This window comes from Telopea speciosissima, chromosome 9 (genome assembly GCF_018873765.1).
Source record: "Telopea speciosissima isolate NSW1024214 ecotype Mountain lineage chromosome 9, Tspe_v1, whole genome shotgun sequence".
NCBI classification, from domain to species: domain Eukaryota; kingdom Viridiplantae; phylum Streptophyta; class Magnoliopsida; order Proteales; family Proteaceae; genus Telopea; species Telopea speciosissima.
This window is the reverse complement of record NC_057924.1, coordinates 20,175,516-20,247,604: the sequence shown is the minus strand read 5'-3', so window position 1 is coordinate 20,247,604 and position 72,089 is coordinate 20,175,516. Positions and strand designations below refer to the sequence as shown.

The 72,089-nt window shown below is 39.5% G+C and overlaps 3 protein-coding genes, 1 long non-coding RNA gene and 1 other non-coding gene across 5 annotated transcripts; 2 read left to right on the top strand and 3 right to left on the bottom strand.

Moving 5' to 3' along the window:
• Positions 1–15,437: 15,437 nt before the first annotated feature.
• On the bottom strand, positions 15,438–16,540 carry LOC122639335 (peroxisome biogenesis protein 7-like). Its single transcript, XM_043832162.1, has one exon. The coding sequence runs from the start codon at positions 16,416–16,418 to the stop codon at positions 15,456–15,458; it is 963 nt and encodes a 320-aa protein (XP_043688097.1). The 5' UTR covers positions 16,419–16,540; the 3' UTR covers positions 15,438–15,455.
• A 24,917-nt stretch (positions 16,541–41,457) lies between these two features.
• On the top strand, positions 41,458–55,911 carry LOC122639313. Its single transcript, XR_006329498.1, has 3 exons — positions 41,458–41,471; positions 47,952–47,957; positions 55,059–55,911. It is a non-coding gene; the product is annotated as an uncharacterized LOC122639313 (long non-coding RNA).
• On the bottom strand, positions 49,957–50,983 carry LOC122639312 (tRNA-splicing endonuclease subunit Sen2-2-like). The gene has a single exon (XM_043832137.1). It carries the CDS (start codon positions 50,713–50,715, stop codon positions 50,008–50,010), a length of 708 nt encoding a protein of 235 aa, XP_043688072.1. The 5' UTR covers positions 50,716–50,983; the 3' UTR covers positions 49,957–50,007.
• A 129-nt stretch (positions 55,912–56,040) lies between the features above and the next one.
• LOC122638734 (zinc finger BED domain-containing protein RICESLEEPER 2-like) lies at positions 56,041–57,636 on the top strand. The gene is made up of 5 exons (XM_043831585.1): positions 56,041–56,586; positions 56,670–56,991; positions 57,108–57,196; positions 57,366–57,435; positions 57,626–57,636. The coding sequence occupies exons 1-5, from the start codon at positions 56,041–56,043 to the stop codon at positions 57,634–57,636; spliced, it is 1,038 nt and encodes a 345-aa protein (XP_043687520.1).
• Positions 57,637–58,466: 830 nt separating this feature from the next.
• Positions 58,467–58,538, bottom strand: TRNAC-GCA. Its single transcript has one exon. It is a non-coding gene; the product is annotated as a tRNA-Cys (tRNA).
• Between the last annotated feature and the right edge of the window lie 13,551 nt (positions 58,539–72,089).

Sequence of the window (72,089 nt, the reverse complement as noted above, 5' to 3'; positions counted from 1 at the left end):
CCAAGACAATAGAGAGAAGAGCTTGGTCCAATGGAAAGAGAGGGAACTTTCTTGCTACTCTATTTTCCAACTGGCTCAATCTATCTTCCACTACATACCAAGCACGTCACATTGGCCAGTAGATTATACCCCTACTACTAAAATCACTTGAGAAACCGAAGTGACGATCCTCACAGATGTTTGACTCATTTTGCTTGAGAAGTCAAGCATACTTGACTCTTCTCGGAAAAAGGTTCTCGCTCCCATGAATCTTGATCTGCCTTTTTTTATTTAAATAATGAGAGAGAGAAGAAAAGGACTTCTGCAGTATCTCAACCTTAGACTTCAGGACCTTCTGGAATAAGTGGGTTTTTAGCCTTGCAATGTTAAGGGTTTATCAATCCAAAACATGACAGAGAGAGAGAGAGAGAGAGAGAGAGCAATTCCATTTTCTACTCCATAGTTGTTACAGCGTCCAGCTGAACCAAAGCGTCGGAAGGGGATTGGACACACGGCAACACGAACAAGGTGACCAAGGCGACCAAAATGCCCGCCTAGACAACCAAGGCAACACTAGTTGTCAAGGCATCTAGATGCCAGGCCGGTCACCTAAGCGACGCCTTGACAACTATGTGCTCTATAGATTTAAGAACAAACTTGCAGAACGAGATAAGAATTCCTTATTTCAGCTGAAAATTTAATCTTGATATGATTTACCAATTATGAAATATTGTTCAAAACATTATTTTGTGCCTTTCTTCTTTCTAATATATTTTCTCTGTTACTTATTCAAGGAAAAAAAAATCTACTTTCTAAGTAGGTAGATAGAAAAGTCTTAAGCCTTATAACCTGTTTAGTGTTTTTTTTCCTTTCTTGTAAACAGATTTCTAGAAGACACATGAAATTGATAAAATGTCATAATTCCTTGCTAAGCATAACACAGTTGAGAGATATTACATATGAAGATAGTTGTCAAGGCGTCGCTTAGGCATGCAGGCTCTTTCTTGGGTCCAGAGTGATAGCACGCCTTGTTGACACTTCATGAGTTTATGTTGATTTATGTTTATTGTTTTGTTTTTCAATGAATGTGGCTTATATTATATCGTATAGTGTGTTTATTATTATGTTGATCTTCTCATATTAGGTTAATACTAGCATAATTATATCATATTGGACTAATATGGCTTTATGTTGCATATAAGCATAATTATATAAAATTATCATTGATATACTACATATGGTCATCTACTGCATGCCTAGGCAAAGCTACACGAGCACCTAGGTGCCCCTCCAACTCCTTGGGTCACCTAGTCGCCTTGATAACTATGCATATGAAGGCACACAAGCCAGATAAAATTCATCATTTTAGGTGAAGGAGACACACAGAACAATCATTCAACTAAGATGTTTATTCCACCAAACCAACTTTCCACAGCAAAGATACCAGCAAGGAAATGTTAGCATACCTCAGTCCATATGGAAAATTTTCCAAAAGCAACTTCTCAAGTATTACCAAACAAAAAGCTTAGAAGCAGAACAGAATTAAGGCATTAGTTCCATCAGCAGGCATAATCTTGCTGTAAAACTTTCAGCTTGTTGATATTATTAATAACATAGGTGTAATAATTAAATGCAGACCCGAGATAGATTCACAGTAGCAATTTACTTCCCACCCAATTCGTGAACTAAAGTTGTTCACTGTTTGGCAAACATGCCCTGGATATTATCAATACACCAAAGAGTAGTCCCCTCACTAAACTCACAAAACACCTAATATTTTTTGAGACTAAGATGAAAATCAAAAGGTCAAAAATGCTTCCAGGGTTTTGTTATTCACCCTTTTAGTTTGACTACGGACAAACCTCGTCATGCACTTCAATGATGAAGAACATCAAAGTTGGCCTTGAAGGGCCTTAAGGCTCTGTTTTTCAGGTAAAAACCATATAGAAGGAAATTTTCTGGCAAAAATCAGTATAAAAAAATAAAATTTACAAATGCTCCATGTACATTGCTTCTACCTGGAAATAAACTCAGGCAGAGGGATTGATTGAATTTTAAAGCATGCAGGTTAAACCTTATTTTCAAACATTACCTGGGCTTGATTGGATACCCAGAAACCTAGAAAATACTTGATTTTCATCAAACTTTCAAAACAAATTTAATGCAAAAGGGCTCAAAAACTTCCCAGTGGTTACTAATCTACTTGGTTGAATTTTTTAAAACAATAAAACCCAATTTTTCTATTGGATGGCAAAAACATAAATTTTACTTCTAATGGGATTTGACCATTTTCAGTCAAAACAAACCAGGGGATTTCACATTATTTTAGATTTTTTAGAATCTATTTTCCAAAAAACAAATATTTTAGTGGGCCTTGATTATGAGTATGCATGGAAAGAATCCTACGAGGCAAGAGAATAAGTAGGATATTCCCTACCAAAGAGGCCCACTCCTTTGTCATGCAGGGGAGCTTTTAACTTGATCCCGAACAAAGAAGAAACCAAACAGGCGTTAGTTATAAGAAATCTGGGCCTCTTTTAAGTGTCCAGGCCAACATGGGCCTTTAAAGCCCATATTGGGCCTGCTAGGTTGTCCAAGTCGTTAGATAGCTTTTAGTTAGATATTTATTTGCTTTTACTTTTTTTAATTAGATTTCAATCAAAGTTTAAGTAGTAAAAGGACTCCCCCATGATGGAAAGTCCTCTTTGGGTTTTATTTCTTTTCCTATTTGCTGTACAACTGAGTTTACTTTGCTTTTATCTAAAGACTGTAAGAGCCAAGGCTCCCAACAATTTGAAAATTAAAGAATGAAGTTTGGCTTTTCTAATGGCTGAGAGAATCAGTTGGCTGTAAGAAACAGGAGGAGATTGGGAAGGGTTCGATTGGAGGGAATCCATTGGTGGGAAATCATGGTTACTCTCCATTGTTTGTTCTCTGTTTACAAGGTTTTACTTGGGATCTTGTTAAGGGCTGTGTAATCTGAACCTAGGGTTCATCCTACCTATCCCCTTATCACTTTGGCTACAAATTAAGGCTCATAAGCTTCTCTGTTAAATTACAACCCCCCCCCCCCCCCTCCTTGTGCCATACATTGCTGTTGATTCTTTGTCTTTCAGTCTCCATAATTGTGATCATGTTGTGGGATAGGCAGGTTTTCCATTTCAGACCTATAAAATCTTTCATTCCCCAGCACAGTTTAGGTGTCTTAATTGTTCCCAGCTCTCTTTTATGTGTCATATCTTAGCTATAGATCTGGAGATGTATTCACAAATGAACATTCTTTAAGCTTTTCTGCACACCACTCATTCATCAATGATTTACTCTTTAAATTCTAGACATGTTTTCCCCTATCTAGTTATAATCTCCTTCAGAGAATCACTCCCTCTCTTGGAAGCACCTTGCTATTTGATTTTGTTTGTTATGCACATGGAAATCCATCCATGGTGCAACTTAAGGTTCCAAAACCCAGATTTAGGTCGCTATGGGCCCACTATGAATGATAAAAATTCAATTAAGATGAACAGCTACCCTTCATAAATTACAAAACAGTAAGGACCCTTTTGGAAGAGGTAGACAGGAACTGGGACTAAACAGTCATTAAATTATGAAAAGAAGGGCTCATCAGGAATTTAAATTCAGACTAGGGACAATTTAGAAACAAAATTCAGAGAAGAGTATTTTAAGTAAAAAACAGAAAATCAATCCTCAACAGTAATTACAAAAGGTAGGCTTCTTCTACCTTCCGTTAGACACAAAAGCAGCTAGGACCTAAACTAAATGATTGAGCTGGACTTTTCAAAAGTCTAAATAGTGCTGAAACTCTAGGGATGGAATTGCCCTGCCCTGGTAGACGGATCTCAGCCAGAAGATATTAAATTAATATGACTTATGATGCTGAAATGGAATAGTTGCAGAAAACTAGAAAACAGAGCAGGTTATATAACCATATAAACTGATCAAGAAACTCATAAGGACGCTAATTATAATTAATAGAGAAGAAATCAATGAAGCTAACAATTTGGAATTGGTTCAGAAAACATGGGTACCTCCTAGACTAGAAAGAATAAAGAAGGAAATAGAAAAGAGATGAAGGGAAGGTTCACACCTGTGATTTCAAGCATGAAACAAAAATGCAGCGAGGAGGAGATGAGATCACTCAACCGAATCTGTGGTCTCCACCGTCAGGAACCAGCAACCATAAGAAAATTTCTTTCATTCTATTCTACTCAATCACAAAGGGATGCTTACATTTATAACATAAAAAAGAAACTCCTAATTGTATCCTAAAACAGGTATGAAAAGGTTAGGGTTTGGATGAGTTTTGAAATTCTGCAATTCTGGACAGAATTGAGTTGCAGGTTTTGAGCTTTAATGGAGTTAGGGTTTATGGGATTCAAACAAAAAATAAAGGGGCTCGATTGGGGTAAAGGATTAGAGGATTAGAAGAAGAATTTTGGCGTCAAACTTACTGGAGATTCCACTGGCAGCAAGCTTCGACAGTTGTGAAGGATAAAGCCACATTCGAATTTGAAGAAGATCCTCCCAGCCGTCACGGCGTAAGGAGTCAACCGGATTCCACCAATCCCTTTCCACCTTGATAGAACCACAAGGATGCACACTCACAAGGAGCACAGGAGCAGCAACAATGGCAGCCAACAAGCAAAAGCTTTTTTCATTAATCAAATTCGTGTACAATGCTGACCTCCCTTACAAACTTATATAGAAGACTCAAAAATAGATTTAGACACTAAAAAGGAATGGCCTAATCCTATCCCCAACCTATTATGTAATTTAAATTGACTAGGAAACTAAAATACTAAAAGAAATAGACTCAAAACATAGATGGACTTATAGAGTCCTAATCCAGCCCAACTTACATCACATGACCACTTAAGTTGTCACATGACCACTTAACCAAGTCACATGATCACTTAAATTGAACCAGTTGGATGCAACCAATTTGAACCTGTTCAATTAGAAAACATAAAAATAAACTAAATATTGGGTTAATCCCGTATGCAACCTATGTACCCCTAGTTTAGGCTCATTAAAATGGCCTAATACATAGAAAACCCTTGGGAACAAAGGCCCAACATGTATATAACCCAACCCTAGGCCTATTTCTAAAGAAATAAGCCAATACCTATGATGAACCTGCATCAACTCTCCCCAACTTGAAAAAATTCGTCCTCGAATTTTGCAGTGATGAGGGGGCATCAACATGTGATCAGCAGCTTTGACCATCCCCAAACAAAATTCCGATGAGGCAGGAACATTGGGGATAAAGTCTTCAATGCGTGGAGCTTTCTCTTTGAAGAACCATGGTGGCATAACAAACTCTATGTGTTCTGCCTGTGAATCAGCAGCAACTGTCAATGTCTCGTCCATAGAGCCTTCAGTATAGCAACCTTCTCATCTAATGCATGAGACACAAGCTCCACCTCTTCAAGAGCAGCATCTTGAAGGTCATTGTTTTCCTCGGGAATGCTCTCAATCAGCTTTTCATCTTCTACTGGTTCAGCCTTATCTATATTGGTTTCTTCAACATAGATCATTTCAGTAGGATCTTCTGTTGGTGCATTTGCCATTGGTGAAACTTCAAACATAGTCGATGCCACTTGCGTTTGAGTTGACATGTTCGGCAGTCCCTGTGGTTGTACAGTCGTTGTGGTTACCTTTGGTTGTAACCCTTTTAGAGTAAATAAATGGTATAGACGGTGTCGATTAGGTAGGATACACGAGTTGTTTTCAGGTTCAATCTAGCCTTATCGCTCGTCCAACCAATCACCACCTACTGCAATAAAACTCTTTAAATGTGGTACCGGCTGACACCAAGCACCATCATGGTATGAAGAACACCCAAATTCAACACAGACTTTACCTGTAGGCATGATGCAAATCTCTCCTGATTGGGACAACATATCCACCACGGATTGTGAAATAATGTTGTTACGTCGCCACTCATCAACAATTAATATGGTTGTGCTCCCATTGGGTAGACGAACTCGGGTCTTAAAAACGAATGGAGGTGGGCTTAGGTTAGGATAATGGAAGGGGGGCTTAGGGGGTATGGCTAGGCAGGTTTATAGGACTCTAATAATGTAGGTATTATAGAGTTTTAAGTGTTTTGAAAATTCTGTAAAACTGGGCAGCAAGATCTAGGGTTTAATGGAGTTAGGGTTTATGGGATTCAAACAAAAAATAAAGGGGATCAATTGGGGGAAAGGATTAGAGGGTTAGAAGAAGAAATTGGGTGTCACACTTACTGGAGATTCCACTGGCAGCAGCTTGAACAGATGTGAACCACCTTCGAATTGAAGAAGATCCTCCCAGCCGTCACGGTGTAAGGAGTCAACCGGATTCCACCAGTCCGTTTCCACCTTGATAGAACCACAAGGATGCATACTCAACAGAGCAACACTCAACAGAGCAGGGCAGCAGCTACGGCAGCAAACAAAAAGCTTTTCATTAATCAAATTCGTGTTCAAGGCTTTGCCCCCTTACAACCTTATATAAAAGACTCAAAAATAGACTTTTACTCTAAAAAGGAAAGCCCTAACCCAATTCCTAACCTATTAGGTAACTTAAACTGACTAGGAAACTAAAATAGACTCAAAATAGAGTCCTAATGACTTAAAAACAACTTAAACTACTTAAAATAAAGAAGATTCCCTACTAGCCAATAGGATATAAGAACCTCTTAGCCAATAGGATCACTTCACTTAAATTAGACCAATTGAACCAATTGGATGCAACCAATTTAAACCGGTTCAATTAAAAACATAAAAATAGACTAAATATTGGGCTAATCCCGTATGCAACCTATGTACCCCTCTTTTAGGCCCATAAAAGTGGCCTATTACATAGAAAACCCATGGGATCAAAAGCCCAACATACATATAACCCAACCCTAGACTTATTTCTAAAGAAATAAGTCCATTTCGGTGACGAATCTGCATCAACTCTCCCCAACTTGAAAAAATTCGTCCTCGAATTTTGCAGTGATGAGGGGGAAACAACATATGCGTAGCAGCTTCAACCATTCCCAAACAAAATTCTGGTGATGCAGGAACATTAGGGATGAAGTTTTCAAGGCGTGGAGCTTTCTCTTCAAAGACCCATGGTGGCATAACAAACTCTATGTGTTCGACCTTTGAATCAATATCAACTATGTATGTCGGGTTCATAGAGTCTTCAATGTTGATAGCCTTCTCATCTAAAACTTGAGGCACAAGCTGTACCTCTTCAAGAACAACATCTTGAATGCCAACGATTTCCCGTGGAGTGCTGTCAACCACCTCTTCATCTTCTGCTGTTTCAGCTTTGTCTACTTTGTTTTCTTCAACATTGACTGCTTTAGTAGAATCTTCTGTTGGCGCATCAGCCATTGGTGAAACTTCAAACACAGTCGATGCCACTTGCATTTGAGTTGACATGTTCGGCAGTCCCTGTGGCTGTACAGTCGATGTGGTCACCTTTAGTTGTAACCCTTTTAGAGTAAACAAACGGTATAGACGGTGTCGATCAGGTAGGACACACGAGTTGTTTTCAGGTTCAATCCAACCTTGTCGCTCGTCCAACCAATTACAACCTACTGCAATAACGCTCCTTGGAGATGGTACCTGGCTTACACCAAGCACCGTCAGAGTATGATGAACACTCAAATTCAACAAAGACTTGACCTGTAGGCATGATGCAAATCTCTCCTGACTGGGACAACATATCCACCACAGATTGTGAAATAATGTTGTTACGTCGCCTCTCATCAACAACTAATATGGCTGTGCTCCCATTGGGTAGACGAACTCGGGTCTTGAAAACGAAGGGAGGTGGGTCTTTCGAGGCTTGGTTGGAGCTTCCCTCCGCCATAGCTCTGATACCAAAATAATGTAGTTCTAGATAGGGTAAAGCCCTACTAAAAGCCAATTAAACCAGGACCAATAACAAGGAACAAAGGGGCTGCTGGTTCTGCAGTTTCAGTAGGATAGAATTGCAGTTTTAGGTCAAATCTAGGGCTTAGGTTAGGATAATGGAAGGGGGGCTTAGGGGGTATGGCTAGGTAGGTTTATAGGACTCTAATAATGTAGGTATTATAGAGTTTTAAGTGTTTTGAAAATTCTGTAAAACTGGGCAGCAAGATCTAGGGTTTAATGGAGTTAGGGTTTATGGGATTCAAACAAAAAATAAAGGGGATCAATTGGGGGAAAGGATTAGAGGGTTAGAAGAAGAAATTGGGTGTCAAACTTACTGGAGATTCCACTGGCAGCAGCTTGAACAGATGTGAACCACCTTCGAATTGAAGAAGATCCTCCCAGCCATCACGGTGTAAGGAGTCAACCGGATTCCACCAGTCCCTTTCCACCTTGATAGAACCACAAGGATGCATACTCAACAGAGCAACACTCAACAGAGCAGGGCAGTAGCTATGGCAGCAAACAAAAAGCTTTTCATTAATCAAATTCGTGTTCAAGGCTTTGCCCCCTTACAACCTTATATAAAAGACTCAAAAATAGACTTTTACTCTAAAAAGGAAAGCCCTAACCCAATTCCTAACCTATTAGGTAACTTAAACTGACTAGGAAACTAAAATAAACTCAAAATAGAGTCCTAATGACTTAAAAACAACTTAAACTACTTAAAATAAAGAAGATTCCCTACTAGCCAATAGGATATAAGAACCTCTAAGCCAATAGGATCACTTCCCTTAAATTAGACCAATTGAACCAATTGGATGCAACCAATTTAAACCGGTTCAATTAAAAACATAAAAATAGACTAAATATTGGGCTAATCCCGTATGCAACCTATTTACCCCTCTTTTAGGCCCATAAAAGTGGCCTATTACATAGAAAACCCATGGGATCAAAGGCCCAACATACATATAACCCAATCCTAGAAATAGAAATAAGTCCATTTCGGTGACGAATCTACATCACAAAGATAAGAGTTTGAAACAAACTCCAATCCTACCTATCGACAGCTATCAGAATCAAAATAATAATTATAAGAAATTACAAAAATAAACCCAAACAAATAAATAAATCCCTAAAACCCTTATTGGACTAAAATCCAGGTTTGAACCTGGTTTTCCTTAGTTTGGGCTTCCAGATTGGGTCATGCCGGTCCAACCAAGCATATGCTACTTCATCAATCGACCATTAGTATGCTTTTATGTGGGTCCCCTAATTCCCCTACATTCTTGGGTTCAATGCAATCCATGATTCCATATACTATTTTACTTTTTCCGGAATTCCCAAAATTGGATTTCAAAAGAGGATATGAAATGAATGTTACCTAAGCTGAATTTGAAGATATGTGCCACATCTATGTTTGGGAGGTAGACATGCCTTGGATGTGTGGGCAGAATATCTGTTGACAATGGGATTGCATGAATTTTCTCAGCTTCTCTAATCTCAGAAATGGTGATATCGAATGGAGGACCTTTGGAGGGGAGGACACAAATTCAATGGAGGATGATCAATTTAGCAGTTCACTAGACTGTTTGGATGGAGAGAAATACAAGAATATTTGAAGAGGAGTGTAAGCAAAGACGATCAAGAGGCTTTATTATCATGGTTGTCAGCAACACCAAATTTTGGGTATATGAATACTTTTAACATTTAGGGTAAGTGGGAGGATTTTGTAGTTGGATAATGGATTTTGTGAGTCATTTGTGAATGTTCTGTAAGTATATAGAGAATATGGGATTTCTTTTGGCAGAAGATCCTGGGGTGGACTGCAAATACCTGTTTAGCATCCTGTGAATTGCATATAGATTGCCACTTTTTGAGAATATTAATATAAATCGTATTTTCTTCTGTAGAGGATGAATTCTAGGCATTAAAGCAATTTAGCATGATAGTAGCTGCTACCTTGCTTTGACCTATGTGGATCTTTGGATCAGACCTTTTCATAATTTTCCTTTGAATCCAGATCTGGAAATAGATAATCTCTTTTTGACCATGTTTATTTACACTTTTGCCATGAGTATTTGTCTTGGTTTGAAATTTCTCGATCCAGTTTCTAACAGCACTTCCATAGTGTTTAGTGATGCTGCACTGCTCTGCTATGCTCACTAGATGCACATTCTTTTAGATCTTTCCAGATCGATTCAATTATGAAGTTAGCATTGCACTGGAAGACTACTATGGGAGATTAGCATTGCATTGGAGGACTACTATGGGAGATTCGAATTCCTTAATGGATTCAAGGCGATGGTTGTCCAAAAAGATCCTGTTACTTGAACATTGTTAAGAAGTTGTCATAGTAAGGGGGAGGGAAGTCGTGAATTAGCGCTAGATCTAATTCACGATTCCTCCCTCAGGGGTGTTTTGGTCTTTTGCTGTTTACCCTATTGTCTGTTGTCTAACTTATTATATATTGAATGAATTGGGGCAGTCACTCTTACGGCTGTGACCCCCAACAAGTTGCAGCAATTCTCTCCTCTTCCTCCTCACTTCTTCTTTCCCTTTTCTTCTTTCTTCTTATTTTATTACATGGTATCAGAGCTGGATCGATAGAGACTGGTTTACACTTACAAGGATCAGTCGTTCTCTCTTGATTGGTTTGTAGATCTTTTCAGGCTCTCGTTGGAAGGGGTGCAGCACCCTATGCTGTTTTTGATGTTTGTCTAGAGACTAGTTCGTGATTATATGAAGAACTAGGTCTGATTTTTATTTTTTTTTGTGGTTTTGATGAATGTTGAGCAGTGATTTGATGGAAGTCAGCAATATTTAATCGTGATTTTCTATGGTGAGTTGGTTTATGCTTTTGGAAGTGAGTCACGATTTTTTATTTTAATTTGGTGACCTATTTGTTGGCTGTCTCTGTGGTTTGACGGTTACCTTGGTTTGTGAGAATGGTTGAAACCAAGACTACCGTGGCTGAAATTTCATCTTCTCATCATATTACTGATCGAAAATTAGAAGGAATATCAAATTTCCAGCAATGGAAGAAGGTAGTTCGATTTGCTTTGATTGGCCGTGATCAACAGGATCATTTGACTAAATCAAAACCTGATGGAGATACATCATGGGACATTGTTGATGCATGGATTTTAAGCCAGATGCTAAATTCAATGGAAAATCAGATTGCAGATTTGGTGACTCATATTGATACAGTTAAGGAATTATGAGAATATTTGAATGTCCTGTACTTTGGACAAGATAACTTGTCTCGTATATATGACTTGTCACAAGCTTTCTATAAAGTGGATCAAAAGAGTCTTAATGTTATCCAATATTTTGCTGACTTCAAACGCTTGTATGAGGAGCTGAATTCTGTCCTCCCTATTTCATCGGATGTGCAAGCAATGCAAAACCAGCGAGAGCAACTTGCTGATTTATTTACAAAGTCTTTGGGGAGGGTGAGAGTAGATTATATTTGCAACAAGCTGGGCATGATTAATATATATGCTCCACCTGGAGGGGAAGTGTTAGAAGTTGTCATAGTAAGGCGGAGGGAAGTCGTGAATTAGCGCTAGAGCTAATTCACGATTCCTCCCTCAAGGGTGTTTTGGTCTTTTGCTGTTTACCCTATTGTCTGTTGTCTAACTTATTATATATTGAATGAATTGGGGCAGTCACTCTTACGGTTGTGACTCCCAACAAGTTACAGCAATTCTCTCCTCTTCCTCCTCACTTCTTCTTTCCCTCTTCTTCTTTCTTCTTATTTTATTACAAACATTAAATTTATTTTAGTGAGACCATTTGGTATGTGGGTTACTCAAGCTATAAGCATCTGCAATTTGGTTTATATTTCTGAATTTGTAAGATTAATTTACATTTACACAAAATAAAACTGAGATCTTGCTCAGGGAACTTTGACACCTGTCTATCATAGAGAGAATTCTCAACATCTTTGACACAATATGTTGGGCTGTGGTTTCTTTGACCAGTTGATGCAAATTCATCACCGAAATGGGCTTATTTCTTTAGAAATAAGTCTAGGGTTGGGTTATATGTATGTTGGGCCTTTGATCCCATGGGTTTTCTATGTAATAGGCCACTTTTATGGGCCTAAAATATGGGTAATTAGGTTGCATACGGGATTAGCTGTTTTAATTCCTTAGTTTTGATTTTTATGTAATTAGTGGTCATGTGATCACTTAAGTGATCATGTGACTTGTTTAAGTGGTCATGTGACAACTTAAGTGGTCATGTGATGTAAGTTGGGCTGGATTAGGATTCTATAAGTCCTGCCAGGTTTTGAGCTATTTCTTTAAGTATTTTAGTTTCCTAGTCAGTTTAAGTTACCTAATAGGTTAGGGATTGGGTTAAGTCTTTCCTTTTTAGAGTAGAAGTCTATTTTTGAGTCTTTTATATAAGGTTGTAAGGGGGCAAAGCCTTGAACACGAATTTGATTAATGAAAAACTTTTGTTTGCTGCCCTGTTCTGTTGAGTGTTGCTCCTTGTGAGTGTGCATCCTTGTGGTTCTATCAAGGTGGAAAGGCACTGGTGGAATCCGGTTGACTCCTTACGCCGTGACGGCTGGGAGGATCTTCTTCAATTCGAAGGTGGTTCTATCCTTCACATCTGTTCAAGCTGCTGCCAATGGAATCTCCAGTAAGTTTGACACCCAATTTCTTCTTTTAACCCTCTAATCCTTTCCCCCAATCGATCCCCTTTATTTTTTGTTTGAATCCCATAAACGCTAACTCCATTAAACTTTAGATCTTGCTGCCCAGTTTTACAGAATTTTCAAAACACTTAAAACTCTATAATACCTACATTATTAGAGTCCTATAAACCTGCCTAGCCATACCCTCTAAGCCCCCCTTCCATTATCCTAACCTAAGCCCTAGATTTGACCTAAAACTGCAATTCTGTCCTACTGAAACTGCAAAACCAACAGCCCCTTTGTTCCTTGTTATTGGTCCTGGTTTAATTGGCTTCTAGTAGGGCTTTACCCTATCTAGAACTACATTACCATTTGGTTAGTTATTTCCTGTAGACACACCCCTTGTCCAGTTCAGTACTCAGACCAACCATGTGCTTGATTGGTAATTTGACAAGTATCATTCAATTCAAATATAGAGGATGATGCTTTATAGAGAATTAAAGTGGGATGAATGAAGTGAAGAGGTGCGTCAAGAGTGTTGTGCGACCGACGTATTCCTTTAAAGCTTAAAAGAAAGTTCTATAGGATTGTTGTTCGACCGGCCATGATGTATGGGACAGAATGTTGGGCAGTTAAGAAGTGTTATATTGATAAGCTTTGCGTAGCAGAGATGATGATGTTAACATGGATGTGTGGAAAAACAAGGAAGGATAAAGTATGGAATGAACATATAAGAGAGGACTTGGGAGTTGCCCCGATCAATGACAAGCTCCAAGAGAGTCGTTTAAGGTGGTATGGTCATATTCCATGGAGGCCTAGGGACGCCCCAGTAAGGAGGAGTGATATGATTCTGATTTAAGACGCTAAAAGCGATAGGGGCAGACTTAAAATGACCATATGAGAAGTGGGGAGGAAGGACATGCATAGTCTAGGTCTTGTACCAAGTATGACTTTTGAAAAGAGCCTGTTGGAGGGCAAGGATCCATGTCACAGACCCCATTTAGCTGAGTTTGTCCCGACGTGCTGGGTTGTGCCTCTTTCCTCTTACTATCTTTCATCTTTCATTTTTCATTCTTCTATTTATTTCCCATTTTTTCATTTTTCTTTTTTCTTTTTACATGTCTCATCTCTTTCCCCATCCCTCTTTTCCCATCTTTTCTTTCCTTTTTTTGGTTAGAACTTTGTTTTTCCTACTTTGTTTTGTTTGGATCCATGTAAACAACCCCATTAAGTTGGGATAAGGATGAGTTTTTTTTTTTTGTTGTTGTTGTTGTATTCAGTCCTAACACCGTGAATCACAAGTGAACTCTTTTTGGTATGCCAAGCTTTCTATATTTAGTTTCCCATTTCAGTTGAAAGGCTCGTATTGCATATCTTGAGCTTCTCTTCAATTTAGACTTGTCAATAGTTTCATTACCTTTAAGTTCAGGCACAGATATATTTTAGAATTATCTTTTTTGTTTTCTTTTATCTTTGTATTATTATTTATTAGTCATTACACTCTTGTAGCTTTCTTTTATTTTAATTTAATTTTTGTATGATCTTTTTCCTCAAAAATTTTATTTTTTTGTCATTGCCCACTACTAATGCTTTTTTTAGTCTTAGTTTTCACTTTTGTTACTTCCACCTATTAAAAGTTTGACTTAGTTCTTGTTTTGTTTAGCTTACTTTTTAATTGAATCCGTTCATTAACTTTTTTTACTTTTTGTACTTAGTAGTTTTACCTATGGCAATAGTGCATAAATATATTGATTTAATGAATGGTTTTACTGTTTGGTTTGGATGCTTCATACCTTCCCTATAAACTAACTCAAAAGCTCTTTGGTTTAGGCCAGCACATTTGGATTCAAACTTTGAGACCCTATACCCTGTTCTAGGTGATGTCTCTCAAGATTAGACTTTCTCTGCTATGCACTATTATCACAGCTATATGCTTCCATCCATAATGGAATTGTGTTTTTGCCTTTCCCAACAATATATTTGAGAAGTAGAATGTCAGCCATAGAGACCACATGACAACTCTTGACTTGAAGAAGCACAATGGCAGTCCCATATTATGAAAGAATATTGCTCTTTTGAAGGAACTGTTAGAAACTTCACAAACTACCTTTCCATAGGGTGCCAAACCACCTATAGTAGGGTTTCAACAAAAGTAGTCAAGGCACTGCACCCTAAGAACCAAGTGAAAACTACTGCAAAAGACATAAAATCACTCCTGACTAATTTATTAATGAGGAATCATAGGGAGGAAAAAAAAGTAGTAATTGGTGTATGCTGATTTTGTACAGATGTAGTAATAAAAGAGAACCAGATAAAGTTAGTACCATCAGGATGCATTTACATTCCATGGGCAGAATAAGAGCTTACACACTAAAATTGCTCAAGATCATAGGCAGTTCATTGAATGTGTGTAATCATCACATACAATAATCACAGGATACTTTGGCCCATTACAAAGCTTACACAATGAGACCTTCTGCATTTAAACTCAAACAAGGCATAGAAAACCATGTTCCCCATAAATGGATAAAGGTGCTACAAAAGGGACCTAACTTCGACAGAAAATAGAGTTGTTCTGAGGAAGAATTCATTCCTTGATGAGACTACCATGAATACGCTTGCAAAATTTGGTGGCTCAAATATAATATCGAGAGCATAAAGCCGCATTTATTTAAAGTTTGGTTCAATCAATTATTTATCAGTATCATCAAGGAACCGAAAAAACAGCCTAATTATTCTGCAAGCAAACAAAATCATACAACATACCAATGAGATTACAGGAATCCTAGATATCTCTTCTGCTTCCAACTGTTGTGCATGAAAATGATTGCTGCTGCTGCAGACTGTATCTGCCTCTACTGCTCAATTGAACACCGAGCAAAAAAGATATTTTTTTTCCTTCCCTTTTTCAACTCTAGTCAAGGTGCTCTAGGGTCATTACCGTGCTGCCAAACATAAACAAGCTCGTCCCACCCAGTACTCGCAAAAAGCCCTTCTACAAGCACACTCATATCAACCCCAACCGCAAACTCCGTATGATGATCATATCTCCCAACAAGGGCATCTTCCACCCGATAATCCCACAAACAAACAGTCATATCATACGAACAAGACACAATCAAACTTTCCCTGTGAGGTGAGAACTTCACCCTTCTAACAGCATAATTATGCCCATTAAGCACAGTAATGGGAATGCGGAAATTTCTCACATCCCAAACTTTAATTGACTTATCAACAGAAGCAGTAGCAATAATGCAATCATCATACTTATTCCAATCGCAAGACAGAATCTCGAAGTCGTGAGCAGGTATAATCATGGTGGAAGCCGGGTCACGAACATCCCAGATACGAACAGTGCAATCACCGGAAGCAGAGGCGAAAACGTCACCATGGCGAGGGTTCCAAACAGAGGAGTAGACACAGTAGGCATGCTCTTTGAAGGTACGGACGCTGGCTGGTCGATCGACGGTCCAGAGCTTGATGGTGTCGTCCCAAGACGAGGTTAAGAAGGAGTCTTTGCGAACTGGGTTCCAATCGACGGAGTGGACCTCACGTGAGTGTTCATGGAGGGAGCGAATAGGGTTTGAGGTTGGGGGTAGGGCGAGATCCCAGAGCTTGACGGAGCCGTCGCCGATGGCGGTGACAAGGAGGTTATCGTTGTCTTCGGACCAAGTGCAGTCGTAGACGGCATCGGCAGTATCGAAGGCGCAGACCTCGGAGATGGGCGCGGTAGGGGTGGGGGTGGGGGTGAGGTCGAGAACATGGACGCGACCGTTGCCAAGGATGCCGAAATTCTGAGCTGTGGCGACTGCGAGGCGGTTCTCGTAGAATGGACTGAACTTTACGGCATAGCCGTTGAATGGGGTCTTGAAGATTGGCATGTTCCGGGCGTTTTTCCTCGCCTTGCTTGTTTTGTTGCCTGTTGGGTCAATTGGTTCGCGTTTACGGCTCCTGCCACCGCCAACTTCGGTGGCTGCCGCCGCTTTATCTCTCTTTAGAGATGGGCAGAGTGGCACTAAATAGAACCAGAAAAGAAGCAAACAAATAAAACTGGCCCATCCTGGTGCGTTGGCGCTGCTCGCCGAGAATTGGGATTGCTTACTGGTAAACACCGGGAAGATCAAAGGCTTTGACGATGTACTTTTGTTTTTTTGCCCTTTTATTTAGGGAGAATGTTCTCTATGCCGGGGCGCAGGTTGCACCTAGACACATGGGGGGTGTAATGATCACCCTACCCCTTGAGTGGCAGGCCCATATGTTTGGGCACAGAGAACATGAGCGCTTTTATTTATTAGGAGAAATTTTCTCTATATGCTAGTGCTACTTGTGTCTAATCTCCTCTCCTCCTTTGAAATGACATTTCTGTCCCTATTGAGTATTGGGAGAAGAAAGAGAGGATTGGGCTCCTCAGAGGAGCCCAGGGAGTACCAAAGGAGCATCCAGCCGTTGGGCTATGTCGCACACATCAGATAGCTGATTGGGCACACACCAAGATGTGTGTGGCACAGCCCAGCCCAGCCCAGCCCTTGGATGTCAGATCTAGAAAGAGACAGACCCTAAGACGCTGGCATAGGCCACACTCTAGGACAGAAAACTTTTTTCTTAATTAATATAGCAAAAGGTGCACTAACCCTTGGAGGATTTTTTTCCTCTAAGGTTCCCTCACCCATACGGTTGTGAGGTTCCTTTTACGGATGTTCGACATGTGTCAGCAACAAATCCAACGGCTAGCTTTTCAAAAATTAAGTTATTTATATACGTATGACTCTCTCTCTCTCTCTCTCTCTCTCTCTCTCTCTCTCTCTCTCTCCACTCTTTCCACAAAACCACTCTCCCTCTCTCTCCTCTCTCCATTCTTTCCTCAAAACCACTTTGGTCTTCTCTCTCCTCTCTCCACGTAAGCAGTTTCCCAACTAAAGAGTAACTCTCACGTCTCCTCTTTCCCGCTTTCGTCTCTCTCCTCTCTTTATACCAGTTTCAAAAATCAAGAAGAGCTTCTACCAAAAAAAACTGCTTTCGTGGAGAGAGGAGAGAGAGAAGACCAGAGTGGTTTTGAGGAAAGAGTGGAGAGAGGAGAGAGAGAGAGTCATACGTATATAAATAACTTAATTTTTGAAAAGCCAGTCGTTGGATTTGTTGCTGACATATGTCGAACATCCGTAAAAGGAACCTCACAACCGTATGGGTGAGGGAACGTTAGAGGAAAAAAATCCAACCCTTGGATGGGGACAAAAGCTCTGTCCAAATACCAAAACCACTCCCTATTTGTGAATCGTTGATAGAGCTTTCTATCATGTGCATGAATCTCTTCCTTTTATTATTATTTTAAACGGGTGGAGAGTCCCCAAAACAAAACAAAATCCAACAATTCAAGTCTCCCACGTGAAGTAGATCCAATTCGACATCCGTTATCAATAGCTTGAGACTTGACCTTACAACCAACCTTGGGGTGTCAAAAGTTGGTCCGAATAGGGAGACCTAATCGGAATAGGGGTGTAAGTTTGGCCTTGTCAGTCCGAACCCGCCCTGGCCCGCCCTGAGCCCGAATAGGGTCTGTGGTGAGATATTTGACCCTGAGAGCAAGTCAGGGTTGAAATTTTTTTACCCTGAGTTGGGGTTGAGTCTGATAGAATAATTCATGCGAAACATTCATGGAGATCAATGAGCATACAAATGATTGGTGTACCTGGATTCATGGTTATGGAAGCCGAAATTGAATACTTTCCTTACGATCTCTATCGCACACGAACTGCGTTGGTCTGGTCTACCCTCTTCCACTCCACTTTAGGCTTTCTTAGGTTAGTCACTTAATGGGCCAGTGACAACTATTTATAGTGGTGAGGGTAGGGACGAACCCTGAAAAGAAACTGGGGTTTCTTTCCCATTAAGGAAACAATACCTTAAGTCCACACATAGTAACTGGACTCATACCATTAAGATAGCTCCCATCAACACAACTAAACCGATTTTGTAGAAATAAAAGTGGGACTATGTTAGCCCACGTTATGGAAACCTTACAATCTCCCACTTGGGTTGCATATGACACAAGTTTTGATTTTGAAAATCTTTTAAAATGACTCTCTAGTTTAGACAAACTGATTGTGGCCACAAAAGATAGTGCTGAATGGAGTATACCTTAAACCTGATGCCTTGGTCCGAATGAAACTACAACCATCCAACAGTGCAGATCATCACATCTAAAGAGACATGGGACCTAACACGTCAAAGTACTTATGGCCTCACCGACTTGGATTGTACAGTATGAGAATGTGGTATGAAAAATGCATGAGACCATGATCAGCATGCCAATTTCCAAATTGGTCTAGGGTCGGAAACCGAATGAGCCGTATGAGACAACTAGAGGCCTCATCAACTGCAAGCATCATTCAAACGCTTATGCTTCACCCAAAGAAGCTTGTTGGGACTGGGTCCGGATGTTCCAAAACACTAGCATCATTCATCAATCCAAATGAGGCTTTTATTAGTAACTGGATGTATGTGTATTGACTGGAACCTCAAATACCGAATGAGGTAAATACACCATATATGGTCTCAATTTATTCTGTAAGAGGCAATTATTCAAGTGTATACACATAAAGAAATGGCCATAAAATGCATGTATTCTCGAGAACAATAATAATAATAAGATGGGATAACTGAAAATAAAAAATAACTGAATACATAAGTAAAAACTCCCACTAATGAAGTGCATCCAAAGAGCTAACTAATCCCATTTTAGTAACATGCTCTTGGAAAACTTTTGGAGTCAAACCCTTAGTGAGAAGATCGGCAATCATAATATCTGTAGTGATGTGCTCCACTGTGATCTATGACTCTCGAATTTTCTCTCTGACAAGAAAATACTGAATGTCAATATGTTTGGAACCTGAAGTGCTTTTGTTGTTATGAGAAAAACGAACCGTAACTGAGTTGTCACAGAACATTCTCAATGGCTTAGATATAGAATCAACAATATATAGCCCTGAAATGAAGTTCCTCAACCATAATGTTTGAACAATGGCCTCATAACACGCCATATACTCTGCCTGCATAGTAGAGGATGCAGTAAGTGTCTATTTGACACTCTTCCAAGATATAGCCCCACCAGCCATGAGAAAAACATATCCAGATGTAGACTTGAGGTCATTTGGATATCCTGCAAAATCTGCATCAGTGTAGCCAACCACATCAAGAGAATTAGATCTTCTGTAAGTAAGCATGAAATCTTTGGTACCCTATAGATATCTCATGACTTTCTTGGAAGCTACCCAATGTGCTTCACCAGGATTGCTCAAGTATCTCTCAAGTACACTACTAACATAGGCAATGTCAGGTCATGAACAAACTTGAGCATACATCAAACTCCCAAAGACAGATGTGTAAGAAACATTCTTCATCTGATTACGTTTCAATTCAGTCTGTGGACATTGAGACTTAACAAGTTTATCCCCTTTCACAATGGGTGCCTTACTGGGTGAACAAGCTAGCATGTTAAATCTTTTCAGTACCCTCTCAATCTAACATTTCTGAGACAAACCAAGAGCACCACGAGACCTATTACGATGAATCTCAATATCTAAGACATAAGAGGCTTCACCAAGATCCTTCGTATCAAAGTGACTAAATAACAACTATTTTGTCTCATGCAAAAGGCCAACATCATTACTAGCAAGGAGAATGTCATCAACATAAAGCAGAAGAAAAATATACTTACTCCCACTGATCTTCAGATAAATACACTGATCCACTAGATTTTCCTTGAAACCACAAGATGTAACAATTTTATCAAACTTGAGGTACCTCTGTCTGGATGCCTGTTTCAAACCATAAATAGATTTCTTGAGCTTACATACAGAACGCTCACTATTAATTTGCTCAAAACCAGGGGGTTGCATCATATATATATATTTTCTTCTAGATTTCCATTAAGGAAAGCCGTTTTGACATCCATCTGATGAAGTTTCAAATCAAAATGCGCTACTAAAGCCATGATGATTCTAAAAGAATCTTTGGTCGAGATCGGTGAAAAAGTTTCTTTGTAATCTATGCCCTCTCTCTGGCTGAATTCTTTTGCTACAAGTCTGGCCTTGTAATGTTCAATTTTTCCTTTGGAGTCCCGCTTGGTCTTGAAAATCCATTTGCAACCAATCGGTTTACTTCCTTTAGTCAGTTTCACTAAATCCCACCCACCAATAATTGACTTAGAATCCAATTCCTCCTGCATAGCAACCATCCACTTTGAAGAATCTGGGCCACTAACAGCTTGGTCAAAAGTAACTGGATCAGAATCCATGCCAACGTCATATTCATGCTCTTACAAATAAACAACATAATCGTCAGATATAGCAGGCTTACAAGCTCTTTCAGATCTCCTCAAGGGAAGATCAACTACAGGCTGATCCTGAATCTCATCAACTACAGGTGGTGCAGGCTCAACCACTACAGGCTCCATAGGTTCTTGAGTGGGAACATTTTCTTGTACAATGTGAGGTTGTATCACTATAGATGGATGTGTCAAGGGCACAGGCACAAGAACACGTTCCTCCTCAAAAACCTAACTACACGGTTGAGTAGTTTGAATTTTCATATTATCTTCAAGGAACATTGTCCGATTAGATTCCATGACTCTAGTAGAATGTGCAAGACAATAAAATCTGTAACCCCTTGATCTTTCTGAATAACCAATAAAATGACTAGTGATGGCTTTGGGATCAAGTTTCCTTATCTGGGGGTTAAATGGTCTAACCTCTGCTGCACAACCCCAAACATGTAGGCGAGACAAATTTGGCTTCTTACCAGTCCACAACCCATAAGGAGTTTTAGGAACAGACTTATTAGGCACTTTGTTTAAAATGTATACTGCAGTTTTTAACGCATCACCCTATAAGAAATCAGGTAAAGATGAATTGTTTATCATGCTTCTGACCATATCCATAAGGGTACGATTTTGCCTTTTAGCCACCCCATTCTGCTCAGGGGATCCTGGCATAATGTATTGAGCGTCAATACCACATTCTTGTAAGAATTTTGTAAATGGTCTAGGGTTACGCCCAGTTTCATCATATCTCCCGTAGTATTCTCCACCATGATCAGACCTCACACTCTTTATCTTCTTTTCCCTTTTAAGTTCTACCTCAGATTTAAAAATTTTAAAACATCTAAAGAATCTGATTTTTCTTGAATAAGGTAAATATAGCTAAAACGGGAAAAGTTATCGATAATGGTAATAAAATATCTGTAGCCATCCATGGTAGCAGGAGTGAATGGACCACAGAGGTCTGTATGAACTAGCTCTAGTACCTCATCTTTCCTGGTTGCACCCTTCTTTTTAGCTCTAGTGTGTTTCTCATTAATGGAATCAACACAAGTTCCAAAATCTAAGAAATCCAACTGAGTAAGAGTATCATCCTTAATCAACCATTCTATCTTCTGTTTGGAGATGTGTCCTAAACGTCTATGCCATAACATAGAAGAATTCTCATCCAACCTACCATGTTTAGAACTAGTAGCCACATTTGCAATAAAATAATTAACAAGATTGGGAGAGGTAGTGTCCAAATCAACTTTATAAAGGCCATCACACAATAATGCAGATCCAACTAAAAGAGAACTAGAATAGAGAGAAAGTTTTCCACTGCCGAAGTGTAATCACAATCATCAAGTTTAGAAACTGAAATCAATTTCTAACTAAATGACGATACATAAACCACATTGTTCAAATCCAAAACAAAACTAGTAGCAAAATGTAATCTAACTACTCCTATGTATTCAACTTGGACCTTCTCTCCGGTCCCCATGTAGACCACCATCTCTCCTTCACTTGGTTTCCTCCTGCTTCTTAGTTCCTACAAACAATTAGTGATATGAATAGTTGCCCCAGTATCAATCCACCACGAATCAGGGGAAACACCTACTAAATTTGATTCAAAATACACTAGAGCTAAAGATATACCTTTCTTCTCAAACCATTTCTTGTATCCAAAACAATCAATCTTTCTATGCCCATCCTTCTTGCAGAAGAAACAGTTTCCCTTGAAAGTCTCACTCTTTGGTTTCAAACTCTGATCATTTTTTTGTTTAGTCTTTCCAAATTTGGCCTATTGGTTACCTGACTTCTTGCCTTTCTAAATTTTTTTCTTAAATTTCTTCTTACTCCCATTATTGGAAACAAAATGGGCTGTATTGGGTTTCTCCTTTTTCTTTCTTTCTGCACCAATATGGTAGTCATCTCCTTAAGACTCCACTCCATTTGATTAGCATCATAGGAGCTCTTGAAAACTTCAAACTGTGATGGAAGTGACTTCATAATCTACCACACAAGAAAGGAATCTGATATGGTCACTTCCAACTCCCCCAACTTATTGGTGTAGTTGGTCATTTTCAGGATATGGTTACGTACACCACTGGTTCCATCATAATGGGTGTTCATGAACCATTCCATGTAAGTTCCCTTCTCAGCCTTATCAATGTTTGGTGAATTTCTTGCTGATAGCTACAAGAAAATCCTTAGCATTTTTTGTTGTAGGCACACTCTTCTTTATCATCTTGTCCATGGTGTGCTGCTTAAACAACAAGCACAACCTATTTGACTCCTCCCATTTTTCATAGAGAGTCTTTGCTACAGTGTCACTATCAGCTATGGGCTTGGTGGACTCATCAACTCTCAGGGCAAAATCAAGTCGCATATTCCCAAGAGTGATAATGAGAGAATCTTTTCATTCCTCAAAATTTGACCCATTTAGGACTTTGATGGAAGATAATTGGGAAGTCGTAACTGGCATACATAATTCTAAAATATTTACCAAAACATACAATATGCAAAAATTTGGAAGCATATCAACATCCCAAGAATATAATCAAACTTGATTAATTTGGGCTAATTAATCATATTTATCCCAATTTTATTTTCAGTAACTGTAGAAAAACATAAACTGGGAAAAAATCTAGCGTCATCGGGATCACACCTGTGGTGCCAAGATCACCCAACATGCAATGGAATCTCTCACATGCAAGGCGAGACACCTGAAACAATACCACTCTGAAGATTCTGTCACCTGTGGTGGCAGGACAAGAACCTCCAAAGCTGTGAAGCCCAAAATGCCACCCTTACACCGTCAAGCGAAATTGACCAAACGAAGACTCACCTGTGGTGGCAAGAGTACATCGTTCGCCATATGGTTTCCTTAACTGCAATCCATCTGGATGGTCAATAGCGATTCTGCAACCTCAACAATCAACCCACTGAGTGGAAGCATAATTATTAAAATTATAGAACCCTACAGACCTGGATTGCTACTATATGCCCATTTATTCTAAACAATTCCCATCAAAGATTTGTACTGTAATATGGAACACAAAAGCATGGAACAACTTCTAAATATTTCCAAGGTGTTCCTATCATGCCATTTCTAGATCCACCAAGTAAATAATATACTATCACAATGACAATCACAAAGTTTCATTATGTGAAAATTGGAAACACATCAAAAATTTTCTCAGTGTTAAAAGTTATATGTTCCCTATCGTGACAGATCAGAACAGCACAAGTTATAACAAAAAATAGAATTAAACCCAAAATTTATTTTCTATTTTTGTTTATAAAACAAAAACAAAAAGTAAACAAAAAAAAACTTTATTTCTATTTCTGTTCATAAAACAAAAAATAGAAAGTAAACCAAAAAACTTTATTTCTATTTCTATTTTTTTTTTTTAATAGATGCTGTCTAGATGAATCAGAATTGAACTGGTCAAAGTCAAAAGTTGACTGATCATGTTATACCTGCATCCTGGATCATAATTAATTATTATTTCTCCCTCATGAAATGTAGATACCGCTGTCATGTATGCTGGTGACCTGTTCTTGATGATGGTCAAACCCAACTACAAAATTATTGACCATGGTACGGGTTTGTCGGTGGAGGAAACTATCGGGGTCATGGGGGACTTTAATTTTATTTATTTACCCTTTTCCTCGATGCCCTCGAAGTGCGGGCTAAGGTTTGAATCGCCCGGACTATTTTAGTTGGGTAGAAAATATTTTATTGGTGGGTCCCACTTATCTCGAAAAATATGTGAAGAGCTTAAGTCATATCATGTGGACCCCATTCTTTAATAATCTTATTTCCTATTTAGAACTAATGGGTTGATCCATTTAACTTAAAATAATCCATTTGGCTTAATAACCCATCCAACCTTGGTGACCCATTTAACTTGGATCGACCCATTCAAACTATTTAACCTATTTGACTTGTGGGATCAAAAATGAGTTTTATTCTATTTCTTGCTCAACCAATTGGACCCATCCTTATTGGGTTCTTTTCTAATTAAAATCAATGGATCGACCCATTTAGCTCTTTACCCATTTAACTTAAAGGACCTAAAGTCCATTTTCTATAAATAAGACAAAAGGGGGGAGAAGCATTCATTCTCATTACTTTTCCTCCAACCAAAAACGTGGGAAGAAGGGAAAGAAGAGAAAGAAAGAAGAAAGGAGAGGAAAAGAAGGAAGGAGATAAGGAGGAAGGAGAATGCAAAAGCTTGGCTGGAGGCTTAGAACCTCACATTGTGGAGCCCTCAACGTGGAGCTCCTCTACCTTGGGGTAGGTAAGCCATTAAATCCCACTTCTCTTCTTTTATTTTGGGTTTTGGGGTTTGGAAAATGGGAGAGATCTAAAGTTTATCTTGGAACCCAAAGATCGATTGAAACTCTTAGCTTTGGTTATTGTGGAGTTATTTCACTCCATGGCTTGCTCTAAAGGTCCCAATCTCATTTTATTGAGAAACCTAGGGTTTCTACCCTATTTGAGCTATAAATTAGGTTCTCCTTGATTTTTCTCTTGAATCCTTTAGGATATATAGACCTAATGAAGTCTTACGACCCTACTGAACTTAGGAGGAAGCTTTATTGAAGCCTCCTTACCCTCAAACCCCTTGGAGAAGGAACCCCTGGTGAGAAACCTTTCAAATTTTGATTCTGCAGGTATGTGGTTTTATATATGATTTTAGTACCTATGAGAAATCACCCTGAAACCACTCTCCTGAGAAAACTCTCTGTTAAAGTCAGTTTTAGGTGTGGTTTCATGTTCTAAGACAAACCACCCATAAAATCACACTGGGCAGAGACCTTCCTGAGCCCCTGGTTAGCTAGGATTTACATGTGGATTCAGGTTTTGGGCATGAGACCACCCATAAAACCACCTTGCCTCTGAAATCTTATACTTAGGAGAATTAAGAGAGACATTTTGAGGATCATTTTCTTTACGTATTTAACCCTGTTCTCACTCTTTATTTAGGTTTAAAGTTCCCATCTTGTGGCATATTACTTAATCGCGACGACAACTTGTAACTTCGGGACATAACTTATATTGTGAGTGGGTTTGGTCTTGTTTGGACTTACTATCATTAAATATAAATGTATCATGCTAGTAGTATATCTTATTAGGCATGCTTGTGCATTTTGCATACTTTTAATAGAGATGATATATTGATGTTATAATTGCTTTCCTTTTCTTATTGGGTTACGGTGTCGGTGAATGCCGGTGCTGGAACCCCGGACTATATATAATATTTTGATTGAATTTTATATTGAACTATATACGCTGTGCCGTGCTGGTAATCGGACACTAAATCAGATGAAAAGTCAATGAGCCCGGATTACCTCTCGGGACGATAGGAATTTCATGTAGAATATCTGTGGCTAGGACCTACGCCCTTATGCTACGACCCTTACCAACAGGGGTTTAGGTGTTGGGTAACCAGTACACCGGATTCTGTGGAGGGGAGAGAGGTCAGTCATGGTAGTATTGGTTATTGGGGGTCTGCCACTGAGTGGTCTTGGAGGCTTTGAACGGCGTAGGCCCCAGGTGACAATTGAGGTTTCATTGTGGCGATAAGTTAAGTGACCCGCAGCGTCTCCCGAGTTGTTGCAGTAGCATAGACCTCTGACTTAGTTGTTTGTTAAATGGAAAATTAAATTAACATGTGCATGCATCATTGGACTATGTAAATTGTGTGTTTTTGCATCCCAATCCCCTCACTGGCTCGGTGGAGCTAACCGCCTCGTGCGCATACTTTTTAGATTATGGTGTAGGTATGGAAGAGTCGAAAACTGTGTTTGAGGAACATGGCGACAGGTGTCCTTGTGACAATTGCGCCTACGGACTGTGAGAATACTTGGGACTTGTTCCCCTTTTGTTTATTTTAGGGTTTAGGCCCATGTATAAATATTTATTGTTATACCCTTATTGATAGTTATTAGATGGTCATGGGAAATGTATTAATTATAGTATTTATCATTTAGCCTTTGAACATCTTGTAACTATTTGATTTTATACGCTTCTGCAAAACTACTGATCTTTTGGAATGTAATACTTTCTTTTCGCACTCTGATATTATATTACTTTAATATTAGTTATGACTGTGCGTTGGGATACTGTGTCAGTGATCCTGACAATTTAATGGGATGACATGCGTCGTCCTAGTCACCCCTTGTATTGTATTATATTTCTTGTCTGGAATAGGGACGTGACAGAGTGGTATCAGAGCAATGATGCTCTGCACCGACGACAGTCTCACGAACTCTTGATTTACTCTTCATAATTAGGTTCTAAACTAAAAATCTTCAAGAACATAAATGATTGTGTGCAGACATAAGAGAAGACTGATTATGGTGAAACAAGAACTTAGAATATAATAGGCAACATGAAACTTAGGACTTGAACCGTAGGCTGTTAAGCTATAACTATGTAATTGCTTGGTTGAGTCTTAAGTAGGTTATAGATGGACAATTATATGTTATAATTCATAAACAATAATGAATTAATCATAATCAAACACAATTATCAACAATGATTTAAACAAGAGAGAATTAAACAAATATATAAAGATACATATAAGATTAATTATAAATATCCAATTGTTTCAAATCTTCTTGGAAGGCAACCATATCCTTCTCATTTTAACATTCATGATTTCATCCATTTCAACAAAAACATATGACTCCATCCTGCTTAATCAAAAGATACCAATCTAAACACCATAATTATTCCAGATTCTTTGTTTGGGCAGAACTGTGCCTTTTCCAACTCAGAATGCAAGATCCCATTTGTTCCAACTCAAAATATTTGATTCTGTTCATCTCAGATTAAATATATACAAGTCCACCATTTCTAAAAGTTCCCAGTTGTTCCAAACAAACTGATAAAAAAAAAAGAGAAAAGGAAAAACTAATGGAAAAGTAAAAGAGCTCCACAAATATCTATCCTGAGACAAGAAGCTAGAAGAACTGATCCGAGATAACTTCAAATTTGTTGAGAGAAAGCTGGGCTAGTCATTTGCACCATTGCCACCATCATGACCAAGAAAGGTGTTGATGTCATCTACCCCTCTCTCAGTACCCTCTAGGTGCCGAGTCTGGTCGGAGAGTTGCTTTGTGACCTCATCGAAGCCATCTACCACTTGCAGGTTCAGCCACCTGATAGCTGTCAGAATGTCAATACCTCCCGCTTGATGAAGGTATATGGGTTCCTTCCCGGTGAACAATAGGTCTTTGCTCCCGCAATAGATACATTAATAATGCCGGCTAGTTGTTCTGTTGTGAAGGCAATAGGGACCCCCTTGACATATGAAGCAATCCGATAATTCTGTGTGCCCAGGTTCTGGGTATTCAGATTTGCATAGAAATGTTAGATGAGTTTAGGGTAGTATGATTCAGGAAGGTTGAGAATGTTGGTCCACCCCAATGCCTCAAATCTCTGCTCCACTTTGAAAGCTTTGAGATCATCCAACACTACATCCCGCCCTTCCACTATATTTTTGAAGCGGAAGTAGTCTCAGTAAAGCTCTTGGTCCTCTATCTTTTGGAACCATAGTGGATCTAGCACAGTTGGTGCAACTTGTTCAACGCGTGCACGTTGTGTTCTTGGAGCCATTAGATACTCTTGTCCTGAAACTAAAAGCCAAGATATATAATAAACTAGTACCTTGAATGCTAAGGCCTAAGTAGATGATCAATGTAAGGTTATGAGGTTTAAAATCTAGCCTTTGATTCTTTTCCCAAAGCAATTAAATTACAGCAAGATTCTTAGGCAAAAAAAAAAAAAAATCTGATTTTATCAAATTGTGATCTAAGAAGTTGAGAAAAAAGGAAAGGCATGGCCATTATGTGAATGACATGATAAATAATGAAGATTCATGGTCATATTATGCCTAGGACATGATATTTCATACAAAACAGTGGGTTCAAGCAAGAAATGGGTTTATTCAATCATGGATCATGCTATAAACTTTAAAGAAAATTTTTAGATTTTGTGGTTGGGAGATTGAATCATAAAAAATAAGTAAATTTGGTTTGTGACAACTCAGAGAATGTAAGCTAAGCCCTATCTAGTAAGACCGAATCAAATATGGCAAAAGAGAAGAGGAAAATTTGATTAGGTTTTGATTTTTCCAAAATCCAACCCAAATCCTTGGATTAGATGCCATAGTTGTGTGCAAGCCCTTATATAGGTTGCTTATGATGAGAAAATGAGTAAGATTAGGTTACAAACAACCTATTTGGCAAAAAGGAAGCAAAAACCCCAAGTTTTTAAAACCTGAATTGTGTTTTAGGGTTTCTCCAAGAGAAAGAAATCGATGGGAGAGAGAGAGATCTTACCTAAGTGCGATTGGATGCTGTTGAGGAGTAATTTGGAACACTAAAATCCACCAAGGAGTGAGGAGAGAGCAAGTACGATCGCAGTTGGGGTTTCTCCAGAGCTTTAGAGTTGTGTTTTGAAAGAAGAGAAAATGACTCTAAATTGCGGGTTTTAAATTTAAAGAAAAAGGCCCAATGGTTTTACATATAGTTTCAGTCTAGGTAAAAACCACCTATAAATCCACGATTAACCGAGGTTGTTTATTCTGGTTTCAGTCTCAGGCGGATTAACCTTCGGTTTCATATTTGAGTAAAACCAGGCATAAAATCGCCTAAGCCAGAAAGGATTCTCTTGCCTTGTCTTGATGAACCAACCTATGATAGGATTTTATTTCCTTCGTCTGTTGTTTCCCTCGCCCCCCTTGTGACCTATCTTACCCCAATAATTTAAGCTTTATGCTTGACAAATAAAAGTATAAAAATGAAATGTCTACAAGATGTGGAAATTGTATTGTGACAAGTGCATATAAGGGAAATGAGACATGATAACCATAGGAAGATGTTTGGAGTGAAGAGAAATGAATAAGATCAATGCACATGTAAAATCCATGTGAGATCCCTAATGCATGGATGTGAATAATGAGATCAGCGTGAACATCATATACTTTTGGCTACTTTATATTCCAAGCAATGCCAACCAAGCAAGTTACTGGATGAAAATACCTCAACAAGAGACAAGAATTATTTATCTGAGGAAAAGAGGAAAGATTCTAAGGATTTTATCAATAATCATATATACAAGAAAATATGCTTGAAGATAAGACAATGTGATAATTTTCTATGAGATTTTATAGCATGTAAAAGAATTAGATTTGAGCTTGGAGAGTTTTCCCAAAATATTGTGAATTGAGGATTTTACCACAACCAAAACCTGAAAATAATCCAAGTAAAATTCAACTAGACATGACGAACATAGCAACAATCTCTAAAATGCTTGCAAAGACTTGAAAATTTATAAAAGATGCAATAATCAGACAAGGATCCAACAACTTAGTGCCATCGGTCAAATAGGGCTTGATTTACACCCAAAAACCCTAGTTCCAATCGATTTGGTATGGATTTGATGTACATGACCATGGGATTACAAGCAAAATCAAGACATGATCACACATTGAAATGATTCATCCCAAATCCAAGAAAAGAGAAAGTAGAAATGGGAAAAAAGCCATATCTTGAACAAGTGAGAGTTGAACCTTGAGGCTTAAGATTACAAAAAAACCACCCAAGGGAAGCTTGAAAGGAAGTCCCTGTAGAGTTTTTTCTCCTTGTGGTTATGTCCATTTCTTTGGAGTCAAAAGTGAGTTTTAAAACTCGTGGCTCTGTTTTGTTAAAATTCTATGAACAGACGAACGAACGGATCCACTTGTCATGAATCCGCTCCGCACAAAACTTGAAATTATTATTTTAAATCTATGTGGATCAACGAACGGATCCACATTCATGTGTCCGTCCGTAGATCCATTTGACTTAAACCCTCTTGACCATTGAGACTTTTGAGATCGAACGAATGAACGGATTCACATTCCACATCCGCCCGTTACTCCGCTCTCCCTATTTTCCCGGAGGAGCCACGAACAGACCCAGAGTACTAACACCTCTCGTGAGTCCACCCGATTTCTTTTAAGACTTTGAGCTTGTTTTGGAGACCTTTGACCACACCTATATGTAATGATTATGTGCCTCTACTCTAGATCGGACACCCCTGTTGTGTGACCCATTTGTGGAGACCACTTGAGTCTGGTCAAAACCTTGAATTGAAAGGGATTAAGACTTATACCAGACCGGGCCAGCCAATTAGAAATGGTAGGCATTGGTGAATGCTGTGAGTCCCCTCTTACATAAAAGGAGAGGAGTTACCCTTGAGGATGAAGACCTTAGACCCTGTGAATTTAAAGACCCGAACCTTATGGATAGGGAAACCTAAACCTATACGGGTAGATACCCTTAATGGGGTGCATAGAATCTAAACCTGTGGGTAGGTACTAGGAAAGAAAAGTAATAGGCTGGTTTGGGCTGGTTTATTTGATTAAGCCATAAAGGTCTCGTGTATTTGGAAGTTAGTCATAACACCTCGAGCTAGTGACGACTCTATTTGAACTTTACTTGGTCCATCCAAACCTTGTTTAGACTCATAGAGAAAGTCCTACACCGTGATTTGACTTTCCAGAAAAAAAAAAGACTTAGCGAACCGTACCTGAGAACTTCTTGTTCTTGTGGATTATCCTAGATAACAGATACGTCCATAGGGATATGAATATAATTATTGAATTTATGCCTATGTATTGGTGTGAAAATAAAAATATATACATATATATAGATATCCCATTGAACCTTGGACTTGTGTGACTAGGAGTTTGGGTTTCATTACTCAAAACCCTAGAACATGACCTTTGAGAGTTCAATCCCTTGAGTTCTCTAAGCCTAATGAATTTAATGATATAATCAGGCCCTATCGGACCCTAGGACACCCTTCCCTTGTCCTTGGGACTTAAAGATCCAAGTGGGACAAATTGGGTTAAAGAACACCTTCAAAATATGTGTCATGCCATGATCGAATGCAAGGGTGGATGCAAAGCCCTGCCTACAACCATGCTTGCATCTGATGCTTCCCTAAAGGCAGGCAACCTATGTAATTTATGGTACTACAAGTGTGACCTTACCTTGACCTTGCTATGTAACTAGTTAGTGCCTTGACCTTGGTTGACCAAACCTTAGGGTAATGAATAATGAATTTAATGATTAGGTAGGTTAAATTATTGAGACCTGCTTGAAAAATTGACTTGGACCAAAACTAATAAAGGTTGTTGGTTCTCGAAGGAGGATTGATGTGGACTTTCCCCTGTAGAATGACTGTATATTGGGTTTAAAGGTTGTGAAAGCAGAAACTGAAGTATGTAACAAGACCTTCTCCAACGACAGATATGAATGGGATAATGGATCACCCAATGCGTTTCCTCCGTACTGGGAGTGAACAATAGGAGATTCTATCAATATTCTAAATCATTCTAAAGTTGGGTTAGGTAACGAGACAACCAGATGTGAAAGCCTTCAGAATGTAAACCCTATGTTGGGACATGGACAGGTTAAATCCTGTAACCCAAGAATGACCAGAGTAGTGAAGGCTAGAGTGGTATCACTTGATCTGGAAGATTTAGGGAACTTTTGTTCCTTGAGACTCAACTTAGTAGTTGGAACCCTGTTTTCCTAGGGTTATTGTGAACCACACCCCTGTGGTAATATGACCCTGTAAGGAAAAGAGAACTGTGGAACCTGATTTGCTGTGCCATGTAGGCACTACCTCATCTTGACCCGACCTTTGACTTAGTTCAAGATGTGGGTGACTTGGGATGTTGTTATCCAACAGCCCTTATCACTTGAGACCCTAGCTGCCTTAAATTTCAAGGACGAAATTTCTTTTAAGGTGGGGAGGATGTTATACCCGCACCCCGAATCATAATTAATTATTATTTCTCCCTCATAAAGTGTAGATACTGTTGCCATGTATGCTGGTGACCTATTTTTGATGATGGTCAAACCCAATTACAAAATTATTGACCATGGTACGGGTTTGTCTGTGAAGGAAACTATCGGGGTCATGGGGGACATACCATGACGGCTAAGAAATAAGTTCTAGCCTTTAATTTTATTTATTTATCCTTTCCCTCGATGCCCTTGAAGTGCGGGCTAAGGTTTAAACCACCCGGGCTATTTTAGTTGGGTAGGAAATATTTTATTGGTGGATCCCACATACCTCGGGAAACATGTGAAGAGCTTAAGCCATATCATGTGGACCCCATTCTTTAATAATCTTATTTCCTATTTAGAACTAATGGGTTGACCCATTTCACTTAAAATAACCCATTTGACTTAATAACCCATCCAACCTTGGTGACCCATTTAACTTGGATCGACCCAGTCAACCTATTTAACCTATCTGACTTATGGGATCAAAAATGGATTTTATTCTATTTCTTGCCCAACCAATTGGACTCATCCTTATTGGGTTCTTTTCTAATTAAAACCAATGGGTCAACCCATTTAGCTCTTGATCCATTTAACTTAAAAGACCCAAGGCCCATTTTCTATAAATAAGACAAAAGGGGGGGAGAAGCATTCATTCTCATTACTTCTCCTCCAACCAAAAACGTGGGAAGAAGGGAAAGAAGAGAAAGAAAGAAGAAAGGAGAGGGAAAGAAGGAAGGAGAAAAGGAGGAAGGAGAATGGAAAAGCTTGGCTGGAGGCTTGGAACCTCACCTTGTGGAGCCCTCAACGTGGAGCTCCTCTACCTTGGGGTAGGTAAGCCATTAAATCCCATTTCACTTCTTCTATTTTGGGTTTTGGGGTTTGGAAAATGGGAGATATTTGATCTAGAGTTTGTCTTAGAACCCAAAGATTGATTGGAACTCTTAGCTTTGATTATTGTGGAGTTATTTCACTCCATGGCTTGCTCTAAAGCTCTCAATCTCATTTTATTGAGAAACCTAGGGTTTTTACCCTATTTGAGCTATAGATTAGGTTCTCCTTGGTTTCTCTCTTGAATCCTTTGGGATATATGGACCTAATGAGGTCTTAGGACCCTATTAAATTTAGGGGGAAGCTTTCTTGAAGCCTCCTTACCCTCAAACCCCTTGGGGAAGGAACCCCTGGTGAGAAACCTTTCAAATTTTGATTCTACAGGTATGTGGTTTTACATATGATTTTAGTATCTACGAGAAACCACCCTGAAATCACTCGCCTGAGAAAGCTCTCTATTAAAGTCGATTTTAGGTGTGGTTTCATGTTCTGAGACAAACCACCCATAAAATCACACTGGGCAGAGACCTTCCAGAGCCCCTGGTTAGCTAGGATTTATATGTGGATTCAGGTTTTGGGCATGAGACCACCCATAAAACCACCCTGCCTCTGAAATCTTATACTTAGGATAATTAAGAGAGACCTTTTGGGGATCATTTCCTTTATTTATTTAACCCTGTTCTCACTCTTTATTTAGGTTTAAAGTTTCCATCTTGTGGCATATTACTTAATCGCGGCGACAACTTGTAACTTCGGGACATAACTTATATTGTGAGTGGGTTTGGTCTTGTTTGGGCTTGCTATCATTAAATATAAATGTATCATGCTAGTAGTATATCTTATTAGGCATGCTTGTGCATTTTGCATACTTTTAATGGAGATGATATATTGATGTTATAATTGCTTTCCTTTTCTTATTGGGTTACGGTGTCGGTGAATGCCGGTGCTGGAACCCCGGACTATATATAATATTTTTGATTGAATTTCATATTGAACTGTATGCGCCGTGCCGTGCTGGTAACCGGATACTAACCAGATGAAAAGTTCATGCGCCCGGATTACCTCTCGGGACGAAAAGAATTTCATGTAGAATATCTGTGGCTAGGCCCTGCATCCTTATGCTACGACCCTTACCAACAGGGGTTTAGGTGTTGGGTAATCAGTACACCGGATTCTGTGGAGGGGAGAGAGGCCAGTCATGGTAGTATTGGTTATCGGGGGTCTGCCACTGAGTGGTCTTGGAGGCTTCGATCGGCGTATGCCCCAGATGACAATTGAGGTTTCATTGTGGCGATAAGTTAAGTGACCCACAGTGTCTCCCGAGTTGTTGCAGTAGCATATACCTCTGACTTAGTTGTTTGTTAGGTGAAAAATTAAATTAACATGTGTATACATCATTGGACTATGTGAATTATGTGTTTGTGCATCCCAATCCCCTCACTGGCTCGGTGGAGCTAACCCCCTCATGCGCATACTTTTTAGATTATGGTGAAGGTATGGAGGAGCCAGAAGCTGTGTTTGAAGAGCATGGTAACGGGAGTCCTTGTGACAATTGCGTCTACGGGTTGTGAGAATACTTGGGACTTATTCCCCTTTTATTTATTTTAGGGCTTAGGCCCATGTATAAATATTTACTGTTATACCCTTGTTGATAGTTATTAGATGGTTATGAGAAATGTATTAATTACAGTATTTATTATTTAGCCTTTGAACATCTTGTAACTATTTGATTTTATACGCTTCCGCAAAACTACTGATCTTTTGGAATGTAATATCTCCTTTCCACACTCTGATATTATATTACTTTAATATTGGTTATGACTATGCGTTGGGACACTGTGTCAGTGATCCTGGCAGTTTAATGGGATGACACGCGTCATCCTAGTCACCCCTTGTATTGTATTATATTCCTTGTCTGGAATAGGGGCGTGACAGGTTAATGGTCAATCGGGTCGGGTCGGGTCATTTTCTAAGTCAACTAATCGGGTTGTCGGGTCGGCCCGACCCACGACACATGTTAGCATAATCGCCGACGCATGATAGCACAGCTCACCTTACAATTACTTTTGACTTTTTTTTTTTAAAACAAAGCACTGGGGGATCAGATGGGGAACATTCCCCCGTCTTCTTCCCCAAAACGCAAAAGGGTTTAAAAAATGAAAACTTTTTAGGGTTTTAAGGAAAGCCTACCACCGCCGTTCTACAATGGCCGAACTAGGGGCCAGTGGCCTCGGGAAACACTGGCGAAGGACCCCCTCCCTCCGGCGACCTCAATCCCGGTATGGGATTCTAGTCAAAACCCAAACAGCAACCTGGATGTGAAAAAAAAATAGAAAAAAAACTGGGTTTTAAAGATCTTCACTGCCACCCTTGATGTGGCTGGACCAACAGCACGGCGGCCTCGAAACACATGGGCGAACAATCGCCCTCCTCCGGCAACCTTATGCCAACAGTCTGATGCCCAGAAAATCCAGATTTAAAAAAGGAGAAAGTTTTCGTACACGGTTGTGTAAACCGTGTATGTGGGAGGGTGGGAGTTTCAAGGCAATAATTAATGGGTGGATATTTATGCCTTTTCCAACTTTTTGTGAGAGACTCTCTCCTGTACACGGTTTACACGACCGTGTACGAAACCTTTCCCCTTAAAAAAAAAAAAAACTATTCTATTCATAAAAGCTTCGGCCATGGTTTTGTCTAGGGGTGTCAATGGGTGGGTTCAGTCTGATTTCGGTTTGGTGTGACTTTTATAGAAACCAAAACCGATCCAATAAGAAATGTTCGGTTTTGGTTTATGATAATGGGTTGATATCGGTTTGGATTCGGTTTGGTACCGGTTTTATATAACTAGTAAGGTTCGGTTAGTGCTTATTTTTCTTCTTTCTCTTTTAACTGCATAAAATATTTCATTAGATCAAAATCTCAAATACAATGCATCTTTCCATCCTATGTCCTATGGCCTATGGATACAATTGGTTGGGAAATCACTCACAAAGGACAGAAAGAACACTTTGTTTCAGCAAACAAAGAGATAAAACAACAAAACAAAGCAAACCTCTATTTCCAGTTTGAATTCACGCAGACTAAGGAAACCCAACTGACTACATCCTCTATGCATCCCAAAACACTCACAAATCATAAATTCAGATAGAAAGAACACTTTGTTTCAGCAAACAAAGAGAAAAAACAACAAAACAAAAGCAAACCTTTATTTCAGCTTGTGAATAAAAACAAAGCGTGTGATGATAAAATGCAAAACTAGCAGCTTTTAAGTGGAAAAAGAGGTCCGGTGTCTCTGCTACTAAGGCGCTGAGAGAGAAAGAGAAAGAGTCGAAAGAGATGAGGTCGCTGTCATCTGGTCTTAAGGCTTGAGTGCTGGCGGCGCTGAAGCCTGAAAGGCTGAAACTAGGAGAGTGAAAGGGAAAGAGTGAAACGAAAAAAGATTGGATCGAACGCTCGAATAACGTCTTAGCCTCTTAGGGCATTAAGGCATTTAGATTTTAGATTTTTAGTACCGGGTCGGTTTGGGTTCATTTTATCGGGTTCACCAGTGCACCGTCTGGCTAGCCGAACCGTACCGAAACTGAATGGCCCCTAAGTCTACAGACCGAACCCGATCCAATAAGGGATCGGTTCGGTGTGGTCCGGGCTCGTTCGGGTCGATTTTATAGGTTCGGGTTGGGTATTGACACCCCTAGTTTTGTCCATGGCTAACAGCAGATTTTTTTTATTTTTATTTTTATTGTTTCATTGTTTTGGCTCCCAAAACGAAAGGTAGCAGCCGATTGCTATGAAAAATAGGGTAGGCAAAGCTGCGGCCATGGTTTCAACCATGGCTAATGCAAAAATTGTTTTTTATTTGATCCATTGGATCCATTCACACATAATAACAAAATAATTAAGAATTGCAACCCCATTGATCAACGATGATCAAGCTCCGATACCATTGATAGAGTAATTCATGCGGAACATTCATGAAGATCAATGAGCATACAAGTAAATTACGGAGGTGTGATTGGCGTACCTGGATCCATGGTTGTGGAAGCCAAAATCGAATACTTTCTTTATAATTTCTGTCGTACATGAACTGCGTTGGTCTGGTCAACCATCTTCGACTCCACTTTAGGTTTTCTTAGGTTCATCACTTAATGGGCCAGTAACAACTATTTATAGTGGTGAGGGTAGGGACCAATCCTGAAAAGAAACTAGGGTTTCCTTTCCATTAAGGAAACAATACCTTAGGTCCACACATTGTAACTGGACTCATACCATAGAGGTAGCTCCCATCAACACAACTAAACCGGTTTTATAGAAATAAGAGTGGGACTATGCCAGCCCACCTCATGGAAATCTTACAGAGTCGGGCTAGGATTAAGGCCTTCGACTAAACTTGGCCCGGCCCAACCCGACCGTGATTTAAGTTATACTGTAAAATATATATTGATATAATATATACATTATAAACTTTAAATGTCACCCACATTTTTTAATATAATATATTATATATGAAGGCAATAAGTGATATAACACATTTTATTATAGTGTTATTTTATGTAAAATTGATAATGTTCTCCCCAACCCATTTCAACTCATGCATTTCTTTCCCCCTCCCTGTGATCAGGGGCAAATCAGGGTCTGCCCGGCCTGACCCTGAGGGCGGGTCAAGGTTGGATTTTTCTGGCCCTGAGTCAGGGTCGAGTCGGGCCTGGGCCAAGCTAAAGGGACTTAGGGTCGGGCTAGGGTTCTATAAAGCCTGGCCCAACCCGGTCCTATTGCAGCTCTAGATCGGAACCTATTGGTTTTAAATATGAAATTGTATTGACCGATTGGTAAATGGTTCAGTGTCAAACCTAGATCGATTATTATTCGGGCATTCATTGTGCTTGGTTGTAGCCTGATGGATGCTTGTCGAGAATGATTGCCACTAGTAACCGACCATTTATAACCCAATTAAATTGTTTATAGCTTGATCAACTCATTTATGGTCTGTTTATAGCTCGATTAGCCTAATTAGCCCATTAAAAGAAGGATTATAGCCCAATTAACTTGACCCTATTACAGACCGGCAACTGACTGACCAAGTAAACGTGTGTACGCATGCCTAGCCTATGATTCCCAATTAACTAAACAATCAATGTGGGGCCTTAAATTAGTGGGAACAATTAGGCCCAACCAAAACCGACCAAGACCATCTGATTGATACCCCTAAATTAGCACCCTAGAATATTAAAATTCAACTCAAAATGAGTGGAATTGTCACCTTTTTAAATTCATGTCGATCTCCACAACCTACTTTGGAATCAATAATGAATTTTGATATTCCTAAGTTGACACTAGGAGGGGGTGAATCAGTGTCTTCAAAAACTTTCCGCATTCACACTAATAATAATCATGCACTGACATAGCTGTCTCTGAGCAAACCCTGATTGGTTGGGCAACCCCAAGTTTACTAATCCCACACACAAACATATGCGGGCATCACGATATTTAGAGAAAGTGAATAAAGCTTTCATTTTCTTAGAAACATTATACTGAAAAAGTGCTTAAGAAATTTAGGATGAATAAAGGTAATTAATACATCTTTAAGCAGTAGCCAAAAGCTTGATAAGTCAGTGTGCCCTAACAATCTAATCTAAGATTTGGACATTTGAAAGATGATAAGCAGCTTTTAAGATATTTGAATGGCACTAAGGGTTTAAAGTTGTGTTTCGGTATTGTTGAACTTGAAGTATTGGGATTCTCGGATGTAGATTTTGTTGGTGATGCAGATGAACAAAAATCCACTAGCAGTGATATTTTCTTATTTGAAGAAACAACAGTTTCTTGAGCAAGCAAAAAGCACGTGTATTGCAAAATATACTATGGAAGCTAAATATATTGCATGCAGTTCAACAACAACGTTCATAATATGGATTAGACATTTCATAAATGAATTGAAACTAGAGTTGATCAAAGGACATCGAATCATTATCCCCTCCAACTCGCTGTTTCCTCCAATTCCTCGTATGGGGGTGGAAATTACCACCCTACCCCCTGCCAGAAAACATTGTCCAAGATGGGGTCCACTCCCCCCTATTAGAGGAATTGGAGGTGCCCGCGAATTGGAGATAATACTTATTCTAAACACATTGATGTCAATTATCACTATATACATGATATGGTGGAAAGAGAGGAAATTAGAGTCGATTACATTCCCTTAGTAGAAATAGTTATTTACATGATATAGTGAAAAGAGAGGAAGTTAAAGTCAACTACATTCCCTTAGTAGAAATGATAGTCGATCTTATGGAAAAGGGATTGAATCTGAAAAAATTTAGGGAGTATATGGAAAGGATGGGTCTAAAAGCTTAAAAGCTTAGACATGATGTATTCAATTTTATTCAATTTTGAAAGGAAAATGAAGGTTTGCTACATTTGGGTTTACATATTTATAGAACATATTAGAGAAATTTGGGGCCACCTAAATTCTAATTATAAACAAATATGACATCATTTTGTTATGTGTGAAATTCACATAAGTTAAGCTTATAGATAAATAGGGTCGTAAGCTTGGCAAGGTAAACACGAATGCATAGTAGCAACTTTTCAAAGCTTGATATTTGATTCAAGTGGGAGATGCTAGATCACGTTAAGTGATGGGTGAATCAAATATAAGATAAAGAGTTTTAGATAAGTAAGACTTTTGTATGGTTGGTTATTAGTAAAATAAGTCTCCCATTCACACGTAATTACGTATTTTGTCACATACGTATGTTCGGTCCTCCAAGGCTTGTTAGAGCTCTCTTCAACCTGCTCATGGCTAAATCGATCGATTTCGGGTCAAATAGGAAGAACTAGAAGATTCCACCTCTGGAAAGCACCTACACCTAATGACTTAAGCCGTTGTTCCCATTTCCTCGCTCACCCATCATGCAAAAGGTACACCATTAGAATAATCAACAAGTTGCAAAGTGTTATTTCTCTAACAGTTTATAACTCTCCAAAAAATTATGTAGTTTTTAAATAAGTATACCTTAGATGAGATGTTGGAGAGAGATAAAGAGAAAAGATAATTGAGAGAGGTGGGGGGAATCGGCACCTCTTTGTTTTAAAGTCACATTGTTTGATTTTTGTACCACAAATGTAATCATTCAAAACAACACTTGAAAGGTATACGATGGAGAAAGTTATGACTTTTGTTGAGTTAGTGTATTCAAACTAACTTTAAACGAGTTTTCCATCTTCTCTTTCTCATCCCTCTTGGTTGTGAATAATTGATGTGATTAAATAGTGGTTTACTAGCATCTCCATCTCCTCTTTCATTAGTTGATTTTGTTATTATCAAACCTTCATGATTTGTCATGATGATGTTAACAAAAATGGAACACCAACAAACTCCAACATGAGTCCAACTTCTTCAACAGCAATACTCTTGGCATTTCAATTGGGGAATAGTAGGTTTAGTTTTGTAGCCTAGTATCAGAACAGTTAATGATGGGACCAGGGTTTCGCTTTATATGCAGCTGTTTTATTGCTACTTCTAGTTCTAAATTCTATAGACATCAGATTCGAAGTTGTAGCCCTCTCACTCCAATGTTGCAGTAGTTATTGAATACTTCAGTTTTTTAGTAATCTTCTTACACAACTAATTTCCTCTTACAGGGTTGGAAGAGGGTGCAACACCAAAAATTACATCTGCAAAAGTAGATAACGCACAGAGCTATTGGTTTGATAGAGAAATACTAAAACACCTTCTATGATACAAAAAGCATAATTCAAAGGTCTATACCTTCATATTGGGGTTGAGAGTGTCTTATATTCTGCAGGTTCACATAATTATAATTGAGACGGATTTTGGATCCATTACATGTGTATGGGGGGTAAAGTAATTGTGTGTGGATTAGGGTTTTGGGATTCCTTATATATTGTCTTTGTGTGGAAAACCCTAGTCACAAGTAAAAGTAAATACTTTGTGAGGTGGAGAGTGGTGTCAAGAATTTTTTAGGAAATAGTGAAAAATCTCTAATTCTCTTAGGTGGATGTAGGCAAGCTTACCAAACCAAGGTAAATTCCTTGCATTGTATGTGATTATTTGCTTGGGTTCTTCCTCGTAGTTTCACATTCATCCCCAACATGTCGTATCAGAGCGAGGTTCGGAAAATCATTATAGAGTGTGCACGGAGATCCGAGGAAAAGACAATGCGTAAGGAGAGCGAAGGAAGGAGGTTTTCCAAAGTATAGATCAGAGACATGCTTCGATGAAGAAATCGGATCGTGGAATTTTTTTTCTTCAAAGGGATTCTCATGGTTGCAAAGGAAAAGGTGAGTTTGTGAGTGTTTTTCACGATTGAAAAAGGGTTCGTGGGAATTCGTACTTCATATATTATACAAAAATTAAGAAAAAAAAAGGGACAAAAGAAAGTACGAAGAGGGAGGAGAGAGTGCCACAGACTCAAGTAAGGAAGGTGCAACAGTTAGTAGGGAGGGAAGGGAGAAAAAAATCAAAGAAAATAATGGTTACATAGAAAAGTAGTCATTATGGGTATAACAATCTAAGAAAGGGAAACGCAAGAAAAAGGAAGAAACAAAGTTCATTTGAAAAAGAAGAAGAAAACAAATTTACTGAGTCGATACTATACAAGTTTGGCTTTGTATGCTTTCCAGACTTAATGGAAGAGACGGATCGGGCAGATTCCACTCCAATGGTATAGATTGTGCAAGTTCGTATGAGATCAATGGTAATACAGTTTGTTCAGGTTTATGGCGGGTACAAAGGGCACAAATCAGGTAAACCTGATGGTGGTGAAGGATTCAAGCTTCTCCATTGAACGCTTCAATGGCCATCATGACTTCACCTTATGGCAACAAGGGATGAAGAATATTCTTGTGTGGGAGGGGATAGTCAAGGCTCTTAGAAAGAAATCAGGAAAGCCGGAGAAGTTGAAGGACGATGAGTGATAACAGTGGAGGGATTTTCCAAAAAACACGTTCCAATTTTATCTTGCAGATAACACTCTTCGTGAGGACATCGGGTTGGTGGATCTAGAGCAAGTTTGGACAAAGCTTGAGAGCAGGTACAAGTCTAGGTCGTTGACAGATCGGCTATTTTTTAAAAAACAATTATATGGTCTTTGATTGTCAGAGGGAGCACAGTTTGAGGTATACTTAGATGAGTTCAATAGGATATTAACGGAATTATCGGCTCTTAATGTGAAGATCGAAGAGGAGGACAAAGCACTTCTCATATTGGCATCACTACCTCCTTCATTTGATCACGTTGTGATTACACTACTATTTAGTAAACATACTCTCAAACTTGACAAGATTATTATTATTTTGCTGATAAATGAGATACGGTAGAAAAATAACGATCAGGGTAAAGGCAAATCAAGTGAGAGATTGAAGGAGTTCAACAAGTACAACGATCGCTCAAAGTCTAAATGCCAAAAAATAACTTGTTATTATTGCAAGGAAGGTCATATAAAGAAGAATTACCCAAGGCAAAGAATGATAGAATAGAAGGATGAGGAGAAAGAAAGTAAATCATCCACTATTAGTATCGTGGAAAAGTCTTGGAGTGATGATGAAGATGTTTATCTCACTACTTCATTAGGTATGGATATTTCATATTAGATTTTAAATTCTAGTTGTTCATTTCATATGGGTTTAGTTAGGGATCAGTTTGCTACATAGCATGCATGTGATTATGGTATTGTTAAAATGGGAAATAAGAAAGCAAGGTTGCTAGGATTGAGATTGTACAGATTTGCATGTTTGATGGGATTGTGCGACCTGTAACTGGGGTGAGGTATGTGCCGGATCTAAGGAAGAATCTGATTTTAGAGAACACTGAATTTGAGAGGTTTCAAATGCTCATCTAAAGGTGGAGTTTTGAAGGATTCAAGAGGGGTCATGGTTGTGATATAGAGACAGATGATTGGGAATCTGTACAGACTTACAGGGAGTGTTGAAACAGGTGGAGCTACTGTTGGAACTCAGGTAAGAAGTACAGATAGAGGGCAGAGATTGCAGGTGGTTCAAGCGATGAACAAGTGCAAGTCTAGAAAAAAGCAGGTGTCTTTAGTTTCGGATTTGGTGAGTGACAGTGATCTCTTGGAGCGAGCTGCAGCGGTAGGAGAGGTGGAGCCACATCACATCATGTGGTAGTGAGATGGATGGGGCACCCTGGGTGGGAGTGTGGGCTATGCTGATTTGGGCATGGGAGCAAGGCATAGACAATGGCGAAGTTTGTAGATGACATCAATACCATTCTTTAGGGTGGCTTGTAGAATCCAAGCGAAGGTGACTTATATTACTATAAATGTCCATAGTTAAACAGTGCTAGCTTCATACTCATATGGGTTTTGTTCATCTTTAGAACAGAAGGCAAGGAAGGCCATTATTGAATTGTTGGGGATTCAGTATCCATAGATTCTGCATTTAAAATTTTTAAGTTCATTACCCATTTTGAATTTTAGGCAGCGAATTCTCCAGCTGGTCTCTCTCTCAACATCTGTGATTATGTAAAACTCTATGCCCATACTCACAAACTCTTTAAACACAAAGCTTCAAGATTGAAAAAGTACAATCAACCAGAGACCCCCCGGCATTAAAACCTCCCTACAAAGTTCTTCCTTTATTGCCCTAACCTTGAAGCAGTTCAACAAGTTGTGGCTGCAATTCCTCGTCCCTTAGTTTTTTATTTCTTCTTGGGATAGATTCTATTGGACATTCAATGAAACTTCAAGAATACCCAGAGAGAGAGAGAGAAAGAGAGAACTAAAGAAAGGATATACAATATCTAATACAATGCTATTAATAAAACTCAATCCCAAGTGATGAAACTTGAGGAGCGACAGCTACCACAAAGTGAGTGCTATAGATACCTGGGGTCAACCATTAACAAAGAGGGTGATATAGAAGATGATGTTTCCCATAGAATCGAAGTAGGATGGATGAAGTGGAGAGGTGCATCGGGAGTGTTATGCGATAAACGCATGCCTATTAAGCTTAAAGGAAAATTCTACAGAACAGTAATAAGACCAGCCATGACTTATGGAGCAGAATGTTGGGCGGTTAAGAAGAGTAACATAGATAAGATAAGTGTAGCAGAGATGAGGATGTTGAGGAGAATGTGTGGCAAGACTAGGAGAGATAGAGTAAGGAATACTTGTATTAGAACCACTTTGGGAGTTGCACCAATCCAAGACAAGCTTCGTGAGAGCCGCTTGAGGTGGTATGGTCACATCCAACGGAGACCTTGGGATGCACCTGTAAGAAAGAGTGACCAGTTTCAGTTTGACGGAGCTAAAAGAAGTAGGGGCAGACCTAAAATGACTATTGGAGAAGTGGTAAGAAAGGATATGCATGTGGTAGGGCTCAACCCTAGTATGACCGCAGATAGAGTTGTTTGGAAGACAAAGACCCGTGTAGCCGACCCCTTGTAGGGGAATGTTCATTGGGATGCTGCTTTGACTACTGCTTCGACTTTTTCCTTTCCTATTTTTCATTCTTCTTCCTTTTACTTTTTTACTTCCTTGTACTTTCTTTTACTTCTCTTATCTTCTACTATCTTAGCCTCTATAGGATCCATGTAGCCGACCCCATTTAGTTGGGATAAGGTTATGGTTGTTGTTGTAATAAAACTCAATCCAAACACAAGATATCAGATTCCATTTGTTTCGATGTAAAATTTTACATGTAACATTTTTTATGTTCAAACATTTTTCAATGTTTGTTTATAAGAGGTAAAATATGAGGTAAAATATCATTGTAAAAATTTTCAATGTTTATTTGTCATTTATTTTACATGGTAAAATTATTTAAAATAATTAGATAAAATGTTATTATAACAAATTTGAATGCCAGGTTGATAACTAAAATCTAAGGCAATGTAGTTTTGTTTATGAGCTTAAGGTCCATGATATTGGGAAACATCATACATAAAGATTAAAAAATAAAAAAGAACTCTCGTAAGGAAAAAGTAGAAAAAAAAAACCATCAAGGATTTATTTTTCATGATTAAATAAGTTTATTTTCTTTGAATTTAGTAATTTCATGAGCACTTTTGCAAGAAGAACTAAAAGGACATCCCCCCCACCCTCCATTGAAGTCCTAAAGCTCAGCTGAATTGAACCAAGGGGTCTCCTTTTTTTTTTTACTTGTTTTATATTACAATCATCCATAAATCTGAAAACAATATGTAAATCAAATAACAAAGAAAATTGCAACCATGACCTAAGGAAGTTGAAGGTCCTAAGTTCGACTCCACCTTCCCCCCTTGGGGCCACCTGCCTGAGAGGAAACTCCTTGGTGAACATGAGCCCCCCAGTATCTCCCGACTCGTGGTGTTGCGGGGTTGTGCACGAGCCCTGGAGGATTTAGTCAGCCAAAGGCCATAAACCTCCTGTTCCAAAAAAAAAAAAATTTTGCAACCATGACCATCCAAAAGATAGGTCATATTGAATGAAATCAATTGCTTCTCAGTAATCTGAAATAATTTGAATTTTTTTCAGCTCAAGACCATTCATTCCATTAGCATATACCCAAAATGTCACAAGATATAGAATCAGCATTTACAAAAAGTATTTTAATAAAATAACAATCACTATCACTCAAACAAAGTTTTAGATTCATGTAACCCTAGCAAAAGACCAAAAAAATTACATCAAGCGAAGTTTTTAGCTTGACAACTGATGTGGTGATTCATATACTGAAGAGAATGTATATGGGCAAAGGACAGTTCAGCTTCCTGGTGAAGAACTTTAAAGCTTATCAAACCTAGGCACCACCTTCCTTGACACCTGTGACAGCTCAACACAAGAAAATCTGCATAGTCAAATACTACATAATACTAAATTATAAGGGCCAAAATCGGATTCAAATAGAAGATAACCACAAAAAAAGAAATATTTATGGATGGATTTGCGAGCTCACCTTGAATGATGATATCCCTACTTCAAGCTCCCATCTACCACTTTCCTAATTATCCTACGCCTCCCATTATCATCCCTGGAGAGAGAGGTTCTAGCCAACTTATCCTTTTTGTTCAAGACCCTAAAAACAGTATCTACGATGTCAGAATTGATACCATTACCCTTCATCATCTCTCTGTAGAGTCATATCATAAAATGCAGAAGCAGACTCAAGTTGATAAAATTAGATGATGAAATGAACATTGCAAGGATAAAACTGAAAAGGAAGTTCAAGTTGATAAAATGAAAAATGCAATGATCACTAACAATCTAAATAGTTTGTTGTAATGTATTATTCTAAGTTAAATGTGTCTCACAAATTAAACAAAGCATCATATGGAGCACTTTCTGGGTGAATTATGTTCAATATTAAACATAAGTCATTGTCGCCCATCTTGAGGCTACGCATTGGTCAAGCAGTAACACATCAAAGGTAAACATTTTGTTAAGAACCTGTAATCAGACTAATCAGTTAAAGCTTGTTAACAAGGAATTTTATTGCCAAATTGTCTAATTTATGCCATCAAAGTGCCCCCGCCCCACTTTTCCCAATCTCTCCCCCTCTAATAAAGTGTTAAATGACAACTGCTTGTGGCATGAAGTATAAATTTAATTTGTGTGAGTATCAATCCCAAAACAACGCATAATTTCGAATAGTTGTAGAGAAATGAAAGGAGTACCCACAATAGAACGAATTGGAAAATATCAGATCAAGTTAGACTATATTAGGAAGTAATCACTTCACTTATGGAGGGAAAGCAGCGAACACTGAGGTTCTATAGAATATCATACGTCTATAATCAATGAACCTTAGTTACATCAACTACCCACACGTGAGAAGATCTTTTAGCTCTTCCCCACCTCCCCCCCCCCCCCCCAAAACAATAGGGAATCATTAGATGTGTTTGTGTTATCCTATCACATGGTAAACTTGATGGAATTGTGTTGCCCACAACATCTTCAACATACAACTTGTAGATTGTTTCCAAAGAGAATATGGAAGAGCAAAGCTTTAAAGAATCAATATTTTGGAAAAATAATTCAGCATTCTATGAATAGGTGAGGAGAAAATTTTAAATATAGAGACTTGAAATGAAAAGAAATAAAGGTTAGATGCTCGGTGCAATTGGGGCTCATCCAAACAGATTGTCATAAAGACCACCAACTATTTTGAAAGAGATTTAGAAACAAGCAAAACAAAAACTCAAAATGGTATATGGAAAAAGTAAATGGAGAGACCAGCTTGAAAAGAGTTGTATGGACAAATGACTAAAAACTGTAGTGCAGGCAATGGGATTAAAGACACAATTTAGCCATGGAAAAGTGCCTAATTATAAAACAGAGATCATATCTAAAATTAAGCAATGAAAGAGAACTCAGATCCATTTGTATACTTGCAGGTCACACATAGAACCAGAAAAGTGAAACAAAATTGAAGAAACAGATATGACCTGATGAAGAAAGAACAAGGATATGAGCCCAAGGTTGCTTTCCATTGACCCAACACTCCAAATAAAGTTGTTTATGCCTTTTTTGCAGAACTCCTCTAACAGAAACAATATTTAAGTTTAATTCTACGGAAAAATCCTAAAACAAATGAGTAACCAACTCATTTTACATAATCTGAATAAGAAAAGAAGTTACATGTGTTCTCCTCTAAAAGATCCTTTGAGAAACCTTAAAAGAGAAACCCTAAAAGAAATAGAAAATTTGAGGCATAAAGACTCCAAAATAACACTTGGACATCTAAACAATAAGACTAGGAATGCTTTTCAACCATTCCTAATCAATGACCTAAACCCAAAGAAATAAATCACAAGGTCCCCAAAACATGGACAACAATTACTTACGCAGTAGGATCTATATTACAGTCTATTATAAAATAAAACCCAAGATTAACAAAGCTCAACCCCAACAGTTCTTCTGGGAGGCTCCCGCATCAGTTTGGTATTAACCCCCCCTACCACCCCAAGTATTCTTCTCATTCTCCTTCAACATTTTCTCAAATAATGGTGCAACAAGAGCTCCAGCAGCAAGGAACAACTCAGGTGGTAGCAAATCTGATTCCTCACCTCTAAGATAGAATCTAAGGCATGATGTGCAGAATAGGATCTCCAAACAACAGAATAGGTCGAGATGGGGTATAACGAGAAAAAAAAATCAGATTCAACCGAGAATGGGATAATTGAGATAACTCAACAGGGGCTGATTTGATGGACCAGGAACCCAGGTCAAGTGGTGTTATAGATGGGGAATATATGCTGGTAAAAGATCTCAGAAATATGAAATTAAAACAATGGTATGGCAGAGCAGTCCTATTGGTTCTAGGAGAGCAGTCAGAGTTGAGAGATCTGAGAACTCAAGCTAATTAAATTCAAATTTCATAATAAGAACTAAAGAGAACATGATTGTAGAGGTCTGATCACAAAGTTTCAAATCAAAGCGAGTTGAATTAGGAGAAGATTAGTGGATTTAAGCTAGCAGAAAATTAACTAAAAAACAGGGGTATTGCAGGTAGCTGTTAGTTAAAGGACTGACATATCTGTGAGCAGATGTCGTTCTCTGGTTCTTAATCTTGCAAATGCGAGACCAAGAGTGTCGAGCTCGAGCAAAGTGCAAAATTTTACGAGGTACTATTTTACTGTTAAATCAGGCGTAAAATTTGTGTATAGCATTTCCCAGAAAATGTATGATTTTCAGTAAAATTTAAATGAAAATTTTACAAAGTTGAGAACAAACAGCGGTTTTTACAGCAAAATTTTCATTCACCAATTTTACGCCGAAACAAATGGAACCTTAGGAAAATTACTTCCGTAGCATTTTTGGGACATTTATCCACTGGGTAAATAAACCAACATTGTATATTGTCTTCACTCTTCACTATATAAAGACTACCCACATCAAAACCAGTAGGGAACTCGTATGAAATGGGTTCATCAAACAATATATGCTATAGAAAGGAGAATGCAAATTTAACACAAAGTGATAATTCAACTAACAACTAAACGAAACTAAACCTGCAATTGCTAAGCTTTGGAAGCAAGGTGGGTATAATTAATAGTTCTTTCTATTAATGGCAATAAGATTAAATATTTAAAGCTAGATGAGAGGAGGCAGTGGTGAAACACCCATCTGCCTTGGTATATAAGTACCAACATGTGATAACCTAAATTCTTCACTTGAGACCTCCATATTCATTTGAGATAGAAAATGATATTGAGACTGTTCTCCAGAGGAGAAAGTGCTCATCTCTTCTCTGCTACAGAAGGCCAGTCTCAAGAACTCCCATAGAAGGCCATGGCTATATAATTGGATTCAGCAGCACCAATGGTGCCAGCCAGAGTGAAATTTCAATTACTACTAGGAAAGGTTCATCCATGGCCAATGACATTGATTATAGACAACAACCATCACCTCCAGATTTATTAGTAAAGTGACTCTTATCAAACCAAACTAACTGCCTAAACAGGCCAAAACGTAAAAGCAAATATCTACTGGGTCTCATTCATACCATTTCTTATAACAGGATGATCTTCATTCTTCACGACTCTGCTCAGGATTCCACCTCGTGCATGTACGTTCTTCAATGCTATACTGCTCCAAACATAAAGGAAAACCCAAATCAGAGCCATTACTATTGATAGTAAGAACCAACAATGTTTTGGCAACACTGCCACAGAGCCTAATAGTGCCTTCCAAATCGGACCAAACCCTCAATCTCCTATTCGCATTATCACCACTTTCCGACACAACAATCACTGCATATTCAGAATGCACTAGAGCTGGGTGGTGATGGTAAGCAACAAAGTCCACACCATACTGAGAACCTGGCCGAACAGCCCAATTTTTCATCCGAAGATGAGAATAAGCATTATAAAAATCAGGGAATTCTGTTCTCTTAGAAATCATGTACTTCCATAGCTCTTCTTCATTTTTTGCACAATTATCTTCCACCCCTACAATTTGAAGACATTTGAGAGAGTAGCATAGGTAGAAGGCCTCCTCAAAACCTAATTGATACCACTGCTTATCTTTCTCAACTGTGACAATGGGTCTGCCAAAACAAGCCATATTTAGAAGATGGGCTTGTTCAGGTTCTGCTTCAATAAGAACACTGCAACTTGAGAGTGACCCATGTGTTTGTGATTGTATTAGAGAAGATTGAAGCTGTTGGACTATTTTTGACATGGGTTCTGCAAGTGCCTTAGCTTCTGAACCCTTTCCCTTCCACCTTGGTCCCATTTCAACTTTTTGACGTTGGATCAAATAAGCTTTATTCCCTCAATTAGTGAAGTGAAACAGTCCTCAAGACTTATACAAGCTGAAACCATTTAAACAAAAAGGGGCATGGTAAAGATATTTTCCCCAACAACTACAAGACTAAAAGACTCTACTACTCACTGACTTTTAGAACAAATGAAGAAAAGAATCAATAGGTTAATGAAGAACAATAAAGAAAAATTAGGATAAAAAACAGGGTACCACCTATTAAAAGAATATGGAAGCAATAAGAAGAGAAAGAAGGAGAAGAGAGAATCAGATAGGATTAACCTGAGAAGAACCATAACTTATTTTTTCCCAACAAATTATTAATTATTACTCAAACTTTCTCACTTGCTAAACAATTAACACCCTTTCTGATGCTATAACCCTATGGTTTGAGATTTGCCGGGAGGAATGGAAGAAGGAAATACATGACATCTAGCACCATCAAAATAGGGAAAAACTGAAAATTCGAAGGAGAGATCACCATTAGATTCATCAGAATGGTGATCTCATTCGTCTTAGGTAACATTTCTACCATGATGCAAAGTTAGACTCTCATTCCGCCTTCATTTATAAATAGAGAAAAGTCTTTCAATTGGGAAAACGAACTGTAGTCTTGAAAACTTCGAATTCATGGCCAGTTTAGGCTTTAATGCCAGGTCAAGGGGTTCCAATACAAGATTAGTCAAATAGGGTGTGTACAGTTCAAATTTGTGGGAGGTAATTTGAGTAATTTTTATGCTAGAAGTTAGCTAAATCAAGTCCAAGACTCATTAGGAATTGAAGTCCAGATTTCATTCTAAGTCTATGTTCTGTTTGTTGAGTCCTAGTTTGAGTAGGGGTATCAAATAGTAGTCTGCTTTGGATATTCCAAGTAGTAGTTTGAAATATAAGTCAATTTAGGACTATTAAAGAGTCAGTTTATGATTTCATATATCAATGTATTAGCCTATGGCCTAACCCACGAAATTATGAGTAATATTAGTGAAGTTTTTCTTCAAGATTTGGCTGTGTTGGATTCATGGTGTGTTTGGCTGGATTTCAAGCAATGCTAAGGTGGATTCCATTTAAAATAGTGGATTCTCTTCATGAGGTTAGGAGGATTACTGCCCTATTCTATATTTTCTATCTTCTAGTTCTTATTAGCTTACCCATCAGGTCAGTTTCATCACTTACTTGAAGTCTGTGGTGCCCTTCGTTCTGTACAATTTCCAGCTTGCTTTATTCTCTTATTTCTCTCTCATAGCTGATCATGCTTACATCAAATTTAATATAATAGTTCCGGTTTATATATCGCTTCAATACTGTCCTCCTGAACATCTGAAACAGAACTTTGAGTATTCAAGTTCTAGAATTGCTACTCTGTTTACCTAGTTACACTTGGAGTTCTCTGCACAGCCTTAGCTGTAATCCAGATTGCTGAGATATTTGGTGGAGGGGACCTATCACCAGGGTTCTGTACTCGACCAGAATATCAGGTCAATCTGAATTGTCTATCTTAAGCTATAAATTTTCTCCTCGGTCTGTTCTATTTCTCTGTTTCGGTGATCCCGGTTCTGCGAATCAATTCTGGTTGTTCTAGCTGGGACTAGTTATTGCCAAAAGATTTAAAGATGGTTTTAAGTTAATACACTTCCTAAAGCAGAAGGCAGTAGTAAAATTCCACTAAACAGGATGCACAAAGTAATCATCTCCCAAAGAATAATGCTCATAAGCAGAGCTGCAAAGTGCTTATTTCTTCCATCAATAAATTTACTTGGGTGACTGGAAGAGAAAACCATACTAAACAATTAATCATAAGTTTGCCCTCTGCATCTTCCAGAGTATAGCAATGCCTTCCATCGTCAAAACCCTAGAGTTACAACCTTTGGGAACAAGACTGGAAGATCTACAACTTTTGCAGAAAAGAAAATTCTCATATTCATACCAAATCGGAAGGTCAAAGTTAAAAAAATAAAAAATAAAATATTCCACATAGATATCAACCATAGAAATGGTTGTCAGGCAGTTACCGTTAAATTCAAACAAACTGTTACTACACTGAGATGAACAAATGAACTCACGGAAGAAGAACAAACCTGGAAAGTGTGAGCAGGAAGTTGCCAGCCATGGCGCCTCAACATAACTGCTGAAAATGGTTGCGCAGAAAAAACCCAAGCACTGACCGATCCAACTCATCACAACTCGGGGCAGAAAAAACAAACCCTAAAAAGATTAAAGAAAATTTTTAACTTTTCATTGCACTGCCGCAATTGAGCTTTAGGGAATTGGAGAGGATAATTTTCTCTGCCTCTTTTTCTCTCTCACAGTCTCCTTTTGGGTGTTTTTTTATACATCTCTACTGTCACATAAATAATAGGTTTTCAGTTTGCTTGTCATTCAACGTCTAATTATTCTAACAAGATCAACAGTGGGAATAAGGTCGCAATTAAGGGTGTCAAAACCTAGCCCGACCGAAAAGACCTGAACCAAACCAATCCTTATCAGATTGTTTTGGACTGGGGTATGACGGGACCGGCTAAAATCTGGATTGCATTAGACCAATCGATATCCAAACCGAAAACCAATAAAAATTCAATTCTTTTGTAGTATCTTGATGAGGCAGGCCCGCACCGGCAGACCCGACCCCACTCGACCATTTAAAGATCGAACCGGCCCGACCCGTTTATAAATGGTCGTTCTCGATGCTGGAAGTAACACCGTCGGGTGCCCGACCGACCCGCCCGTTTAAAGGCCCGATCCCCTTTGCCCCGTTTAAACCTGACCCACTAAGCCCGATTATTATTACCTATTCTACCCCCAACCCCAGAGAAAATTCCCAAACGTAAACACGTTCCAACTTCCAACTCCCTAACAAGTAACAACCTAGGTAACCTAACCCTCCTAAATGACTAACCATTAACCCTAATTATTTACCAAAAAAAAAACCATTAATCCTAACTAACCTTCCAAATTCCACCTCTTTTTTTCTTTTTTCTATTCAATCTCACAAAATCAAAATTTCAGTCTTTGAGTCTCACACAGTCACACGGCAAAATTGCACTTCTTTTTTCCTTTTTTCTATTCAGTCTCGCAAAGTCAAAATTTCAGTCTTTGAGGCTCACACAGTCACACGGCAAAGGGAGAAAAGAAGAAGAAGAAGAAAGAACGGAAAAGGTAATAAACTAATCATGAATATATTATTTTTTATAAAGAATCTATTATTCTATTAGATCGTTTTGTCATCTAGTATTCTAGTTCTTTCACTTTTTAGTTTTTATCTTGATCTCTCTGACTCTCTCCCACATGGTTCTAAATGCTACACTGCCTACATCTGTGATTCATCATATGTGGAATCCTCCCTCTCATAATGTGATTAACTCGATATTGATGGCAGCTCCATCTGCAATCCAGGGTCAGCTGGAGTAGGGGGCATATGGAGACCCTGAGGGGTCAGTACTTATAGGTTTTTCTGGTTCTATTGGCTAATTGTAATTCAGTCATGGTAGAATTGAAGCAATCGTACAGGGTACTGAGACTGCCCTTCTACTTGGATGGGTACATTTAATCTTAGAAGAAAATTTTAAAATGATGATTAGATGGCTTCAAGTAGAGATAGGAGGTCCTAGAGATAAACATACTTCATTCGGAAAGCTATATAGCATTATGCACCAACCAAGATTTATCTTTTGTATGAAGGATGTATTCAGCCAATTCATTAGTTGATGAGTTGGTTAAGTAAGAGGTTAAAGGGAATTTCTATAGTTGGGATCTTACCCCATTCTGTAGTTCCTATTGAGCATTTATTGTTTCATACTAACCTAGTAGTCCTACTTATCCGAAATAAAAAACTCTTCCACAAAAGATTCCTAATTGACTAGAATATTCACCATTTCAGGAATTTGTTCTTGGTTTTTGATTTTTTTTTTTTTAAATTTGTTATTAGTAATATTTATTATTATTGTTTGAACTTTGGAGTCAGTCATGAAGCCTCTTTCAACCTTACATGCATTTGGTTATTAGGTGCTTGAAAAATATTTGTTTAGGTTTATTTAAGTTTAATAAAGTATATATTTTAGAGACTATATTTTGAAGAATTTTAGCTTTGTTTTGATGAAGATTATTCTTGTTTATTATTTGCAGCTTATTGTTAGTCACTTAGTCATTTAGCATAAATTAGAAATGCCAAATCAAAGAATCCCAGAAGTTCAAATGACTCCAAATGAAGGAAACGTTTCTAGTTCGTCTTCTAGTAAGACAGTGTCAATACTAGGCCTACCGACTGTTTCTGGTGCTACAGCTGGTACTAGAGCTACTACTTCAACTAGTATTACAGTGAGAAAGAGGAAAAGAACTTCTATAGTTTGGAAAGAGTTTATTCAAATTCCTAAATAAAAGAATCCTGATGGGAGACAGAGGGCAAAATGTAAGGCTTGTGGGAATATATATTTGGCTGACTCAGATATCAATGGCACTGGCAGTTTGAGGAGACACCTTAAGAATTGCACCAAACGTAAAAACAAAGATATTGCCCAAATGATATTAAGTGGAGGTGATGGGAATCTGACATGTAAAAGCAAGAAGATTGATGCCGAAATGGTGCGAGATATGATTACCATGCTTATTGTTAGAAGAGAACTACCCTTGGTGTTTGTTGAATATCAAGAGTTTAGGGATTTGATTACCTATCTTTACCCACAATTCAGCCCGATTAGTAGGAATACCCAATTGGCTGATATCTTGAGGTGGCACAATAGGGAGAGTAAGAGGATTAAGGAATTTTTGAATTACTTCAATGGTAGGATGTCATTGACTACTGATTTGTGGTCTTCCATCACGACTGACTCTTATATTTCTCTCACTTGTCATTACATTGACACAGAATGGATATTGCATAAGAAATTACTAAAATTTTGCATCATGCCACCACCACACACAGGAGTTAACATAAGTCAAATTGCATCAGAGATGTTATTGTATTGGGGGATTGAGAAGAAACTGTTTTCTATTACTCTAGATAATGCTTCTGCAAATCTCTCTTTTATTGATCACTTGAAAAGAAATTTGGTGTTGAAGAAGGCTTTAATGTGTGATGGTGATTTTTTTCATAACCGATGTTGTGCCCATATATTGAACCTAATTGTACAAGATGGTTTGAAGGTAATTGATAATTGTGTACAATTGGTTCGATCCAACGTAGCATATGTGAAGGCATCTTAGGCAAGGAAAGTGAAATTCCTAAAATGCTGCAAGCAGGTGGGTTTACCAAATGAGAAAAGATTGCATGGAGATGTTACCACGAGGTGGAACTCCACTTATCACATGCTTGACTCTGCTATATTCTATAAGAGTGCATTTCATGAACTTCAGTTGGTGGATAAAAATTATAGAGAGTGTCCAAGTACTGAGGAATGGTCCAAGGTTGAGCAATTAATGCATTTTTTGAAGCCTTTCAATGACATCACAGAGGTGTTATCTGGGTCCAAGTACCCAACGGCAAATTTGTATTTTCATAACGTATGGAATATACATAAGTCTTTGTTGGAAGTGATAGTACATGGAGATGACCATATGAAGAAGATGGCACAAGAAATGAAAAAGAAGTTTGACAAGTATTGGGACTCATATAGCATTATTTTAGCTATTGCAGTTGTATTTGACCCTCGATACAAGTTATCCTTTGTTTCATGGGCTTTTGATAAGATATATAATCTTGACTCTAGATCAAGGGAGAAATTTAGACTTGTAAAAACAAGTTTAGAACGACTCTTTGAAGAGTACCGAAGCATGGATGTGACCATGGAAGAGGGGGCATTACACTCAGATGATATTGAGACTGATACGATTGGAAATGCATCAGATTGGCAGGTATAAATCATTTTGTTTTTTATTTTTATTGTATATTCATTTCAATATGTTGCATTTTTTATATTGATTTTTTTATTTTATAGGAGCTAAACACATATGAGAGTAGCAATAATACAATAAGATCAGATAAATCTGAATTGTATTTGTATTTGGAAGAGCCAAGGATCAAAGATATGACGAAGCAATATGATGTATTGGCCTATTGGAAGTCGCAAGGAACTAAATATCGTGATCTTTCTCGGATGGCACGGGATGTGTTAGCTATTCCGGTATCAACAGTTGCTTTTGAATCTGCTTTTAGTGCTGGAGGTAGAGTTATTGACAAATATAGAAGTAAGCTACTACCAACAAATGCTGAAGCACTGATTTGCCTCCGAAATTGGATGTTTGGAGTAGACTTTAAAGGTAGTTTTTAAAAATTTGTGTACATTTTATTAAATTGATATTAATTTCTCTCTTTTTTTGGTCATATTCTTATTATCTTATATGTACTATTGTTTTTTTTTTCTTTTTCTTTAAAGCTGAACTGGGTGATGATGCCAATGATTTGGTTGATGCTTTAAAAGATGTGTTGTCCGTGAATGAGAGTGGTGCAACTAATGAGGCTCCAGTAGGACCAATACCTATACAAGGATCTTCAACTGCTTCTACTGCAGGTTGTAAATAACGTTTAGTCTATTAGATGACTTTCTACAGGTATTGCCATTTTTCTTCTTATGTTTTTTATTTGCCTTGTCTTTTATTACAATCACGTTTTGACTTGTACTATCTTTCCACAGGGACCACAGGTATTGTCATTCAATCTTCAAATGTCATTTAATCTTCTAGTTCTTCTAGCTCAATCTTCAGGTAAGTTTTCATCTCTTTGAACATTGTACACAATTGGTTCAAACTTGAGACTTAAGTTTCTCTATTTTTCTAGTTTTGCTAAGATGACATGAATAGATAGATAAGATCTAGCGTTGTTGCTCTATTTTCTGCTATATATATTATATATATTGTTCTTCTATTTATTCTAAATATCTTTTGTTTCATGTAGGTCTCTTCTAGTTATTTTGCTTAATCGAACAAAGGCAACAATCGTTGGACTCCTAGAGGCCAACCATTTTGTTTGGGTTACCAAGATCCGAGAATGCTTGTGAAATGTGATGTTATAAGCTGATGTTTCATTTTGATTCTTATGTCTGTACTTTGTGGACATGGGACATCGGACTGATATTACTTTATATTTTGTTACTTTTGACGTTATAGTTTGTGGACATGGGACATGGGACGGATATTACTTTATATTTTGTTACTTTTGATGTTATAGTTTGTGGACATGGGAAATGGGACATGAGACTTTCCTATATTACTTTTATATTTTGTTATCTTTTTTTTTTTTAAATAGGACATGAGACATGGGACGTTATAGTTTGTGGACATGGGAAATGGGACTGATGTTACTTTCCACACCGTTTAGTGCTCGTTTAGAGTTAAATAGGCCATTAATCTGACCGAGGCCCGTTTAAGACCCGTTTACCTTGAATAAGGCTGTCTCGATTAAAGATCGAACACCGACCGATCGAAATTAAATAGTACCATGTCCGTCCAATGCAAGCCCGAACACCTAAACGATCGGACACGATACAGCCTATAAATGTTCTTGGCTGGTGGTTTTACAGATACAAAAGCTCAAAGAAAATTTTCCATATGTACATGAGCAGCAGCTCAACTCCCATTAGGCAAGGGCTACGCAGATTGTGGTACCCTTCTAGTCCAGTTTCATATCCACTAACCTATCAATATCAGTGTTGTCAAGGCGTCTCCTAGGGGTCCAGGCACTCCCCTACATTATTCTAACTTTTTCAAATGTCAAAGTACTCAGAATAAAATTAATCAGGGCCCAACTGGGATCGAACCAGTGACCTTTTGATTTGCAATCAATTGCTCAACCACTGAGCTATGGGCCCTTTCTCGTATTTGTAATTCACAATTATGATGTTATCTTATTGTAATAAAACTATTCTGTCATGTTATTTACATTAAATAAGATACGTTGAACCAAGTTTGTAAGGGACACGGACTCGTTGCAATTTATCTAGACGCTAATTACTTCCTTTAGTTTCCATAAAAATAAATCATATCTGGTCGGTCCATATGGGAGAGTTGTATGAGAAAACGAATTGTGAGGAATCTCACAATACCTCTGACATCGTTTCAATTCAAACATTTCATATCTGCCCGTGGAGCTGCAAATCTTCAGCCTCCGCGAGGTTCAACTCTAAAATTAATCTTGTCGGGTATGAGTTGGAGAAGACCCAATGCCAGATGACTCGATGCGTGATCGCTTTGGTTTCTCTTGCCAGAGACCATTACTTGCCTCTGGTGTCTCTGTTAGAATAGTCACAATAGCTTCTAAGATGTCCATAGGAACATGGGATAATGGGTAAATCTCTTTGGAATGTAACTGTGTTTTGATGTTATGAGTTGATGGACAATTCTATCAAAAAAAGAAAAAAAAGAGTTGATGGAGAATTTCTTGACCGTAATGGGCTCCAACATCGGTTATTGTATTTGGTGGGTAGGAGGGATAGGATTCTGAAGAGAGAGAGCCATTAAGTGGGGAATTAAGGGGAATAATAATTGTGATACCTCATGTTGAAACCACTGAGTGGGGGAGTTATGGGTTGAGATTTATGATTTTGTAACTCCAAGATATTTGAAATAATGGAGGAAATGAGTGGGTTCAAACTAGTGGTGGTGGTTATTTGAAATAGAGTTCAGAATAGGAGTACTTGATGGAACGGTTAGAGAGTGTAGATGTGTATAAATGGGATGAGTACCTGATGGATTAGAAGATGAATGAGCTTGTGAACACATGGGTGGAGTAATTGATGTAATGGTGGATGAATGGACATGAGGATTAATATGAGAAATATGGATGTGCATATTAAAGGGAGTAACTAATGGAAGTGTAGGTTGTGTACCTGGTGAGAGAGAGAGATAATAATCCTATTAGATTAGGGGTGCAAGTTTGGCCCTATAAGACCAAGCCCGCCCTGAGCTTGAACAAGGCCGACGTTGAAATACCCTAACCTTGAAGGCGGGTCAGGGCCATGGTTTGAAGAATTGGAATCAGATTGATCGAGATTGATTCCTAATCGATCCCGTATTGATGGATCGGTACAAACATGGGTAAAAATGTGAATTTTTTTTTTTTTTTAAGAAAACAATGGTAAATTTGTTTGATCCAGACCAATACCGATACTGATTACTAAAACCCTAGTCAGGGCCAGACCGGACCAGGGTTGAGACCTTGGGCTGATCTCATCCGGCCCTGTCTTCTTGTTGTTGTTGTTGTTGTTGTTCTTCTCCCCGGCCTAGCCCAGCCCATGCATCTCCCTTCCCCCTCCCCGTGGTTAGGGTCAATTAGGGTCAATCTTGGCCCTGCCTTGAGGGCAGGTCAAGGTTGGATTTTTCAGGCCCTATGTCAAGGCCGGTCATGCTTGGGCCTAGCTAAGAAGTTCAAGGTTGGGCTAGGGTTTTAAAAAGCCTAGCCCAACCCGACCCTGTTGCAGCCCTAATTAGTAGATTAGGATTAGGGATGTAAATGAATAGTCGACATCCGTTTTCGTATCCGTGTTCGAATCTGTTTAGTACTATCCGAATCTGTCCGAAAGCTAAACGGATGCAGATACGAATAGGCTTTAGCTATCCGAAAAACTATATTTACATGTAAACAGATAAAATATTCGATCTATATCCGTGTTCGTATCCGTTTAACACTATCCGAATCCGTCCGAAAGCTAATCGGATGCGGATGCGGATATAGCACTATCCGAGCCGAATCCGATCCGTTTACATCCCTAATTAAGATTGCTCACATATTCATACAAAAAAACGAGTGTAAGTACCGTGGTCCTCCGGACGAGGGTTCCTCAGCCCTTATGGTATATGGCGACATAGGGTTTTGGGAGATGTATGTGTGTGTGTATATGGATATAGATAATATTGTCAATGTACAATATTGATAAATAGGGGATTGGGATCATGCATTAAAATATGCTAATATAATGTGAAGTCGCCACCTAGGGCTAGGGCCTAGGACCCATTAAGTGTAGTCCTACCCGTTGTGAGCAGAATTGGGCTACGTGACTCCATATGGTCAGACCAAAGGTTCGAGTAAGGGGTCAGGTTATGAGTGTGGGAAGGTGTTAGGCACCCACCTTGCCCCGCCAAAGCCGGTCTCTCTGTATTAGATGCTACATAAGGACGAATGTTCTCTCTCTTTTATTACGGGGATGGGGGATATTATGAACTACATTCAGATGCTATGAATTGAACTAAAGCATAATAAACTACATTACATATATAAAAAATACGGACTAAAACGATGAAATATGAAAGGACTACATTGAATCAACAAAAATACAATAATTGTACCTGTATGGTTGTATTCCCCTGGCTCAGGGGAGATAGACGAATGAACTGACATCGATTCTTTCTCGGCAGAGTAACGACTCTTTCAAGTGATTTGGAGAGGAGTAAACAGATAGAATAATGTCTGTAATAAAGGAGTTTTGATGATTATCCGCGCACAGACGGGATAACAGCGCCAAGGAGCAAAGTACTCTATACTTAGAGGGACAATCGAAGGATCTGTCCGCCACAAGAAAACTTCAAGCACTCACACTCTCATGAGAGAAGGAGGAGAAATGAGGGTGAAAAGGGAGGAAAAGAGGCTAGGAATCACTTGGGGAGGGTCTCTCCACCCAAAATTCCTTGAAAAACGTGGGAGGGGACCCCCTCTCTCTCCTGGCCAGATAAGTCCTCCACGGCGCCGTGGGTGACGTCAGCAGGCTGATGTCACACCCCCTCATGGCACCGTGGAAATCCGGTACACATTCCCATGGTGCCGTGGGAAGGCGTCCACGGCGCTGTGGGAAGGAGTCCAAGACGCCAAGGGGGCGCAATGCCATTTTTCCTTGTTTTTGGGCCGAAAATGGGCCATTTTGTGATCAGCATGGTTCTTGGTCTTATGGGTCAGGTATCTTGGGTCTAGAAGGAGGGAGTGTGCGTCGTCCATCGTCCATGTCCCATTGTCATCATCGCCAATTATGGGGGTGACAAAAATCAGTGTCTACAGTTTGCCCCTCTTTGGCCTAGGCCTGTGCCAACAGCCGAAGGGTAAAGACAAAAGACCAACTAATTTTGTCACCAAGAGCATGTACTGTTGACGTTTTTCTCAAAGGCGACAGAGTTGCTAAAAACAGGCGGTTAATCACGATGAAATCTTTCGCTAATCCTCAAAAGAAAAACTCGGAAGAACCAAATCTTTATCTTGTGAGCATTGCTCAAACAATTTTTGAGGGTGATAAGGCACCACTCGACCAAAGATCTAGCTAAGGCACCACTCGGCCCACAAGATCGAATATGAGGGACTCCACTGGGATAGAATTTTGAGGATGATAAGGCACCACTCAATTGAAAGTCAAACTTGGACGGTTATAAGGTGCCACTCGACCGAAACCATCAAGTTTGGAGGGCGATAAGGCATCACTCGATCGAAAGTCAAACTTGGATGGTTATAAGGTGCCACTCGACCGAAACCATCAAGTTTGGAGGGCGATAAGGCATCACTCGATCGAAAGTCAAACTTGGATGGTTATAAGGTGCCACTCGACCGAAACCATCAAATTTGGAGGGTGATAAGGCACCACTCGACCAAAGCATTCAATATTGAGGGATTTCACTGGGGATTATTATTATTATTTTTAATTTTCTTTTTCTTCTTTCCTTTCTTCTTTATTTTCTTTCTTTTTTTTTTTATTTTCTTCTCTTTTCTTTTTTTTTTCTTTATGTTCTTTCTTCTTTTTCTTTCTTTTTTTTTTCTTCTCTATTTTCTTTTTTCTTCTTTTTTTTTTTTCTTCTTTTCTTCCCTTCTTTTTTTCTTCTTTTTTTTTCTTTTTCTTTTTCTCTTCTTTTTTTTTTTTTTTTTCAGTCCACGACTTCGTGTGGGGGTCCGCACGGCCCCGTGTATGGGAGGCACCGTGCTTGCAAGGCCCCGTGTGCACGGCTCAGTGCCAGACTTCACGGCTCCGTGGGCAAACCTCTACGGCGCCGTGGGCCGCTGTCCCACGGGACCGTGGAGAATTCCATGGCGCCGTGGGCACGATGGAGAGTTTATAAATAGATGGCTCCCTCCCTCATTTCTTCACTCTCATTTCTGCTGCGAAGCTCTGTTGTTTTTTATTTTTGACTTCACTCCATTTTTATTCACTTACATCATGTCTTTCCGCCGACGAGGACGTCAGTCTCACCGGGAGCCACTACTCGGTACTACCGCTCGCGATGCACGAGCTGCATGGTACCCTTCAGGGGTTACCTTAGCCGATACTGCCCGCCGTGGTTGCCGCTCCATATGGGGCCAGGTCAGTACTCTTACTCTTTCCCTTTCAATTTATGCATTTTATTTATATTAGCTTCATACCTCACCGCATAGATTCGAGGTAACGTCTCTAGATTCTGCCCCAAGCACCTAATGGCACATAAATCTAGGTAACGCCTCTAGATACCATCCTAGGTACCTTAGTGGCACGCAAATCAAAGCGAGGCCATGAGACACTTCCTTAAGTGTCTTTTGGCATGCAAATCTAGGTAACACCTCTAGATACCATCCTAGGCACCTAGTGGCACGCAAATCAAAGCAAAGCCATCAGACACTACCCTAAATGTCTTTTGGCATGTAAATCTAGGTAACGCCTCTAGATACCTCCTAGGCACCTAGTGGCACGCAAATCAAAATGAGGCCAGCAGACACTACCCTAAGTGTCTTTTGGCACGCAAATCTAGGCAACACCTCTAGATACCATCCTAGGCACCTAATGGCATGCAAATCAAAGCAAGGCCATCAAACACTACCCTAAGTGTCTTTTGGCACGCAAATCTAGGCAATATCTCTAGATACCATCTTAGGCACCTAGTGGCACGCAAATCAAAGCAAAGCCATCAAATACTACCCTAAATGTCTTTTGATACGCAAATCTAGGTAACGCCTCTAGATACCTTCCTAGTGGCATGCAAATCAAAGCGAGGCCATCAGACACTATCCTAAGTGTCTTTTGGCACGTAAATCTAGGTAACGCCTCTAGATACCTTCCTAGTGGCATGCAAATCAAAGCGAGGCCATCAGACACTATCCTAAGTGTCTTTTGGCACGTAAATCTAGGTAACGCCTCTAGATACCCTCCTAGGCACCTAGTGGCATGCAAATCAAAGCGAGACCATCAAACACTATCATAAGTGTCTTTTGGCACGTAAATCTAGGTAATGCCTCTAGATACCCTCCTAGGCACCTAGGGGCACACAAATTAAAGCGAGGCCATCAGACACTATCCTAAGTGTTTTTCGGCATGCAAATCTAGGTAACGCCTTTAGATACCATCCTAGGCACCTAGTGGCACGCAAATTAAAGCGAGGCCATCAGACACTACCCTAAGTGTTTTTTGGCATGCAAATCTAGGTAACACCTCTAGATACCATCCTAGGCACCTAGTGGCATGCAAATCAAAGCGAGGCCATCAGACACTACCCTAAGTGTCTTTTGGCACGTAAATCTAGGCAATGCCTCTAGATACCATCCTAGGCACCTAGTGGCATGCAAATCAAAGCGAGGCCATCAGACATTACCCTAAGTGTCTTTTGGCATGCAAATCTAGGTAATGTCCCCTTTTTTACACACTCTCTCTCTTTTTTTACTATTTATTTAATTGTTGTTCCTACTATTTTGGCTAACCATTTGCCTTATTTTACTTTGCAGGGTAACCCCCTTCCTTCGCTCAAGAAGTATTGTGGGCTGGAGGCTATTTCTGACTGGTACCGCATACTTTGCCCGGTGGTACAGTCGCAGGACATTTGGACCCGGCTGGGACACATCGCCTCGTCCCTAGCTCGTGAGTTGGACACCCCGACTGCGAGGGCTCTGATAGAGAGGTGGTGACCGAGCACCCATACGTTTCACCTTCCATTTGGTGAGGCGATGGTCACCCCCCTAGACTTCTACATGATCACGGGATTACCCTTTGGAGGGGTGCCCGTGACGCTGACTCTGGAGGAGAGGACCATAACCTCGACGGAGCCATCAGAGCGCCTGGAGTATTACAGGTAGCAGCTGGGGATTGCCATTACAGGGAGAGAGATCCCCGCGTCGGTCCTGAGGGGTACTTGGGATGAGAGGGTCGTTACAGACCAGTCGTCGTCCGTCCTTCAGGATCAGCAGGCTCGATGCTTCCTCCTCTTCTTGCTGGCGAAGGTGATCTTCAGTGATATGACGGGTACGGTGACAGCTGATGCCGTATATGTTCACTTTTTTGAGCACTTTAACGTGGCCGCGGGCTACGATTGGGGTGGTTCGGCGTACGCCTACTTCCTAGATATGTTGGACTATCTGGTTGTGGGGTCGCCGAACCTGATCGGATTCTGCTACGTCCTATGGGTAAGTTTTCCCAACTTTGCCTTTCTCCCTCTTTTTTTGCTATTTCTATCTCATTTTTATTTATTTGAGCTCATTTACGACTATCTATTACAGACGTGGAGCTATGAGATCCTTCGGTTTTGGATCCCCACCTTCAGACTTGGGGATGATCTCGGGACCACCTTTCCTCGGACTACGCGATGGCGTAAGTCCCATTTGCTCAAGAGTGGTCGCGATAAGGACCTTGAGTCCATTCGTGGCCTCCTGAACGAGCTGCAGTCTACTGAGGTAAATCTAAACTGATTGTTTATCTTATTTTCTCTTCCTTTTTTTTTTTTTTTTTTTTTTTGGTATTGATCTTGACTTTTATTTGACAGGCTTCTCTCCGCCCTTACTTGGGGGAGATGATCTTAGAGCCGGACCTATTTGATAGGGCTTCAGCTCTCTCCACCCGTAGGGTCCTCTTCGAGGGCCCATGGGGGTTTGCCTTTTACTTGGGAGAGCGAGTGTCTCTGTAGTGGTCTGAGGCTCGCTTGGTGCCCTGCCCTCCTCCTGCTCGGGTCCATCAGCCAGCCTTGATGGATCGGGATGAGATCGAGCATTGGAGGGTTGGTGTGCCCTCGACTGGGCTGGTGCTAGCTGAGACAGACTATACCGACTTCCTTCTCTGAGAGACAGTCTGCGTCCCCCTCACCCGCGAGGGGCCTCAGGTGAGATTTTCTCCATTTTTCCCTCTTCTCCTCAGATTGTTAAGCTAGCCTTTATCCTGATTTATGTCTTTTCTTGACAGTTTCCAGGTCGCCCCATGATTCCAGGGGTCTATGGTGGTGGGAGCTCTTCTCGTGCCTCCCGAGTAGGGGAGGTGGAGTCAGGTGTGGGGCCTTCTAGAGAGGTTCTAGCCCTGCGGATTGCTAGTCTAGATGACCACATTCCAGGGTATCGTTCGTGGTTTATTCGCCACCACGAGCCTGGGATGGTTGAGGTCATCTTACCACCTCTTCGGGCTACAGACACGGACCTAGGCCTCCCTCTTCCTTATGATGGGGTAAGCACATCCAACTTTCCTCACTTTATCTGTTATTTTTCAAATTCTTGACATCTTGGATGATTTCATGTTTAGGTGGATGCGAGTAGATACGCCGACATGATTCGCATGATGGCGAGTATGGACGAGACGATCATCTCACGTGTGGACGTGGGCCATAGGATGGTAATGCTTCGCCTCTTTCCCCCCTCCCTTCTCTTTTTCATTATTATTATTATTTTTTTAATTCATGCTTATCTTTTGATTTTCCTCTCTCTTTCTTTTTTTTTCCAGAGGGTTGAGCTCGACCATTGCAGGAGAGAGATTGAGAGACTCAGGCTTGCAAATGAGCAGCTGCAGCTCAACCTTACGCAGGCTGAGGTCGAGAGGGATGCCCAGATGGCATCCCAGAGCGGAGAGGGGGAAGGCTTGGATGTTGATGATTACTCCCCTGAGTGGTGGCCGTTCTTCTTCTTTTTTGTTTTTGTTCTTTTTTTTTTGGAAGTATTGTTACAACTATGTACATTTACTCTCCTTCCCCTCTTTTTTTTTTTGTTTATACATTTTGGTATGGATACTGGTGCAATTTTTATGTACATTTTTCTTCTCTTTTTTTTTTTGTACACATAAACGAATTGTTTATGAATTCATTGGATATTTTCTTCTTTGAAATGCACACAAGACTCCATCCCTTTCTTTAGAAGCACAAGTTCCATTGATAAATGATTTCATTACATGAGAAAGGACAGACAATCAAGTAAAGATAGGAACATCAAATTGATATCACTTATTTATAACACTTTTCGGGTAATAGAATCACCAGTTCTTATGAAATTCTCCATCTTAGGTTGTTCCTGCCTCGAAGATACTAAGGAAGGGATATAAAAACTGGTGTGAGTTAAACCCATGAATCTCACATAATTGTACCTTGATGCTTCTGATTTTTCTATCTCGGCCTTCATCCAAGGGTAGTTCCATTGGATTTCTTGGACATCTCTCTCCTCCAAATATTTCTTCCAGTCTTGGACCTTGTGGAATTCTGACTTTTCCCTTTTTATTTGATAATGCATAGGTCGGAGGTGAGGACACAGAATTGGTGGTTCCAATTTTGGTTTTTCCATCAACCACATTTGGAACACCACCGGAGATCCATGAAGGAAATCTGTTCCGTATTTCTGAGACTGACTCATGGTATCAAACCCTTTAAATGTCCCTGCCAAAATGGTAGGAGCGATGTCGCATCCTTCTTCAATTTTCTTAACCACTTCTGTAATTATTGGAGACATGTCTTTTCCCGAAGATGCTAACAAGTACCTCCCAATCATATAGAATAAGTACGTGCACTTTCTACGTCGGATCTGTCTTTCTTCTTCAAATCCATTGTTGTTGAAGATCTTCACAACTTTCAACGCATCCACCTTGTCATAATTGAGAACTTTCTTTAACTCCTTCTTATTCATGGCAAAGAAATCTCCCAAATTTTTTAAAAGCTGTTCTTTCTTCATAGTTAGGAGGAACAACTTTCCTCGAGGGGGTGACATCATGCAAGCCCAAAATTCTTCAATGGTCGGAGCCAGCCAGACTTTTTTGAAGCACTTCGACACTTCCCTTACTAAGTCATGATGGAGCTTGAAGCAACCGATTCTTCCCAATACTATCAGATGGTGATCCTCTAAAAGTGTAGGCTCGTCCACATTCATCCGGAGAGTCCATTGGCGCAATTGTTAGTCGAGTCCTTCTTTCTTTGGTCCCCTCATACTACCTGCATCAAGGATTGGGTTAGCATTTTGCGACACAGAATGAATAAATCCTTTGTTAATAACCAGCTCTAGATGGCTTTACTCCTAAGCTAGGTCAAGGAATAGAAGGTCAAATGGCGAGATTTACTCATATGTGCAAGGTATGCCGACTGGCGGAATTTATGGGAGGAAACCAACACAATGCCCTCTCTCTTTTTTTTTATATATATTTTTTTTTTGAGACCGTACCCGAATACATCAAGTTGCCTACGTATCCCTTCGGAGGAATCAGGTCGAACGTAGTTCAAATTGCTTCACATATCTCAGACAAAATACTTCTTTAGCTGGTCCATATTGACCAATCCCTGAAGATCTTCTCCGTTAAGATCAGAGAGTTGGACCGCCTGTCCTGGCAATATGGTCTTGACTTTGTAGGGTCCACTCCAATTGGGTCAGAACTTTCCTCTTGGGTCGTGAATTGGAGCTCGCTGCTCTCTAAGGACCAAATCTCCTTCTTCAATGCTTCGAGTACGGACACCCTTATTGAATGCCCTAGCCATGCTTTGCTGATATTTCTTGAGATTGTCCATGGCCTTCATCCTTTTCTCATCCAGGAGATTGAGCTCTTCGTATCTGGCCCTTACCCATTCCCCTTCTGGTAATTGACTATTGAGTAAGACTCGAAGAGAAGGGACCTGAATTTCTACCGATAATACGGCTTCTGTCCCATATACCAGAGAATACGGGGTAGCTTTGGTAGAGGTTCGGATGGATGTCCGATATGCCTATAAGGCTAATGGAAGTTTCTATGCCCAGTCATTGTGTGTGTCTGCCATCTTTTACAATATGACCTTCATATTTTTGTTGGCTGCTTCTACCGCTCCATTAGTCTGTGGCCAGTAAGTAGTAGACTTATGCATCTTAAGGCCAAATTGGTTACAGAGTTCTTCCACTTTTCCCCTGAAATGTAAGCCTTGATCTGAAATCAACTATTGCGGCACACCGTATCTACAGATGAGATTCTCTTTTATGAACTTTGCCACCTTGGCGGAAGTTAAAACTACATAAGATTGAGCCTCCACCCATTTTGTGAAATAGTCGATGGCGACTAACACGAATTGGTGTCCATTTGAAGCTTTTGGAGTTATTTTACCAACTACATCAATTTCCTAGGTAGAAAATGGCCAAGGGGCATTTAATGAGTGCAACTCTGTCGGAGGAATATGAATGATGTTGACAAATATCTGGCATTTATGACATCGTCTCAGGAAGGTAGCACACACAGCTTCCATGGTGACCCAATAGTATCCCATCCTGAGAATTTTCTTGGCCAACATCCTTGCATTCATGTGTGGTCCGCATATTCCTTGATGGATTTCTTCCATAATGATTTGAGCCTGATCCTCATCTACACATAATAGTTGGATACCATCATAAGACCTCTTATACAACAAGTTTCCTTGGAGGATGAATTGGGTAGTATATTTTCGCAAATGCCTCTTCTCTTTTTCTGAAAACTCTTCAGGGTACCTCCTTTCCTTGATGTAGTCGACCACTGGAGCATACCAAGGTCTTCCATCCTCGGTGAGTGCATTGACTGGTTCTCCATATGCTGGGCGGGCCCTCCTTTCTATTAGGAAAGTCTGGATCTTGTCCCGAGTATCACATTCCACCATGGACGCCAAAGTGGCTAAAGCATCGGCAAATTGATTGCTATCCCTAGGTAGATACTCAAAAGAAACTTCCTTGAAGCATTGAGTCAGTTGTTCCAGATAAACTTGGTAGGGCTTCAACTTCTCGTCTTTAGTCTTCCACTTTCCTTGTGTTTGACAGATCACAACGGAGGAATCTTCGTAAACTTTAATTTTGTCGACCCCTACAGACATAGCCATTTCTATTCCAATAGCACAAGCTTCATACTCTGCTATGTTATTGGTGCAACTGAATTCTAACCTGAAGGCCATCGGTAAATAAAAATCCTCTGGGGTTATCAATAATACCCTTGCGCCAAATCCTTTTTGATTGGCGGCTCCATTAAAGTACAATTGCCACTCTTCGACTGGTTTTGCCTCTATGGAGTGCAGATCTTCATCTGGGAAGAGGTCCTTTATTGCTTGGGAATCATCCTTTGAGGGAAATGCTGCTAGATGGTCGGAGCTTGCCCGGCCTTTCACGGACTTTTGATTGACATAAGTTATGTCGAATTCTGATAATAACAATAACCACCTAGCCATCCTCCCTGTCAATGCTGGTTTCTCGAAGAGGTACTTAATTGGATCCATTCGAGAGATCAACCTGACGGGATGTGACACCATGTAGTGCCTCAGACACTTAGTTACCCAAACCAGAGATGTGCATGTCTTCTCTACTGGAGCATATTGAGTTTCATACTCGAGGAATTTCCTGCTTACATAGTAGATTGCGTGCTCTTCTCCATCTACCTTGCCAACTTGGGCCATCATTAATCCGACCGCTATTTCTCCTACTGACAAATATAGGAGCAAAGGTTCATCGAACATTGGAGGGACAAATATAGGAGGAGAAAGTAGATACTCTTTGATTTTCATAAAGGCATCTTGACATTTCTCATTTCATTCTTTCGGCTCTTTCTTCCTTAGGAGTTTGAAGATAGGTTCACAAGTGGATGTCAACCAGGATATGAATCTGCTGATGTACTGGATGCGGCCCAAAAACCCTCGTACCTCTTTTTCTATTCGGGGTAGTGGCATTTCCATGATGGCTTTTATCTTGTCGGGGTCCACTTCTATCCCTCTTTCGCTGACAAGAAACCCCAGTAATTTTTTTGCTTTGGCCCTAAACACACACTTCTGAGGGTTCAGCCTTAGCTTGTATTCTTTGATTCTTTTAAAAAACTTTTTGAGGGCTACAAAATGGCCTTGTCGATCAACAGATTTGACTATCATATCATTGACATATACCTCTACTTCTTTGTGTATCATGTCGTGAAGGATAGCCGTGGCCACTCTTTGATATGTTGCCCCAGTATTTTTCAACCCAAAAGGCATTACTTTGTAACAAAATGTGCCCCAGGGTGTGGTGAAAGCAGTTTTCTCCCTGTCGTTCGGGCACATACTAATTTGGTTATATCCTGACAAACCATCCATGAAGGATAGTAGAGCATGGCCTGCAATGTTGTCTACCAAAATGTCAATGTGGGGTAACAAAAAATCATCCTTCGGGCTGACCCTGTTTAGGTCACGAAAATCCACACACATTCTGACCTTCCTGTCTTTCTTAGGGATTGGGACAATATTGGACAACCATTGAGGGTACTAGGTTACTTGGAGAAATCTTGCATTCCATTGTTTGATGACTTCTTCCTTGATCTTCTCACTCCATTCCGACCGCATCCTTCTTAACTTCTGCTTGACTGGGCGAGCCTCCGGATATGTTGGTAGTTCATGTTGCACAATCTTTGGATCGACGTCGGGCATATCCTTGTAGGATCAGGCGAAGACTTCCTCAAATTCCTTGAGGAGAGAGATCATTTGGGATGTTTCGTCATTGTTGAGAGAAGCACCAATTTTGATCATTCGAGGGCATTGATCGGTCCCTATATTCACGGGGTGGGTGTCCTCTCGGACGGGTTGAGCTCTTCTTTGCTCTAATTGTTCTAACAGGTTACGATGTTCTAGGAAATTATCATCATCAGAAGAATAGGAAGAAGAAGAAGAAACATACTCTGAATAAGCAATTTCATTCATGATAAGGGGAAGAGTACAGACAGACCCAATGGACTGGACATTTCCACAGGACTCCGATACAGACTCAGAGACAGACTTAGACAGGATTATGCTAGAGCTGGTTACAACTTCAGACTCATTGATTTGGAAATCTTCCATCATTCTTGCCCAATTTGCTATGGATCCTTGGAGAGGTTGTATGAGAAGATGTGGTGCCGGTCCTTCTTCCTCTTCTTCAATGATCACCGCCACTTTGAACAGCTCGCCGATCCCATGATCTCCTTGAGCTTCTTTCTTGTTGGTTTGATCCAATTTCATGGCTATCCAGTCCACATCATCTCCAAAGAATATTTTGAGCCCTGGCAGACGTTTGCCCTGCTTTTGATCGAACCATGGTTCTTGATTTCCACAGTAAGGGAAGTCTTCTCCCTCTTTCACGAAATACCAGTTCAGAGTCTTGAAGTATGGCGTACCATTCGCTGTATTGTCCCTTTGTCTTGCGGATTTCTTCCTTGGGTCCTTTAGGTTAGACCCTAATCCACAATGGTTGGCATTGGCTGGTATCTCCGGGAATGCCGGTA

Bases quoted from the DNA above. Each gene is read 5' to 3' on its own strand.
- LOC122639335 (XM_043832162.1), bottom strand. From the start codon at position 16,418: ATGCCAATCTTCAAGACCCCATTCAACGGCTATGCCGTAAAGTTCAGT.
- LOC122638734 (XM_043831585.1), top strand. From the start codon at position 56,041: ATGCTTGACTCTGCTATATTCTATAAGAGTGCATTTCATGAACTTCAG. The intron at 56,587-56,669 runs GTATAAATCATT...TTTATTTTATAG, and splicing joins GAAATGCATCAGATTGGCAG to GAGCTAAACACATATGAGAG. The intron at 57,197-57,365 runs GTAGGACCAATA...ATCTTTCCACAG, and splicing joins GTGCAACTAATGAGGCTCCA to GGACCACAGGTATTGTCATT.
- LOC122639312 (XM_043832137.1), bottom strand. From the start codon at position 50,715: ATGGGACCAAGGTGGAAGGGAAAGGGTTCAGAAGCTAAGGCACTTGCA.